A 72,089-nucleotide genomic window follows, 5' to 3' on the forward strand; every position below is an offset into this window, starting at 1 on the left:
ATTAAAAAGCAGAGACATTACTTTGTTGCCAAAGTCCATGTACTCAAAGTTATGGTTTTTCCAGTAGCCTTGTAAGAATGTGTGAGTTGGACCATAAAGAAGTCTGAGTGCTGAAGAATTGATGCTTTCAACCTGTGGTGCTGGACAAGGCTCTTGAGAATCCCTTGAACTGCAGGGAGGTCAAACCAGTCAATCTTAAAGGAAATCAACCCAAATATTTATTGGAAGACTGATGCTGAAGCTGAAGCTCCAATACTCTGGCCACCTGATGGGAAGAGCTGACTCACTGGAAAAGACCCTGATTGAAAGACAAAAGGAGAAGGCTGTGGTAGAGGATGAGATAGTTTACACAGCATCAATGAATCAGTGGACTTGAATTTGAGCAAACTCTGGGAGATAGTGGAGGACAGAGGAGCCTGGCATGCTGCAGTCCATAGGGTCACAAAGAGTTGGATATGACTTAGCAACTGAACAACAACTAAAACATTTTATTGAGATGTGGCAGTTCAGATGGGTACCCCTGCATGATGTGATTGTGGTATGTTATTAATACAGAATCAGAAACCTCAGAGTCTAGTTCCAGTTCGAGTCTCAGTTGTGGCATGTGAGAAGTAGTTCCCTGACCAGAAATTGAACCCAAGCCCCCTGCCTTGGGAGTGTGGAGTCTTAGCGATGGACCACCAGGGAAGTCCCCTGAGATACTGCTTTAATAAGAAGAGGGTTGAAGAAGTTATCCTTGAGAAGAACTTCATAAATATTATTCAGATTGTGTTTTAAGTTTGAGGTCCTTACATTCACTAAAGACTCACAATCTTTCTGGCCACATTTTTGAAGGCTTGTTTTACTTGTTCATTCCTCAGAGTATAAATGAATGGGTTCAATAAAGGGGCAATTGAGGTATTGAGCACAGCAACTCCCTTATTGAAGGCAACTCCTTCTTTTGCTGAGGGTTTTATGTACATGAAGATGCAGCTGCCATAAGAGAGGGTGATGACAATCATGTGGGATGAGCATGTGGAAAAGGCTTTCTTCCTTTGCTGAGCTGAGGGGATCTTCAGAACAGTCTGGATGATGTTTGTGTAGGAGAGAATCACCAGCATCAGGGTGAGCACCAACGTCACAACTGCTAAGATGAAGTCAACCAGCTCCAGGAGTCTTGTGTCTGAGCAAGATATTTCTATGAGGGGTCCATAGTCACAATAATAATGATTCAGCTTGTTGGAGGCACAGAAGTCCAGTTGACTGGTCAGGATGATTGGGGATAGGATGATGAGAAATCCAGCCAGCCAGGAGCAGAGGATCAGCTGGATGCAGACTCTGCTGTTCATGATGGTCATGTAATGCAGGGGTTTGCATATGGCCACATAGCGGTCATAGGACATGGCAGCCAGAAGGTAAAACTCTGTGGCCCCCAGGAATATGGCAAAGAAATACTGAGTGAAGCAGCCAGCAAAGCTGATGCTCTTGTTTCCAGTTGATATGCTGAACAGTAGCCTAGGAGTAAAAGTGGTTGTAAAGGAAATTTCTAAGAAGGAGAAGTTCCAGAGGAAGAAATACATGGGTGTGTGGAGGTGGGAGTCCAGTAGTGTGAGGGTGATGATTGTCAGGTTTCCAATAATGCTGAATACATAGGTGAGGAAGAGAAGTATGAAGATTACAGACTGAAGCTCTGGGGTGTCTGTTAGTCCCAGCAGAATGAATTCTGTTATATAGGTTTGGTTTTTCATTGCTACCCTTTGCTGGCTACAAGGGAAAGAAATAGTGGTGAGAATGGAAGAGGAGCTCAGAAACCTTTGGGAGAGCATAAGCTTTTCTTGTTGAATTGGTTCAAATGCCTTTTTTTTTCTGTCATTTTGACTTAAGTGAGTTTTTCTATTGGACAGAAGTTGACTATTCACAAGAATTCCTTTAAAAAAATCAATTTATTGGTTTTTGTTTTGTTTTGTTTTACTTTGCTATTGAGTTGTGTGAGTTCCTTATAATTTATTAACCCTTTATCAGATGCATGGTTTCCAAATATTATCTACCATTCTGGTTGGTTGCCTTTCATTTCATTCATGTTTCTTGAATGAAAGCTGGGGATAAGCTTTCAATTTTAATTAATTTATTCACTGATTAATTAACTGTAGTTCCCTAATGAAGGATGGAACCCTTGCCCCCTGCAGTAGAAGTGCAGAGTCTTGACCACTGGACTGCCAGGGAAGTCCCAAGGATTATTTTCTTAAATTTCCATGTATGAGGGTTTTCTCCATGATCCTTTTCAACTTTTCATGTACTTCCCTAGCCTACCTTCTAAACAAATGCCTAAGTTATCATTTTCTATATTTCCTATTTTTATTTTCATTTTCAGTGTTAACTTTACTTCTGATCTTTCTTTATTTCTGCTAATTTGGCAGTGAAATTTCACATCCATAACTCTCTTGGTCTCAATGTGAGAAGAAATGCTAACTCGTTAGCTATAGTTGAGGAGTCTTTAGACTAGAATCAGCAATGCCATTATAACTATGGTAACCAAAGATGCCCCAACTTTTCTTTGACATTTTAAATTTGTGGACCATTGTAACTAATGTCACCAGTCTCACAATCTTTGCTGCTGGTGTCAGCTTTCCCTCAGGTCCCAGTTATCCAGTCTTAGGTGGTTTTAGCAGAGGAACAGATGGTATCTCTCCAATCAGGTACCTGCTATCATTTTCTTCCATATCCATGTTTATTAATGAGCATGTAATTTTACTCTGGCTAGAAAAACATAACTGAAATCAAAAGTTGTGAACCTTATTGAGAAATTTGATTTTTTTCTTCTAGTATCTTTTAAATTTCTGCCTTTAACTAGTGGTTTCTCCCTGATTTTTCCTCCTTTCTTCAGACACTAATGATGTATCTCTCACTTTGGCACTTCTTTCTCCCAAACACACATAGAGGTGGTTAGCCTGCTTTAGTTTCCACAGCAGTGAAATGGTACTCTCTTACGCCTGTCTCATGCTACCTCTCAAGTGGATATTTGTAGGCCTGAATTCTTATTTCATTTTCATCTCCATATCATTAGCTTTAGCATATTTCTTTTAGATATTCTCCCCTCTAACTAAACTTAATATGTTAAAATTATATCAGCATATTTCTACCTTGTGATTAAAACTTCTTTAAATTTCCAAGCTCTTTGATAGATTTTTTTTTGTTTGGCATTTTAAGATATTTACTTTTGAAATGAATGTTGGTTCTCTTGCCTTTCCTCTGCTCTTAAGGAACTTACATTCAGTTTTTGGAGAGATGTAATGTACACATGAAATAGAGAATGGTTGGGACTTCTCTGGTGGTCCAGGGGTTAAGCATCCACCTACCAGTGTGAGGGACATGGGTTTGATACCTGATCCAGGAGGATTCCACACGCCGTAGGGTGACTAGGCCGGTAGGCTGCAACTACTGAGCCTGCGTGCCCTAGAGCCTGTGCTCTGCAACAAGAGAAGTCATTACAATGAGAAGCCTGTACACTGCAACTAGAGAGTAGCCTCTGCTTGCTGAAACTAGAGAAAGCCCATGCATAGCAATGAAGACCCAACGCAGCCAAAAACAAAAATAAATTAAAAAACAGAAAATGGTTAGTGACTGAAGAGCATACATTAATTCCTATCTTAAAAATATTATTTTATACAAAGTGGCAGTTTTATAACTTCTTTTTTTCTGTTAGAAGTCAGTTGAGAAAACTGTGTTTATAGACCACTGTTGTTTAGTAGCTAAGTCATGTCCGACTCTTTGTAACCCCATGGACTGTAGCCTGCCAGGCTCCTCTGTCCATGGGATTTCCCAGGCAAGGATACTGGAGTGGGTTAGCCACTCATATTCAAAAGGAAAATTATAGTCCTTGCATTGACCCTGGCAATATATGGCTCAAGCAAATAGTTTCTCTCTTTCTGTAGCCATAAGGCTATAGAAGTTATAGGCCTCTGTGAGAGCTGGCCTCTTCCTTCACTTCCAGCAGATCTCCTGTGCAAATGGGTAGGAAAATCAGTGAGTTAAGTCCAGTTGCTAAGTACGTTATCTGAGTAAGATAATCTGTGCAAAGTGTAATTAGCATTTGTGAGATGTTTTATGGAATTTTAAAAAATTGTGGTCAAAAACACGAGATAAAATTTACCATCTTAACCATTTTTTCTTTTCTAAAAATATATTTATTTTTTAATTGCAGGATAATTGCTTTACAGAATTTTGTTGATTTCTGCCAAACATCAACACGAATCAGCCACAGTGCGGAGTTCGATGTTAAGCATATCCACATTGTTGTGCAACAGATCTCCAGAACTTTTCCATCTTGTAAAGCTGAAATGCTATGCCTGTTGAACAACTCTCCATACTCCTGCTCAACTGCTGCTCCTGGCAGCCACCATTCTACTTTCTGTTTTTATGATTTTGACGACTTTAGACATCTCATATAAGTGGAATCATACACTGTGTATGTAGGTATGTGTTTTTGTGACTGGTTTATTTCACTTAGTGTAATGTTCTCAAGGTTAATAATCCACGTGACAGGATTTCCTTCCTTTTAAACATCAAATAATATTCCACTGTATGTAAATGTCATATTTTATCTACCCATTCATCTGCTGATGGGTTGCTTCCATTTCTTGATTATTGTGAATAAAGCTGCTATAATCATGGGTATCCAAATATATCTTCAAGATTCTACTTTCATTTCTTTTGGATATATATCCAGAAGCATATTTTGCTGGATCATATTATAATTCTATTTTTAGTTTTGTTAGAAATAGCCATACTGCTTTCCATGCGGGCCACATTCTGTGTGGAAATTTTATATCAAAATGAATATCTGAATGTCTGTGGCACAGGATAAATACAGAGAGCTGTCTGATTCTAAGATAAGAATTAACGTAAATGATGCATTCTATTTGGGTATTATCCATTCTCTGTTTTATGGGTATATGTCACTTTTCCAAATACAGATTTTAAGTTCCTTAATAGCAGAGGAAGAGCAGGAGAACCAACACTTATTGAATGATTGTAGTGTTGGTATTAAAGTAGGCTCTTTCATAAATAATATTCTTTTTTGGTATTCTTTTACCCCCCAATAACACTGGCAAAAGCACACAGCATAATAAATACATAATTGTTAAATAAATGAAAAAAATAGTTCCTTTTCTCTCTACTTATTTTGCTCTTCATTTAGCCTTTTATCTTTGGCAATTTGCTATATAAACTGTACATTTTCCCTAGCTTTTTAAAATCTAACAACAAATAAGAGCATTTAAGAGTCAGTCTAAGGTAAAGTCTCTTGAACCTATAAATTGACTTTACTGTTTCCTGTCTCTCTTTCACTGATGAAAGTCAAGGAGTCATGTGTGTTATCTGGTCTTTCCTCTAAGAGCTGAGAGCCCAACCTTTATCAGCAAGGTTGTATTTTGAAATTTTCCTTGTTCACACTTGGTGTTTTTCTACCACCAAATAATAAAAGTCTATATTTCTCTTATTTGTTATTGTGGGTGAGGGGAATATAATAATTTTAAAATGTATATAAGGACTTCTCAGGTGACATAGTGGTGAAGAATCCACCTGCCAATGCAGGAGACACAAAGGCACTCTGTTTCAATCCCTGGGTCGGGAAGATCCCCTGGAGTAGAAAATGGCAACCTGCTCCAGTATTCTTGTCTGGGAGATACCATGGACAGAGAAGCCTGGGGGGCTACAGTCCATGGGGTCACAAAGTCAGACCGGACTTAGCAACTAAACAACAACAATAAATGTATATAAAGTCCGTTTGACTCTCTCTCTTGCTTAGTTTTCATAATACTGAGTTGTCAGTGATGGAAAGGCAAATCTCAGACACCAAATAACTTCAGGAGGGGCTTTCAGGAACTACTTAAAATTCTTACCATTGACACTTGGTGGTGGTGGTTTAGTCACTAAGTCATGTCTGACTCTTGCGACCCCACATACTGTAACTCACCAGGCTCCTCTGACCACTGACACTAAGGGAGTGGTGTTCCTATGCACCCAGACTCTTCCATCCTAGGTCCTCTAAGCCTCCTAGATGGGCTGAGTCACTTCGCTTGGGATACAGGTATAGCTTTAACACAGAACCAGGAAAGGGACTACCAGATTATTTGGTCATGATATACTTTTACAAAAGCTCAGCATTTGTCCTAAGAAAGAACCTTCAAATTTCTAGAATCCTTTAGGCATCTTCCTGTTCTGATCTTTTAAGATCCTTAAAACAGAGAAATCCTAACCCCACCTCCCTATATCCCTGGACTCTCTGGATCACCAGGGAGCCATCTCTGCCATTGTCCCTAAGAATATCCTAATCATAAGGATGTATGGAACATGGCCACATCATCCAGTGTCTGAACGTCCAGGCTCTTGAACTTCCTGGTCGTTAATTTCTCGTCTTTGGTGAACAACTGTGTGTTATCATTCAAACCTTTATATTAATATTCCACACAAATTCTATAATAATTCCGCTTCAATAATTTTACAAAGCTATTCATTACAACCTTGTCTGTAAACATAAAAACATGGAAACAATGAAAATTTCCATCCATAGGAAAGTGACTAAGTAATTTTGGTGCCTCAAAACTATAAAATGCATTAAATAAATAAAATAAATGGCAAAGATTTATCTGAACTCACTTGGAAGGACATATTTGGTATATTGTTATATGAATAAAGGAAGCTGTTGAATAACTGTGTATAAATTATCCCATTTGGTCTAAAAAATATATATATCTTATGCTCTAAAATTATATTTTTATGTGCATGGTCTTATAGATCTGGAAAAATTGCTATCAGTATTATTTTTATGGAGTTAGATGAAGAAGTGGGGACATAAGGGGAGCTGAGTCCTTTTACTTTATATTTACCTACATTATATGAATGCAACAAAGCAAGCATAAGTTGCTTTTTAATTAAAAAAAATCATAGTAATATTATTTTATGCTCTATAGTCACAAACAAGGAACACTGATATAAGCTGAGAATATACTTACACTTGACTTTCAGGGTGGTCCTGTAGGATTTTACCCATACATGCCCATGTGATGAATCACAATTTAGAAGTCAGATGTAGAGGAAAGGTAGAATAAAATTGAACTTGTTTCACTTCCCACAACTACTTATTGACCTAATTATTCACAAAAATTCACAAACCTATGAAACGTTCATAGGAAAAATGCTACTTCTTTTCTATCTATCAGTTTAGCTGTCATTCACTACTTTTTATTTCTGCATTAATTTAAAATGCACCCTGGCCAGTAAGTAATCCTTTGAGATATGATTTATTTAAGTTAAACACATTTATCGTAGTGATAGTAGAAAGCACCCTCCCCTCAGAGTGTGACTTCCTCTGTTCTGACCCTTCTGAGCCTGAATATGTGCTGTCTCTGACTTTATACTAGATAGAAGCATATTTTACACGTTCTATTCAGGGGAGGCCTCAGAACAATCAGTTGAGGAAAGAAAAGATCCCAGGAGGCCCACATTCAGAGCATGCTAATGAACCCTGTTTGTTGAGAACTCTGGAACTGAACTTTTAATAAGGGATTGGGGACGAAGCCCAGAGAGACTGAGGAACATGTTTTTTGAGCCATTTACCATATGCTGGGCATAATTCTAAACACGTCTTCATTATGTTATGTATAATGCTAGAGAATGTACCTTAATAACTTGCTTAATGTTCATAACACCATGTCATATATCTCCCGAGGAACAAAACAGTAGCAGAGCATCAGCCTTCTGTTGCTGTGGTGAGCCTACCTTGGTCAAGTAACATGAATCCTGTGGAGGGCTTAGCGTTTTCCCCATTAGTTTCTTTCCCTTCCCTTCAGTCTTCTGTGTCCTGAAAACTATTCTCAGAAGGAAGACTGGAGGCCCTGTGTCCTTCTCTTTCTTTTAGAGGGCTTGAAAACCCCTCCTCCACGTATTTACTGACTCTCTCGATTTTTAAACCTTTACACAGATATGATAATTGTCATGTGGCTCCCCAAGGGCATAAAATTCAAATTTCCTTTGTAAAAGGATTTTCAGATTGAATTGATCAAAGGAATAAGACCAATAATTTGCTTTGGCCAAAATCTGTTATATAATGTTAATTTTCCACTTGTGCTTAGTGTGAGGAATGTTTCTAACTGGGGTTGCTTCTTGACAGTTGAGAGTTACCTTAGCTACTTGTGGGAGCAACTTGTTCCCCTGTTCCCAGTTTGGCTTTTGATGGAGAGAAGGAATGGATGAGTGTGGCATATATGTATTTCTGAGAATGCTAATGAGATACAGCATTACAGCAGGTAGAGCTCTTTAGGAAAGACAAACATAGGCCTCAGAGAATATCAGAGGGCAATAACCATAACAGTAGGTATATAAGGAAAAGGCAAGAGAGATGGAGTAGCAGAACCTTCACATTAAGATTTGCAGAAGGGATTAATGCAATCTAGCCTAGAACTTCAAGGGAAAGGACATTTATTTGTGGATCATCCTGATGTCGCAGACTAGACAAAGAGATAATTTTACAATAGATATGATAGACTTTATTTTTCTCCCAGTCCACACCTCCTTTTGAGAGAACTTGGCTGGAGGAGAATGACCTAGGTATAGACATGAGCTAATTACGTTCTCCTTTTAGGAATTTGCAGTTAGGTATAGAAACTATGTTGATAAATCATGGGTGATCAAGCTAGAAGGTAATACATTAAATAAATAAATAAATATTACTTCTTAAAATTTTTTTTATTTTAAAAATTTTTATTGGCATACAGTTAATTTACAATGTTGTGTTAGTTTCAGGTGCACTGCCAAGTGAATCAGTTACAAATATACATATATTCACTCTTTTTTTTGATTCTTTTCGCATATAGGCCGTTACAGAGTATTGAATAGAATTCCCTGGGCTATATAGTAAGTCCTTATTAGTTACCTATTTAATATATAGTAGTGTGTATATATCAATCCTTTCTCTATGTTTATAAGAGACATTATGGGATAACATTATGGTAAATAAAACACATAATTTGGATGGATGAAAATGCTGAACTAGGAAAAGAAATTCATATCCTGAATGAAATTTTATTCTAGTGAAGACAACTGCTGCTCCCCATTGTAATAGAATAGATCTTGTACAATTAACTGACTAGTGAGTGGTTGATGGCATATGGTGCCATGCCACAGGAGTTTAGATGCAGCACAGACAGTGGTCAGATCAGTCTTGGTGAGGAAAGGCTTATGCATAACTCACAGTGTGTAAAGTAATTAGCCTCCAATTAAAATAACTAAATTAATTAAAAAAAGAAGGAAAAAAAAAAGTCATGTTTATTTAAAGTAGAATTTACATTCAGTAAAACTCCAAAACTTGACAAATGCAGTCACCATCATAGTCAAAGTGTAGAACAGTTCTTCAATCACTCCACCTCCAAATCCTGTGCAATAAACTCTTCCCCAGTTCTTAAGAATCCACTGATCTGTTTTCTATCAAGGGGGTCAAATTTAGTCATCAAATGGTCTAGTATAGAAAAAATTTCAAGCAGAAAACCCCAAATTTTTAACAGCATACTTTGAAACATACATTTAGAATATTCTTTTGAATATTCTTTTAGAATGAGATTTGAAAATAACTTCTGTCAATTAAAGCAGCTGACAAGTTGTCTTAAGATCGTTGTAGAAAAGCTAGTCTAGTTACTGGGGCTGGGGCTGGTTGACAGAAAACCCATTTTAAATAATGGAATTGAATTCTTTCTTTTCCCAAACTATAATTTTTAAATTTTGTATTGGGTATAGCTGACTGGAATGGAATTCTATAGGAGTTCTCTAAAAGCAGATATATGTGCTTTTTTGTTTGTTTGTTTGTTTTCTTTTTTAGCTATGCCTTGTGGCTTGCACGATCTTCGTTCCCCAAACAGGGATTGAACCCTGGGTTATGGCATTGAGATTGTTAAGCCCTAACCTCTGGACCATCATGGAATTCCTGAGATATCTGTTCTTACAGATATCAGTATTTGGTCCTTTTTGAAAGTTCACCCCTGCTACCACCATGAAAGACACAAAGAACGCAAAACCTCTATTTTGTATAAATCTATTGTCACATGTTCCAATACACCTTATTTTCATGAAAAGTTGCTTTCAAGCACCACAATTCTGTCTTTCAAACATCAGCTCTGAAGTTTTTTCAGCATCTTGAACTGAGTTGAGTTGCACTCTGTGGATGAAAAGTTGATCCCTCTTAAAGAGGATAATAGAAGATCCATGCTCTTCAGAAGAGATATGGATGTGGAAAGGAGAAGCTTCTTAAGAGAGGTCAGGAGCCATAGGTGGGATAATATAGGCTTTTGCAAGCTTTCAACTTCCTAAAGAGATTCACCTCCTAAAGGCTTCTAATGAAAGCTTGTTGAAAGCTTGGAGAAAGCCGAAATCCAAGGCCACTTAAAATACTCAGAAACACTTAGAAGAGTGGACTTTAGTTAGAGTGGGTGGAGGTTGTACTATTCAGAAGTTCAGCAGTTGGACTCTGGCATCAGACATATTTAGTATTTAATTCTAATGCAGGCACTCAGCTGTGTGACCCTGCACAACTTATTTCACCTCTTTGATCTTCCATTCCCTCATTTGTAAAACAGAGGAATTTCCAGGCAGATCTAAGTCATTCATATGAGGCATGCCTTGCTAATTCATTGCTCTCAGGATATAAACTCTCAAAGTTTTGAGGTTCTTCACTTAAAAAGATTCCGTTCTGGGCTCCCTCATTCATGTGTTCATCCACCCACCCATCTACTCATCCATTATTCATTTATCCATTCAACAATGAATTATTGAGCACCTATCGCTGGTTGATATTGTAGATGGAACTGTGGTCAAAAATATTTACTCTGAATTTTGCAGTCTTACAGATAAGAAGAGAATGTAGTTTAATAGAACCATTTTTATGATATATACTGTGATATACTATGTACTGTGAAAGCATAGATACTAGTAGTGACAAATGATAGGGAACACAATTTGGAGGTTGTTTTTATTTTCATTTCTCCACTCTTGACATTCCATTTTACAATTCCTAAATTTTTAGCTTTTACCCACCAGTATCCCACTACAGTCAGACTTCTTCCTGTCCTATCCTCAAATTCCACATTTTTGAAAATGGTTATGATCAGTAAGAACACCCTAATTGTCATAATGTCATTCTTCATATTAATTCTGAAGCATCTCACATTACCAATTATTTATATTTCTTGAAACATTCTCTTCCCATGAATTCCACAGATATATTGACTTCTTTTTTTTATTTAAAATTTTTATTTTTGGCTGTGCTGGGTCCTTGTTGCTGCTCAGGCTTTTTCTAGTTGCTGAAAGCGGGGGCTACTCTTCATTGTGGTGGCTTCTGTTGCAGAGCACTGGATGTAGGCAAGTGGGCTCAGTAGTCGCAGTACATGGGTTTATGTGGGATATTCCTGGCCCAGGGGTTGAAACTTTGTCCCCTGCACTGGCAGGTGGATTCTTAACCATTGGATCACCAGGGAACTCCTCTATTGACTTCTTATCATCTTCTCTGCCTCTTCTGCTCACCTTCTTTTATTCATGACACCCTCAATTTTCACATCAATTTCTATTTCAATAGCTATGGATTGCTAAATCCATAAAAAATAGAAATAAAAGTGTTAGTCTCTTAGTCATGTACAACTCTTTGCGATCCCATGGACTATAACCTGCCAGGTTCTTCTGTTCATGGAATTCTTCAGGCAAGAATACTGGAGTGGGTAGCTATTCCCTTCTCTAGGGGATCTTCCTGACCCAGGGAAGATCTTCCTGAACTCCTGTCTCCTACATTGCAGGTGAATTCTTTACCATCTGAGAGAAAATTTTGTCCCAAATCCAAATGACTTGACATTATGAGCACTTAATTTACTTAAAATGGGATTTAACTTAATTCAAAACTAACAAATATTATCTCCTCAACTCTCTCCTTCTCCTTTTTATTTCACTGAAATGAATGACAATGTTTGCTCAGTCTTGTAGGACTGAAATTTGGTATTCTTACCAACAATTTTCTTTCTACTCAAGTTTCTTCCTCTTATTTTTACTTGCTTGACCTATTCCTACTTGTTAAGATTGAGTTTAATGGCACTGAGTTTAAATGGCACTCCCTCTGAAAACATTTATTGACTCACTAATTCAGGTGGAACTGCTTTCTCATTGATAAAGCCTAATTATTTCTTTATATGAACACTTACAGGTTATAATTTATTTATTTCCAGTCTTTCTCACTGGCCTGAAGTTTAACTGTATATTGGAAGCCTAGTAATTGGCAGAGAGTTTGGTACATAGTAAGGACTCATCCATAAAGGCTTTAATCCTGAAATTCTTTAAGACTCACGAGCTTCCGGACGGTATCTTTGAAGGCTTGTTTTACCTGTTGATTCCTTAGGGTGTAAATGAAGGGATTTAGCAAAGGTGCAGCTGAGGTGCTGAGTAGAGCTACTCCTTTGTTGAATGTGCCCACTTCTTTTGCTGTGGGCTTAACATAAATGAAGAAGCAGCTTCCATAAGAGAGAGAAATGACAATCAAGTGGGAAGAACAAGTGGAAAAGGCTTTTGTCCTTTGATGGGCAGGGGGGAGTTTCAGAATAGTCCTGATGATGGACGTGTAGGAGAGAGTGACGAGCACCAGAGTGACCACCAGGGTCACCGATGCCACAAGGAAGACAACCTTCTCTATGAGGTTTGTGTCTGAACATGAGAGTTCCCGAAGGGGCTCATAGTCGCAGAAATAATGATTCAGCCTATTGGATTCACAAAAGTCCTGCTGACTCATCAGAGTGATTGGTGGTATAATAACCATTAACCCAGCCAGCCAAGAGCAGAGAACAAGTTGGGTGCAGACTTTGCTGCTCATGATGGTTGCATAATGCAAGGGTTTGCATATGGCCACATAGCGGTCATAGGACATGGCAGCCAGAAGGTAAAACTCCGTGGCCCCCAGGAATATGGCAAAGAAATATTGAGCAAAGCAGCCAGCAAAGCTGATACTCTTGTTCCCTGTTGTGATGCTGATCAGGACCCTGGGAATGAAGATGCTTGTGAAGGAAATTTCTAAGAAGGAGAAGTTTCGGAGAAAGAAATACATGGGGGTCTGAAGATGAGAGTCCAGCAAGGTGAGGATGAGGATTGTCAGATTTCCAATGATGCTGAGTAAATAGGTGAGGAGCAGAAAGATGAAAACCATCACCTGGAGTTCAGGGATGTCTGTTAGACCCAGTAGGATGAACTCAGTCAACACAGTTTTATTTTTCATTGCTGAAAAATTTTATCTCAAGGTAGAAAAGTGATAGTAATGAAAGGTGATAGAGGAAGAGGAGCTCTGAAATGGACAGATGGAATCTGAAAAAAACAAAAGGAGATGAATTTTTCCTCTGATAATATGACCCAGCCCAACTGAATGGTGTTGGGTCCTTGCCAGTCTCTTTTGCCCTGCATAGAAAAGTTGTCATTATTTTCCCACATGGGACTCTCCCCAGTGCCAATATGAAATAAATATATGCCTCATAGATGATGTTAAATAGCTTTTGGAATGAGTTATTAAAAGAATGCGTCCAGCAGCTGCCTCCTTCTAGACTAGTCTGTAATATTCTTTCTTCCATATTCTCTTTTCTTTCTTTCTACTGATTCCATTTATTGCTCTATGTCATTTGTCTAACTTTGCTCAGACTAGCTGTTTTTCTTACTCTCCCCTGCCATTTTTGCTTTTATTTTTCATGTGACTATAGCAGTCTCTCATTTTCCTTCTTGTTCAACTCCTTTTGATTCCCTTGATGTCAAAAAGTACCAGCTCCTCATTTCTTCCCAGTGGACCCTCCGTGCTTCTCTCCTTGTCTGTCCATTAGAATTCAAAGTTCTCTGTATTAGGATTATGTCATTCTGTTCCTTGAACCATTCCATATACCTGTCTGCTGCTGCTGCTGCTAAGTCACTTCAGTTGTGTCCAACTCTGTGCGACCCCACAGACGGCAGCCCACCAGGCTCCCCCATCCCTGGGATTCTCCAGGCAGGAACACTGGAGTGGGTTGCCATTTCCTTCTCCAATGCATGAAAGTGAAAAGTGAAAGTGAAGTCGCTCGGTCGTGTCCGACTCAGCTACCCCGCAGACTGCAGCTAACCAGTCTCCTCTGTCCATGAGGTTTTCCAGGCAAGAGTACTGGAGTGGGGTGCCATTGCCTTCTCTGATATACCTGTCTAGGATTCAGTAAATATTCAGTCCAGTCCAGTTCAGTCGCTCAGTCATGTCCTACTCTTTGTGACCCCATGAACTGCAGCATGCCAGGCCTCCCTGTCCATCACCAACTCCATGAGTTTACCCAAACTCATGTCCATTGAGTCAGTGTTAGATTAGAATAAAAATTTGTATTTACTTACATAAGCACATTCAGAATATTTAGATCCAGAGTTTTGCTTCCTCATAAGGACAAGGAGATTTTATTATTTTCTAAGGAAAATTTGGGAGCTTAAGAATATTTAAGGTAAGATTTCTAAACAATTCTAGATTGAATCTGCCATGTCTATGAATCCACTAAATCATGTATAAAGCGTTTTTGATTTGTGAGTATGGAAATTTTATGGGGAAAGTATATAAAAACTGTGATCCAAGGTTTTCTAGGAGACTTCATGTTTAAGCACTTCAAAAGCATTTCAAATCTCTCCTGATTTGTGAGTTCATGTTATTAAAGAATCACATTATATGATAGTGTCCTTATTGATTTAAAATTTTTTCCCTATATGTTGTTTTATACAGCAGCCATTTTCAAGCATTTTTGGAGTATTCTACATTTTAGTAATTTTCTGGTAAACACATCTATATCTAACATAAATAAAAGTTTTATAGAACACTCCTTCCTTACTGCATGGGATACAACCAAGTATTTTTTATTTTATTTTATTCTATTAGTTTTTTTTCAAATACTGATTGCAACCCATTAAATTGATTCCATAAACCACTAGTGGGTTGTAGTTCACAGCAGGCATCAGAGATCAAGTAAAGTTATACAGTGCTCTGGATGCCCCTGCCCTCTAGGTTACCAACCTGAAATCTTCAGGGAAAGGTTGAATAGTCACGTCTGTATCACCTTCAGGCTTCCCAGTCACAGAGAAGTGAAGTCAATGTAGTGGTGAACAAAGAATATTCTTCCTCACTTGGCTATCCAAATGGCTTATAGTGGGATTTTAGTCCTAGATATTCTTAGAGGTGCGTAAAAATTGTAAGGCTGTGCCATTACAAAATGATATAAAGTGTATTGCATTTCCTACACTATCAGCCACCAAGTCCTATCCTGGATTTCACAGGAATAATAAAAACTTCCAGGGGCTTCTATTAGTAAGAAATAGTCTTTTCCTATCCCTTATCAGGTTAATGGAGACTTGCCCATTTCTGTTTTTCCACTAATTCAGATTGGAGCTGAATCAGAGTTTTTGAATGTCCTCTTAAAAGTGAAGTGGATATAGGAGGTTAAAAGAAGGACTTTGAGGAGCAGAGTAGTCCTGGGTTTTTCTGTCCTAAGAAGAGTGAGGTTGATAATCTCAGAAGACAGAATATAAACTCCACCTTGCAATCCAGGTTATACTTAACCCAAAGTGACATAGGTTATATTTGTTCTACTGAGAGCATGCACTGGGGAATTAATCGAGTGAAGAGGCGTAAGTTGCCCTGGGGATTCTCGTTGGAGCAGGCTAAAGACTGTCCTCTGTTGACAACTCTGGGAACAAATTTTAAACATATGGCTGTTGGATGAGGGTCCAGAGAGACTAGCTTGGAGATGGGGTGGGGGTGGGGATGCCATAGCATAAGAGCATCAGCTGCAGGGAGGAGGGAGGCTATGGAGTTATGGCATTTGACTTTCCTAGTGGGTGGGCATAGCTGGACTTGGCCATGGACAAACAGCCTAGTTGGAACCATTTGCAGGTCATGAATGTCCTGAAAACTCCCACTTTCTAAGCAACATCAGCCTGGTTGTAATTGGCCTAGTTATAGACACTACTGGGTAAAGACAATAAACAGTAATTTTCATTTTTTGGAGAGTATGCATAAACCAAATGTAAAACAGATAAAAATGGAGTGCCCAGACTGAGGAAGCGGAGAGCCCACATTGACCTGTGGGTTGCTTCTGAGAACACACTTGCAAATGTTCAGTTTAAGGAGAGGAACTTGGGAAAATATGTATATTACCTGGGAGGGATAAACCTTTGCCACTCAAAGACACTTTCATAGCAGTTAATTCATCAGATTAATCACCTATTTAATATCAGTATACAAACAAACAGGGAGGCCTGGCGTGCTGCGATTCATGAGGTTGCAAAGAGTCGGACACGACTGAGAGACTGAACTGAACTGAAGTGAACAAACACCAGAAAAAACAAAGCTAGTCTTGGGAACAAAATGCCAGAATTAGGGACAAGTTACCCATTACACATATGACTTACACATGGCTGCTTGTATTGGGTTGTGTATAATTCTCACAAAAATGTGGGGCCAAGAGAAGGAATGTGGTCTCACCAACTCTAACACAATAATCAACTCGATCTTGATTATTAATAATCAACATAAGAAACTTCATTCTCTGATTCTCACTTTCCTCTGCTATAAAATGGGGATCATAAAGCCCATTAAATAGGATGATCATTGTTAAGTATCTGTTACATAGTATTTGTTCAGTCCCTAAGTTGTGTCTGACTCTTTGCAACCCCATGGACTGTAGCCTCCCAAGCTTCCTTGTCCTTCACTATCTCCCAGAGTCTGCTCAAACTCATGTCCATTGAGTCTGTGATGCTATCCAACCATATTACATAGTATGTCTCACATATGGCCTTCCCTAGTAGCTCAGATCGGAGAAGGCAATGGCACTCCGCTCTGGTACTCTTGCCTGGAAAGTCCCATGGGCGGGGGAGCCTGGAAGGCTGCAGTCCATGGGGTCGCTGAGGGTCGGACACGACTGAGCGACTTCACTTTCACTTTTCACTCTCATGCATTGGAGAAGGAAATGGCAACCCACTCCAGTGTTCTTGCCTGGAGAATCCCAGGGATGGCAGAGCCTGGTGGGCTGCCACCTATGGGGTCACACAGAGTTGGACACGACTGAAGGACTTAGCAGCAGCGGCAGCAGTAGCTCAGATAGTAAAGCATCCACCTGCAATGCAAGAGACCTTGGTTCAGTCCCTGGGTGGGGAAGATCCCCTGGAGAACAAAATGGCAACCCGCTCCAGTATTCTCGCCTAGAGAATCCCGTGGACAGAGGAGCCTGGTGGCTCACAGTCCACGGGGTTGCAAAGAGTTGGAGTGACAAAACGCATGCACACAGATCTCATGAATATTTCTTGTTTTCTTTTCTCTGATGAGGAAATTACTATATAACTCTATTTGGCAACAGTTCAGTTGCTTCTTTCAAATGTGTTTAAAGAGAAGAAATCCGAAGTTATCACTGGAAACTCATTGGACCTGACAGATTTCAACTACTCTTAGATTAGAGGGAATCTCCTAGGGGAGTTTAGGGAGGAATGGATACATGTATATGTATGGCTGAGTCCCTTCTGCTGTTCACCTAAAACTGTTGCCACATTGTTTAATTGGCTATACCCCAATACAAAATAAAAAGTTAAAAAAAATAAGAAAGAAATCTCTTCCCTAGATACTCATTCTTAGCTAGAAAGCAGAGGGAGAGGAAGTTAAGCTGAGGGCCAGGTTCTAGCTCGTTGATGTGTCAGTCTAGGCTGCAGACTGTGCAGGCTTGGGATTTGAGAACAACAATCAGCATAAAGTAAGACAAGGAGAGCAAGAGGTGGAGATCTGCTTGGGAAGTGATCCATGAAGGAAATTATTTGATAATGAATTATTTGGAAAGGCTATACTTCTTTCTTAAGTTTAAGACGTACCTAGATTGTGTGATAAAGAAGTGATTGATGTAAATGTGACTGATGGAAGACAGTTATTTTGGAAACGATAACTCTTTTTTTCAGGAAGCATTTTAATGTCAGAAGTTTCTGTTTGCATGAGAAGCTGTAAGAAGAATCAAAACATTTGGTCATTTCTAACCTGATGTTGGAATATTTAAATTTTTTTAATATAAATTTATTTATTTTAGTTGGTGGTTAATTACTTCACAGATTAGTTCATAGTGTAACTAAGCATTTAAAGCACTTGAACTTAAAGTGATTAGTGCCTTGTATCTTTTAGTTGTTGTTGATTTTTATTTTTTATTTATTTGTTTTTTAAATTTAAATTTATTTATTTTAATTGGAGGCTAATTACTTTAAAATATTGTATTGGTTTTGTCATACATCAACATGAATCAGCCATGGGTGTACACGTGTTCCCAATCCTGAACCCCCCTTCCACCTCCCTCCCCATCCCATCCCTCTGGGTCATCCCAGTGCACCAGCCCCAAGCATCCTGTATCCTGCATCGAACCTAGGCTGGCGATTCATTTTTTATATGATATTATACATTTGAATCAGTTCTAATGAGGTGGATGAAACTGGAGCCGATTATACAGAGTGAAGTAAGCCAGAAAGTGCCTTGTATCTTAAAGAACAGATCTCAATAGATAATAAGCTAACCCTTTTATTCATTCAACAATTATTTGTTGAATACTTACCATGTCAGTTAGTTCAGTTGCTCATTTGTGTCCGACTTTTTGTGATCCCATGGACTGAAGCATGCCAGGCTTCCCTGTCCATCACCAACTCCCTGAGCTTTCTCAAACTCATGTCCATCAAGTCAATGATGCCATCCAACCATTTCATCCTCTGTCGTCCCCTTCTCCTCCTACCTTCAATCTTTCCCAGCATCAGGGTCTTTTCCATGAGTTAGTTCTTCACATCAGGTGGCCAAAGTATTGGAGCTGCAGCTTCAATACCACGTGCAACTAACATTTTAGGCACTGGATATACAGCTATCATGGAGAAGGAAATCACAACCCACTTCACTATTCTTGCCTGGGAAATTCCATGGACAGAGGAGCCTAGCAGGCTATAATCCTTGGGATTGCAAAGAGTCAGACATGACTTAGCTACTAAACAACAACAACAACATGTAGCTATCAACAAAGCCACTGAAGTCCCTGCCTAGATGTAGCATAGGGACAATAAATGAATCCACAGGTAAATATAAAATAAGTGAAAGTGAAAGTCACTCAGTCATGTCCGACTCCTTGCAGTCCCATGGACTGTAGCCCACCAGGCTCCTCTGTCTATGGAATTCCCCATGCCAGGACACTGGAGTGGGTAGCCTTTCCCTTCTCCAGTGGATCTTCCGAACCCAGGGATCAAACCCAGGTCTTCTGCATTGCAGGCAGATTCTTTACCATCTGAGCCACCAGGAAGACCATAAAATAAGAGATGGTGATAAATGCAATAATAGATAAAGCAAGGTGGATTGGTGGATTGATTCCTGGTGGATTGATGCTTTTATCATTATGTAATTTCCCTTTAATTCCCATTTGCAATTTTATTTGCTTCTACTTTACCTAATATTAATATAGCCATGTCAGTTTTTTCATGATATATTTTTCTTTATCCTTTACTTTCAATCTATGCATATTGTTGAGTTTCTAATAACATTATGTATTTGGGTAATGTTTAGGAATAAATCCACCTGCCAATTTCTTCTATTCAAGTGATGTATTTAAACCATTTATATTTAAGATAATTATGTATTCAGATTTATCTGTCTTTTATTTGTTTCTATTTATTTCCTTTGCTTCTTGTTTGTCTTTTTCTGCACTTATGTAGATTGTTTGAACACATTTTAAGATTCTATTTTGACTAATTCAAGGTTTTTGATCATATAATTTTGTATAATTTTCTCAGTGGTTACTTTGGGTATTACAATACACATATGTTACTTATGACAATCTACTGGTATCAAGAGCTTCCCTGGTGGCTCAAAGGCAAAAGAATCTGCCTGCCAGTATCAGGTTTTACATTTAGGTCTTTAATCCATTTTGAGTTTACTTTTGTGCAGGGTATTATGGAGTGTTTCAATATCATTCTTCTACATGTACCTGTCCGGTTTTCCCAGCACCATTTATTGAAGAGACTGTCTTTTCTCCATGGAATTCTTATTTTTATTCTTGAACTGAGTTTGTTACTATTATATTATGCTTTTTTCTGCCGGGGTCCAGCCCCGGTGGATCCAGGGTGATTCGAAGGTGGGGACGGAGTCGGCGTCTCTGGAAATAACTTATTTAATTACAGATAGAAAGGGATTAGAAGATTAGCGGAGAAAAAGAGGCTGAATAACTTGGTTTACGTGGAATAGCATCCATGCTCCAGATGGGAATTCAGCCAGAAAAACGGGAGCAAGAAAGAAGTGACATGGGGGAATCAGTCTTTCCGGAAACTGATCCGATTTCTTTATTTTTGGGTTTGGTTATATACCTTTTGTTACACATAGGGATAAATACAGAGTCACGTGGGGGTCAGCAGTCCTGAGCTTTATCAAAATCAGCTGCTTCACATAAATGTATTAAAAAAGGTACATCATCTTCTGGCCATGAGTGAGACCTGCTGACATTTTATGATCCTTTCTTTCTGATAACCAAAAAACTTATTTCTTCCAAGGGTGTTTTTTCTTAAACCAGGCACCACCCTCCAAATAAAGTTACATTCCTATGGGGTGAGGGTGTAGTGAGTTACAATCAAGAAAGGAATTTATTTAACCCAAGGTTAACATGATTAGTCTTAAAGGTTAATACTTATTTCTTCCTATATGCTTAAAGGTTAATACTTATTTCTTCCTATATGCTAGTTATATTCATTATAAGGGTAGGGAACATGGAGATTTAGCAGCAAACATCAGCCTAACAAATGAAAATCCTTTCACCAATGCTCCTCTTAAGATCTGTTTAGTCTTAAGATATGATAAAGTTACATTCTTACATAGCAAGGACACAGTGATTTATAACAAAGTACAGTGATCTATTACAAAAGAGAAAATCCATTAACTCAAAAAGTCTAGTATTGCTAACATTAAAAACTACTATATTTCCTTTGCTATATTCCAAATACATTAATTAATATATTCCCAGGTGCCTAAGGATATAGAGGCCTGGCAGCAATCATTGACTCAACAAGAAGAAAAAGCCCTATGCTAATTAAGACTCTCAAAATACTCCAAAACTCTGTGCTGTCTATGGTTAAGAGGTAGTAAACAATCATGTGGCAGGAGTATGGATAATCCTGTCACACAAGCTCGTCTGTCAGCAGAGAGGTTTGACTTGAGACATCCTTGTCCCACCCAGAGCAGGGAATTAGCAGCAATTATTGACACAACAAATGAAAAACCCTTCACCAATATAATTCCTATCCAACCCATTATACTAATAATTTCTAACTCCACAAGAGAATTTGCCTTTAGTAAGTCTAAAACATCTCGTGCCTCTCAGATTGGGAGGCTATAAACAATCACATGTGGCCGGACGAACCTATACAGGTGGGCTAGATAGCCTTCAAAGGAGTCCGTAGGCTGAAACACTCTTGTCACGCCCAAGAATTTTTATTGCCTTGGAGCTGCACGTTTACTCCTTCTCCGAGAGAAACGGTTATGGGGGAGAGCCCCCCGTAAAGTCAGAGGTGTAGGTGAGAGCATAAAACAGACTCTGGTTTTGGGGTTAGATGCTCGGGAACAGGGGGTTTCCTGAGGCTTGATCACGCCTTTGCGTATGCCAAGCCTCCTTCCTCATGACCTTTGCCATGGGCGGAGTTCCTCACGCTGGCCCCCGGCACTCTCGACAGAAATTATCCTCATTGGTGCTTAGCTTGGGATTTTTTTTGGCAGAGTAAGTTATATTTTAAATTCACTTGAGTGAATTCACTAGTGCATTGAGTCAGGGCCTCTAAGGACTTTTTATTTAGTTGTTTTATGCACTCCTGTTGCTGATGAGGGAAATAAAAGAGTCACCTGTTTGTCCAGTGAAAATCAGAGTACCAATTTTTGCAGAACAAGAGAGGCTTCTTAACTCCTCCTTGCTCTTTGAACTTTAGCATCCTTTCAGCTAACTATAATGCACAGAAATATATCCAAGTTTTAAAATAGGGTGGTATTTCTTTATAATTTTAGAAAGATGTGTATATACAGTGAGGATAGGTTCTGGGGGTAAGGGACTAGGAATGCATTTAGATGACCCTGCTAGTATGTTTTTGTTAAACCATGAAGTTCACAAATATCATTTGTCATTTGTGGTATAGTTTTCTGGTGAAACAATGAAGAATATCAAAGTTAAGTACTGGGATGTTTTCAAGCCAGGCATGTTTCCATGGGTAATTTATAGAGAAGATGCTTGTGATTATTTATATAGAAAAAAAAAAGTAATTACTAGTTTCAGTATTTGTTTCTGATTCATTATTAAGAGAACTAGTTATTTCCGGGATTATCTATAGAATTCATGACGTTTTCCCAGTTGAAAATGTGGGCAGGATTCATTTATGGTTCATTGAGTTGGTGCAGTTCCATGTGCAATGATTTGATTGACACACGGGGAAAACTTCCTACTTTCTTTCTCTCTACCTCTCCTTCTCTATCTTTGTCTGTCTCTCTCCCATTTATCTATATGTTTAAATGTGTCTGTCTATATGTTTAAATCATTTATCTCAATTACCACTGGTAAACACTCCATTTAAAAAAATATCTTCCCTCTTCCAGTGCCTGTATCATCTATTTTCACTATTTGCTTCATAAATCCAGGTTAATGTTCTTTTTTCCTGTTATGATACCTGGCAATGCCTTCCAGCAAATCTGTATTTGGTGAGAGTTGATACTATTCACCTCACAAAGACTGAAAAGAGCTTCATTTTCTCAGACTCAGGGAGCATACACTTCAAACATAGTTGAGGGTTTTATTGAAAAGAGAGTGAAAGATGTCTAGAAAAGAAATTAATTTGTCTCATGAGAAGTTCCCTTTTTTCTTTTTTACAATTCCCCAATGTGAAAAAATGTGAAAACCTAAAACAGTACAGTGCAACAAAAATTTATGTGAGCCACATTTATAATTTAAAAATTTCTAGTTGTCAATTCGTTTCATATATGATATTATACATGTTTCAATGCCATTCTCCCAAATCATCCCACCCTCTCCCTCTCCCACAGAGTCCAAAAGACTATGCATCTGTGTTCTATACATCTGTGTCTCTTTTGCTGTCTCGCATACAGGGTTATTGTTACCATCTTTCTAAATTCCATATATATGCGTTAGTACACTGTATTGGTGTTTTGATGTTGATGTATGGCAAAATCAATACAATATTGTAAAGTAATTAACCTCCAATAAAAATAAATAAATTTTTTTAAAATAAATACATTTATATTAAAAAATAAAAATGGTTGTACCATTAAGAATATAAAAACAAAGAGGTGAGCTTAATTTTTATAATGTATTTTATTTAACTCCATATATCAAAAATATTAACATTTAAACATGCATTCAGTATAAAATAGAAGTAGTATATTTTACCTATTGTTTTCCTAAGTCTTGAAATCTGATGTGCATTTTACAGCTATGGCACAACTCATTTTGGACTAACCACTTTTCAGGTGGTCAATGGCCATACATGGCTGGTAGCTACTCTATTGAGTAGTGGAGGCCTGGAACATTAAATGAAGATAAATAGCTGAATAGACCAATATAACTAATTAGGTTATTTCAAGAACAACTATTTAGTATGGCTATTTCTCAGACCCTGAGTGGTCATGTAATACTTGGGCATTGGTCTTAATATTACATTGAAAGAAAAGCTGAGTAAAAATAGAATTGATATTAATAAAAAGAGGGTAAATTATCTGCTTGGCAGATATGATACTTTATTTTTAAATATGTAGATTTACATGTTTCTTAAAGTCAAAACTATATAAAGTGTATACTGATGGAAGTGGCACTCCTTAATAATACTTTTACTCTTTTTTTAAAAATAGGAGAATACCAGAAAATGTTTTTATGCTCATGAAATAAATCTAGAAAAGTGGAAGAAACTGATGATGCAGAGAGGGTGTGTGTGTGTGTGAGAGAGCGAGAGATGCTTCTTGTAGAGCAATGTGCCTTCTTGAGATGAGAGAGATTCAGAAATAAAAAAAGTCAAATATATGTATAATATTAATTATATGAAAATTACAATTATAATTATAATATTATAAAATTATAATATTAATTATATTAAACTATTAATTATACAAGTATATATATTATGTGAAAAAAGTTAAATTAATAGTCAGTCATGTCTGACTCTTTGTGACCCCGTGGACTGTAGCTTGCCAGACTCCTCTGTCCATGGGATTCCCCAGGTGAGGATACTGGAGTAGGTTTCCACTTCCTTCTCCAGGGAGTCTTCGTACCCAGGGATTGAACTAGGATTCTCCACATTGCAGACAAATTCTTTACCCTCTGAACTACCAGGGAAGCCCAATTATGTGCTAAGTGCAATTATTGCATAGTTTATCTCACTTAACCTTACAGCAGGGATTCTCTCATAGCTCAGTTGGTAAAGAATCTGCCTGCCATGCAGGAGATCCGAGTTTGATTCCTGGGTTGGGAAGATTACCTGGAGAAGAAAATGGCAATCCACTCCAGTATTCTTGCCTGGGAAATCCCATGGACAGAGGAGACTGCCCATGGTGTTGCAAGAGTTGGGCACAACTTAGCGACTAAAGGCAACCTTACAGTATCCCTATGATGTAGTCATTTCTGTTGACTCTACTTTAGAAGTTAGTTGAGTTAATTAATTAATTTTTGTTGCACCGTCTTCGTTTGCATTCGATCTTTCTCTAGTTGCAGTGAGGGCTACTCTTAGTTGTGGTGTGTGGGCTTCTAGTTGTCATGGCTACTTCTGTTGTGGAGCAGAGGCTCTAGAGCACATGGGGTCAGTAACTGTGCTGCAGGAGCTTAGTTGCCTGGTGGCAAGTGGATCTTCCCAGACCATGGATGGAACCCTGTCCCCTGCATTGCCAGGCAGATTCTTAACCACGGGACCACAAGGGAGGTGTTACTTTACACATCAGGAAACAGGGAGTACAGAGAAATTAAATGACTTGCCCAAGGTCACTCAAATAGTAGATGAGAGAGCTATGACTTGATCTCAGACAAGCTGTTCCAAGGTCCATACACTTATACCCTGGGCATTACTAAAACATGTATCACATTCTGTTGCCATGAATGGGGGAAAACAAAGTGTGTCTTCATATCCTTCAGTTATTTAAACTTTTACCCCATGTTTTTCCAGTTATATTAAAATAATCTTATATTAAAGGCTTCTCTCCTGAGAACAGAAATGGAAAATGAGGGAAGAATAGAGGAAGTCAGGAGAAATGAATGACAATTTTCTGTAGAAATCTAACTTGATCTCTAAAGTGTAAATGCTTAGTTCACTGGAGGAGGGATGTGGAGAGATTATGCACCTATGGCATTATCACCATCCTTCATGTATTTGCATTTTATCATGGACCACAACTTTAAGCACAGGAATTTTAGAATTTAACTTTTCAGTACAGGTGTTTTGGAATAAGAATCTATGATGCATCAATAAATTCTCCTTATTCCAAAACACCTGTACTGAAAAATTAAATTCTAAAATTCCTGTGCTTAAAGTTGTGGACCATGACGCATCAAGGAGAAAGCAATGGCAACCCACTCCAGTCCTCTTGCCTGGAAAACCCCATAGATGGAGGAGCCTGGTAGGCTGTAGTCTGTGGGGTCACTAAGAGTTGGACATGACTGAGCAACTTCACTTTCACTTTTCACTTTCACTTACTTTCATGCATTGGAGAAGGAAATGGCAACCCACTCCAGTGTTCTTGCCTGGAGAATCCCAGGGAAGAGGGAGCTTGGTGGGCTGCTGTCTCTGGGGTCTCACAGAGTCGGACATGACTGAAGCGACTTAGCGGCAGCAGCAGCAGCATGATGCATAAAGTATAGCTCAAAAGTGGCCAACTCCCGATCCAATAGGAGTAATCCCAACTAAAGAATAGACTTGAAAAAAAGTGAATTTAAAACAGTTACAAGACCTTCTAGAACTAACACTAAAAAAAGTTGTCCTTTTCATCATAGGGGACTGGAATGCAAAAGTAGGAAGCCAAGAGAAACCTGGAGTAACAGGCAAGTTTGGCTTTAGAGTACAAAATGAAGCAGGACAGAAATGGTATGGATCTAACAGAAGCAGAAGGTATTAAGAAGAGGAGGCAAGAATACATAGAAGATCTTAATACAAAAAAGATCTTCATGACCCAGATAACCATGATGGTGTGATCACTCACCTAGAGCCAGACATCTTGCAGTGTAAAGTCAAGTGGGCCTTAGGAAGCATCACCACGAACAAAGCTAGTGGAGGTGATAGAATTTCAGTTGAGCTATTTCAAATCCTAAAAGATGATGCTGTTAAAGTGCTGGACTCAATATGCTAGCAAAATTGGAAGACTCAGCAGTGGCCACAGGACTGGAAAATGTCAGTTTTCATTCCAATCCCAAAGAAAGGCAATGCCGAAGAATGTTCAAACTACTGCACAATGTACTCATCTAACATGCTAGCAAAATAGTGCTCAAAATTCTCCAAGCAAGGTTCAACAGTACATGAACTGAGAATTTCCAAATGTTCAAGGTGGGACCAGAGATCAAATTGCCAACATGCATTAGATTATAGAAAAGGCAATAGAATTCCAGAAAAACATCTACAGCTTTATTGATTACGTTAAAGCCTTTGTGTGGATCACAACAAACTGTGGAAAGTTCTTCAAGAGATGGGAATACCAGGCTGCCTCATATGCCTCTTGAGAAATCTGTATGCAGGTCAAGAAGCAACAGTTAGATCTGTACTGGAACAGCAGACTGGTTCAAAATTGGGAAAGAATATGTCAAGGCTGTATATTGTTACTTTGCTTATTTAACTTATATCAGTATTCAAAAAACTAATATCATGGTATCTGGTCCCATCACTTTATGGCAAATAGATGGGGAAAAAGTGGAAATGGTGACAGACTTAATCTTCTTGGGCTCTAAAATCACTGTAGACAGTGACTGCAGACATGAAATTTAAGGACACTTGCTCCTTGGAATTATGACAAACCTAAACAGTGTATTAAAAAGCAGAGACATCACTTTGCTGACAAAGATCTGTCTATTCAAATTAAGGTTTTTCCAGTAGTCATGTATAGATGTGAGAGTTGGACCAAAAAGAAAGCTGAGCACAGAAGAATTGATGCTTTTGAACTGTGGTGCTGAAGAAGACTCTTGAGAGTCCCTTGGACTGCAAGGAGACCAAACTAGTCATTCCTAAAGGAAATCAACCCTGAATATTCATTGAAAGGACTGATGCTGAAGCTGAAACTCCAATACTTTGGTCACCTGATGCAAAGAGCTGATTCATTTGAAAAGACCCTGATGCTGGGAGAGATTGAAGGCAGGAGGAGAAGGGGATGACAGAGGATGAGATGGTTGGATGGCATCACTGACTCAATGGACATGAGTTTGAGCAAACTCCAGGAGAGATGAAGGATAGGAAAGCCTGGTGTGCTGCAGTTCATGGGGTTGCAAAGAGTTGGACACGACTGAGCAACTGAAAAAAAGCAGCAACAAAACCGTCTTGGTTCCTCTTCCGGTGATATACATGACAATGTGACATATATCTTTGAGTTGTTCTGCAGCAACTAAGCCCCTCCCCTCATCCCTCTCAGGGGGGATCATGTCTACTTGCTGAGCACAAGTGTGAGGACCTCAGACTGGCTAGAACTAGGAGTTTGAGGATCAAAATTCTGAAACATTAGCATGTTACCTCACCAAAAATAGTCAGAAGAAAGTCCATGAACTTCAGCCCTCACCCCTATGTGGCCTTTAAAAGCCTTTCACTGAAGTCATTCTTGCCTTGAGAACCCCATGAACAGCATGAAAAGGCAAAATGGTAGGATACTGAAAGAGGAACTCCCCAGGTCGGTAGGTGCCCAAATTGCTCCTGGAGATCAGTGGAGAAATAACTCCAGAAAGAATGAAGGGATGGAGCCAAAGCAAAAACAATACCCAGTTGTGGATGTGACTGGTGATAGAAGCAAGGTCCAATGCTGCAAAGAGCAATATTGCATAGGAACCTGGAATGGTAGGTCCATGAATCAAGGCAAATTGGAAGTAGTCAAACAGGAGATGGCAAGAGTGAACATCGACATTCTAGGAATCAGCCAACTAAAATGGACTGGAATGGTGAATTTAAGTCAGATGACCATTATATCTACTACTGTGGGCAGGAATCCCTTAGAAGAAATGGAGTAGCCATCATGGTCAACAAAAGAGTCCAAAATGCAGTACTTGGATGCAATCTCAAAAACAACAGAATGATCTCTGTTCGTTTCCAAGGCAAACCATTCAATATCACAGTAATCCAAGTCTATGCCCCAACCAGTAATGCTGAAGAAGCTGAAGTTGAACAGTTCTATGAAGACCTACAAGACCTTTTAGAACTAAAACCCAAAGAAGATGTCCTTTTCATTATAGGGGACTGGAATGCAAAAGTAGGAAGTCAAGAAACACTTGGGGTAACAGGTAAATTTGGCCTTGGAATGCAGAATGAAGCAGGACAAAGGCTAATAGAGTTTTACCAAGAGAACGCATTGGTCATAGCAAACACCCTCTTCCAACAACACAAGAGAAGACTCTACACATGGCCATCACCAGATGGTCAACACTGAAATCAGACTGATTATATTCTTTGCAGCCAAAGATGGAAAAGCTCTATAGAGTCAGCAAAAATAAGACTGGGAGCTGACTGTGGCTCAGATCATGAACTCCTCATTGCCAAATTCAGACTTAAATTGAAGAAAGTAGGGAAAACCACTAGACCATTCAGGTATGACCTAAATCAAATCCCTTATGATTATACAGTGGAAGTGAGAAATAGATTTAAGGGACTAGACCTGATAGATAGAGTGCCTGATGAACTGTGGACGGAGGTTCGTGACATTGTACAGGAGACAGGGATCAAGACCATCCCCATGGAAAAGAAATGCAAAAAAGCAAAATGGCTATCTGGGGAGGCCTTACAAATAGCTGTGAAAAGAAGAGAAGCAAAAAGCAAAGGAGAAAAGGAAAGACATATGCATCTGAATGTAGAATTCCAAAGAATAGCAAGGAGAGATAAGAAAGTCTTCCTCAGCTATCAATGCAAAGAAATAGAGGAAAACAACAGAATGGGAAAGACTAGAGATCTCTTCAAGAAAATTAGAGATACCAAGGGAACATTTCATGCAAAGACGGGCTCGATAAAGAACAGAAATGGTCTGGACCTAACAGAAGCAGAAGATATTAAGATGAGGTGGCAAGATTTAAGATTTCTTTAAATCAGAACCTACAGCAAATATTGACTAAGGTCCGTGTAGTCAAGGCTATGGTTTTTCCTGTGGTCATGTATGGATGTGAGAGTTGGACTGTGAAGAAGACAGAGCACCGAAGAATTGATGCTTTTAAACTGTGGTGTTGGAGAAGACTCTTGAGAGTCCCTTGGACTGCAAGGAAATCCAACCAGTCCATTTTGAAGGAGATCAGCCCTGGGATTTCTTTGGAAGGAATGATGCTGAAGCTGAAACTCCAGTACGTTGGCCACCTCATGTGAAGAGTTGACTCATTGGAAAAGATTCTGATGCTGGGAGGGATTGGGGGCAGGAGGAGAAGGGGATGACAGGGGATGAGATGGCTGGATGGCATCACTGACTCGATGGACGTGAGTCTGAGTGAACTCTGGGAGTTGGTGATGGACAGGGAGGCCTGGCGTGCTGCGATTCATGGGGTCGCAAAGAGTCGGACACGACTGAGCGACTGAACTGAACTGAACTGAACAGCAAATATCATAGTGAAGTATAAAATTGTAGTTTACATCTCTTTTTAACTAAATAGGAAGAAATATGTTTATCATTACTATTAACAAATAATAAAGAATAGATTCTGATTTATACACAGTATCTTAGTTTCTATGTTTGGACCGAATTTATTATTATTGCATCTTATTCTCTCAAAGGACATTAATCCCATTGGTGCTGGATTGAGATTTTTTTTGACAAAATGAGTTGTATTAGATATATTAGAGACTTTTGAATCAGGTCTTTCAAGGACCTTCACCTCCACCCCCTTTTTCCCCTGGGAATCTGTTGCAGATGGAGGTTATAAAGGAGGTCTTTAATGTAAAAATCTGTTTGCTTGAAAGCATCTCAATTTTTCTTTGTTTTGAATTTTTTATCTTTCCTTCAGTTCCTCAGTGTGCAGAGAAATGTTTCTTAATTTAAAAATAAGGTAGTCTATGTTGTACTCTAGAAGCTAATGCATATTAGCAATGAGTGTGTATGTGTTTCTAACAGCAAGGGGCTAGTAATGCATTTAGATACTCCTACTGGAATGTATTTTTTCAAATGGAGGTTCACTTCTGTCGTTAGAGGTACAGCTTCCAGACAAAACAATGAAGAATGTCAAAGGTAAGAACTGAGTATTTTACTAGTTGAGCAACTTTCCATTTGTAACTGACTGAGAAGATATTTATGTTTTACTTATATAAACATTTTACTCTGTATGTTTTACTGTAGAAAAGGAAATAAAATTTATACTAGCTTCAAAATTTGTCTTTGATATTTCACTAAGAAAACCACTAATTTCAAGATTATTTTTAGAGTGATGAACTTTCATTAGCTTGAAAATATGGGTAGTTTTCACTTATGCATCATTAACTTGGCAGAGTCCCAGGTACAGGGACTAATATCTTATTTAGGGCTTCTTCTCATTTTTTGGTTGGGTAATATTTTTTGGATATTGACCTCCCTTGAACTGGTTATATATTTTGGAGATTAATCTCTTGCCAGTTGCTTCATTTTCAAATATTTTCTCCCAATTTGAGATTGTCTTTTCATCTAGTTTATGGATTCTTTTGCTGTGCAAAAATTTTTAAGTATTATTAGGTCTTATTTGTTCACTTTTGTTTTTATTTTCATTACTCTAGAAGGTGGATCAAAAAAGGTCTTGCTGCACTTTATGTCACAGAGAGTTCTGCCTATGCTTTTCTCTAACAGTTGTGCAGTATCCAGCCTCGTGACTGATTCCTTTGATAAAAGTCTATTTGATGGTACAGTATGGTGGAGGCAAGGCTGATGCAGAAAGACTAATGAAATGGAGGGTCACTATTTGATGGGTATGGTTTCAGATATACAAAAAGAATATAATCTAGAGATCTGTGTGCAATATAGTGCCTATAATGAGCAAGAAAGTGAAAGTGAAAGTGTCCATCGAATAGTCGTGTCTGAGTCTTTGCAACCCCATGGGCTGTGGCTTGGCAGGCTCCTCTGTCCATGGGATTTTCCATGGCAAGAATACTGGAGTGGGTAACCATTCCCTTCTTCAGGAGATCTTCCAATGTAAGGATAGAAGCCAAGTCTCTCACACTGCAGGCAGATTCTTCACTGTATGAGCCACCAGGGAAGCCCTAATACCCCATGTTGGGAAAGTGTGTTAGTTGCTCAGTTGTGTCAGACTCTTTGTGACCCCATGGACTATAGCTTACCAGACTCCTCTGTCCACGGAATTCTCCAGGCAAGAATGCTGGAGTGGGTTGCCATTCCCTTCTCTGGGGATCTTCCCTACCCAATGATCAAACCCAGATCTCTTGCATTGCAGGTGGATGCTTTACTATCTGAGACACTTAGAGACATGGTACACTTAAAAGTTTAAGAGAGCAAATCTCATGTTAAGTGTACCTTGTTGTTGTTGTTCAGTAGCTCAGTTGTGTCTGACTCTTTGCGACCCCATGGACTGCAACACGCCAGGTTTCCCTGTCCTTCACCATCTCCTGAAGCTTGCTCAAACTCGTGTCCATTGAGTTCGTGATGCCATCCAACCATCTCATCTTCTGTCGTCCCCTTCTCTTCCTGCCTTCAATCTTTCCCAGCATCAGGGTCTTTTCTAATGAGTCAGCTCTTTACATCAGGTGGCCAAAGTATTGGAGCTTCAGGTTCAGCATCAGTCCTTCTGATGAATTTTTCTGCTGTATCCCTAGACAGAGTAGTCATGTGTGGATGTGAGAGTTGAACCATAAAGAAAGCAGAGGGCTGAAGAATTGATGCTTTTGAACTGTGGTGTTGGAGAAGACCCTTGAGAGTCCCTTGGACAGCAAGGAGATCAAACTAGTCAATCCTAAAGGAAATCAGTCCTGAATATTCATTGGAAGGACTGATGTTGAAGCTGAAGCTCCAATACTTCAGCCACCTGATGCAAAGAACTGACTCATTGGAAAAGACCTTGATGCTGGGAAAGGTTGAAGGCAGGAGAAGGGGATGACAGAGGATGAGATGGTTTGATGGCATCACCAACTGGACATGAATTTCAGCATGCTCCAAAAGTGGTGATAGAGAGGGATGCCCGGTGTGCTACAGCCCATGGGGTTGCAAAGAGTTGGACACATCTGAGCGACTGAACTAAAATGATCCTTAGCAATTCATTGTGTATGTCCAAAGAATTGAGATATTTACTTGGAAAACTACAGTATTGTTCAGTAAATTTAACACTGATAAAATAATTTTATCTAATTCATTATCCACATTTCCATTTGTCACTGACACAGTAATGTAATTTTCTCCTTCCTTTTACCAAGTATCCAAATTGGATAAAATATTGCATTTATTTGTCATGATTCATTATATATATTCATCATATATGTATATATATATATTTTAAGATAGGCATTTTTGCAGAATTCAGTCTCTCTTCATCTTCTTTTTCCAATAGAATTTCCTCAGTTTGATTTTCTCTGATGGTCCATCATAGTTAAGCTCAGGTTATTTATACTCGGCCAGAGTATGAAACAGATATTATATTATTCTCACAGAGACAAGTCTGATCACTAGGTCTGATCATAATTCCATTTATCCGTTATATAATCATTCCAGTTTCCTTGGCTAATAAATGTCTTTGAGAATATATCTTAAGACCATGCAAGTATTCTGCTTCTCAACAAAAAACACCCCTTGATTTTGCATTCTTGGTGTTCTTTGTTTGCCTGTTCCATCTTTCAGTTTAGTTCAGTTCAGCCACTCAGTCATGTCCGACTCTGCGACCCCATGAATTGCAGCACGCCAGGCCTCCCTGTCCATCACCAACACCTGGAGTTCACTCAGACTCATGTCCATCGAGTCGGTGATGCCATCCAGCCATCTCATCCTCTGTCTTCCCCTTCTCCTCCTGCCCCCAATCCCTCCCAGCATCAGAGTCTTTTCCAATGAGTCAGCTCTTTGCATGAGGTGGCCAACGTACTGGAGTTTCAGCTTCAGCATCAGTCCTTCCAATGAACACTCAGGACTGGTCTCCTTTAGGATGGACCGATTGGATCTCCTTGTAGTCCAAGGGACTCGCAAGAGTCTTCTCCAACACCACAGTTCAAAAGCATCAATTCTTCAGTGCTCAGCTTTCTTCACAGTCCAACTCTCATATCCATACATGACTACTGGAAAAACCATAGCCTTGACTAGACAGACCTTTGTTGGCAAGGTAATGTCTCTGCTTTTGAATATACTATCTAGGTTGGTCATAACTTTCCTTCCAAGGAGTAAACGTCTTTTAATTTCATGGCTGCAATCACCATTGGCAGTGATTTTGGAGCCCAGAAAAATAAAGTCTGACACTGTTTCCATTGTTTTCCCATCTATTTCCCATGAAATGATGGGACCGGATGCCATGATCTTAGTTTTCTGAATGTTGAACTTAAGCCAACCTTTTCACTCTCCTCTTTCACTTTCATCAAGAGGCTTCTTAGTTCCTCTTCACTTTCTGCCATAAGCGTGGTGTCATCTGCATATCTGAGGTTATTGATATTTCTCCCGGAAATCTTGATTCCAGCTTCTGCTTCTTCCAGCCCAGCGTTTCTCATGATGTACTCTGCATAGAAGTTAAATAAGCAGGGTGACAATATACAGCCTTGACATACTCTTTTCCTATTTGGAACCAGTCTGTTGTTCCATGTCCAGTTCTAACTGTTGCTTCCTGATCTGCATACAGGTTTCTCAAGAGGCAAGTCAGGTGGTCTGGTATTCCCATCTCTTTAAGAATTTTCCACAGTTGATTGTGATCCACACAGTCAAAGGCTTTGACATAGTCAATAAAGCATAAATAGATGTTTTTCTGGAACTCTCTTGCTTTTTCAATGATCCAGCAGATGTTGTCAATTTGATCCTTGGTTCCTCTGCCTTTTCTAAAACCAGCTTGAACATCTGGAAGTTCACTGTTCACATATTGCTGAAGCCTGGCTTGGAGAATTTTGAGCATTACTTTACTAGCGTGTGAGATGGGTGCAATCGTGCGGTAGTTTGAGAATTCTTTGGCATTACCTTTCTGAATGAAAACTGACCTTTTCCAGTCCTGCTGAGTTTTCCAAATGTGCTGGCATATCGAGTGCAGCACTTTGGCAGCATCATCTTTCAGGATTTGAAATAGCTCAACTGGAATTCCATCACCTCCACTAGCTGTGTTCATAGTGATGCTTTCATCTTTATTGATTGCAAAAGACTGATATCCAATGCCAGCCCTCTTTCTCATCTACCAGCTTGTCCTTGGCATTCTACTATAAGCAAGAGCTTTTCCATTTCATTGACTTTTACTTGATCCATTGATTGTTTATTTGTATAGACTCATGCATTCCAAGTTTTCAGTGGGTTATAATTCATTGTTGTGTTTAATAATCATGATGCTCAAAAGGTCTCCCATTTTGTCAATTAAACATCTTTAAGCTGACTTCTGTAGGCCTTGAGACAAGCTCCCATTTATTATCTAAGGATTTCCTTATCTTCTGGCATAACAAGATGTTACATGTTCACTTTTTACCTCTTCCACTTAGCCCTAGTTGGCCAGACTTTTAGGGAGTCCTGATTCATTTTAATGAGACACAAATATGGACTGTAGGTGAGCTCAGTGAACTGTGGTATCTTTCTTCTCAGCCATTTTAGTTGTCTGAAGAAATATATGGAAGAATATACACATATACTATACTACAGTATAAAAATATCCCCAGATATAAGCATACAAGAGCCTCTTGATGAAAATGCAAGAGGAGAGTGAAAAGGCTGACTTAAAACTTAACATTCAAAAAACTAAGATCATGGCATCCAGTCCCATCACTTCATGGCAAATAGATGGGGAAACAATGGAAACAGTGACAGACTTTATTTTCTTGGGCTCTAAAATCATTGTAGATGGTGACTGCAGCCATGAAATTAAGACATACTTGCTCCTTGGAAGAAAAGTTATGACCAACCTAGATAGCATATTGAAAAGCAGAAACACTACTTTGCTGAGAAAGGTCCATCTAGTCAAAGCTATGGTTTTTCCAGTAGTCGTGTATGGATATGAGAGTTGGACCATGAAGAGAGCTGAGCACCGAAGAACTGATGTTTTTGAACTGTGGTGTTGAAGAAGACTCTTGAGAGTCCCTTGGATGGCAAGGAGATCAAATCAGTCAATCCTAAAGGAAATCAGTCCTGAATATTCATTGGAAAGACTGATGTTGAAGCTGAAACTCCGACACTTTGGCCACCTGAAGAGAAGAACTGACTCATTAGAAAAGACCCTGATGCTGGGAAAGAGCAAAGGCAGGAGGAGAAGGGGATTAGGTCTTCTTTTCTCTTTGTCATTGTATGGTTATATGTCTTTTGAGGTAAAAAGGGGTTGAGTTTTTTTCAAATTGCTTTCAGTTTTAAGTCCTCCCACTCATCTTTCTTGATATAAATTGCTTTTATTTTTGGATATTCAGATTAATGTGTTTCTAAATGTCAAAACTATATGAAAGCTATAGGAAACATTAAAATTAAAACATTAAAATGATAGAAATGTTACTCCCCAATGGGAAACATTTAAAATATGTGGAATACCAGAGAGAGTTTGTATGCTGATGAAATTAATCTAAAGATGAGGAAGGAAATAATGAGAGAGGGAGAGATGCTACCTAAGAAACTAAATGTGTGTTAAAAAAATTTTTTTTTGACATTATGAGAGATTGGCATCAGAAAATAACATTTATACAGAGATTATTATCTCTTAGTTACTATTATAAGGATGTTATATGGTATAGCTTATTTAACTCTCAGAATAACACTATGATGTAGTATTATTATTAAAGCCATCTTATTAAGGAAGAAAGTGGGAGCATAGATCAGTTCAATGACCTTCCCAAGGTTTCTCATGCAGTAGAGGACAGAAATATAACTGAACCTACACAAAATGCTGTCGGGAGCCGTGTTAGGCATTACTGACAAAATGGAGGCACGGTCCCAGGCCCCCTCCCCTCATTCTGCAGGCACAGACCCAGGATGAAGGAGTTAGGCCTTGTAATTCTGACTTGTTTTTCCTCTCCTCAGCTGAGTTGACTGAAAAGGAATATTAAGGTGTTTATTGTTCTTGAGAGGAGCATGAGAAGGCACAAAGCCTTCTGCAGCATTGCTCAGAAAATAATTCATAAAGTTAATCACTGACATTTGTTCAAGGATTTTTACAAAAGAGTGTTCCAGGATGAGAACATAGGCCGTAGCTTGAGGCCATGGGAGGGATTGCTATCTGAAGCCTATTTGTGAGGAAAATGTTTACGGCAAAGAAGTTTACTGAATTTAGGGCTTAGAAATAATTAAAATAGTTAGAAGTTAAACATTTAAGGAATGTTGTAAAGTTAGCATATTTTACTATAGTTTATAGAAGTTAGGAATTTTTAGAGACACTATAGCCAGAAGCCTTGTTAAGAGATAGTGAGCTCAGGATGTTAGGGGCAAACCGGATTTAGGAAGATAAGTAGTAAACTAAGGAATGTAGCATGAGTTACAATGTAATCACAAGTTAACTATAGGACACATTAGAGGAGGTAGATAATAGATGATAAGGCTGATTCCGAGAGAATCACTGAAACAGGAACTCTGTTTGAAGAGCAACAATGATTTATGGAGATAATAAATCTGGGAGAGGGGGAACTGAAAATGTCAAACCTCTGACCTAATGTTTTTGTAAAAGTATAAAAGAGAATCTTAAACTTGAAATAAATAGGCAGTCCAAGAAAACTGAGAGGCTGTCTTGTTCGCTGACACTGTTCATCTCTTCAAGTTGAATCCCTGGCTGCTGGAGCTGGACTCCGGAAAAATGCTTCTATCTTCGCTGTGGTACATTCAGTGGCTTTTGAGGGCATCATTTTACGAAAGATGGATCATCAAGTTATAGAAAGAAATGTATGTGACTGATTTAATTGTCATTTAAAGGCATCATTTGATCCTATCTTATTTTGAAATTGTTCTTCAGATCCAATTTCTGTGACTTTCATGTGAAGATCAGACAATACTACCAAGTCAGTGATGAGAAACCATTCAGCAATAACCGCATTCATCATAATGGGTTTGACAAATGACACACAACTAGAGATTTTGATTTTTGTCTTTTTGCTGGTCACATATATGTTAAGTGTAATTGGGAATCTGACCATAATTTCTCTCATCTTTGTGGATCCTCATTTAAAAACAGCTATGTATTTTTTTCTTCAAAATTTCTCTTAGAAATCTCATTCACAACGGCCTGTGTGCCCACATACCTCTACATCATATCAAGTGGGGACAAAATGATCACCATCAATGCCTGCTTCAGCCAAATTTTTTTTATTGTCCTTTTTGCAGCTACAGAATTTTTCCTCTTGACTGTGATGTCTTATGACCGCTATGTGGCCATCTGCAAACCCCTTCACTACATGACCATCATGAACAGCAGAGTCTGCAGGAGCCTCATTCTCTCTTGTTGGGTATCTGGCTTCTTGATTATCCTTCCACCCCTTGGCCTGAGTGTCCACCTGGAATTCTGTGACTCTTTTATTGACCATTTTTTCTGTGATGCTTCTCCAATACTGAAGAATGCATGTTTGGATACATGGTTCATAGAGCAGCTGGTTATATTCTGTGCTGTGTTGACCTTTATAGCGACCCTTGTGTGCATAGTTCTGTCCTACATATACATTATTAGGACAGTTCTAAGATTACCCTCTGCTCAGGAAAGGAAAAAAGCCTTTTCCACGTGTTCTTCCCACATGATTGTGGTTTCCATCACCTATGGCAGCTGCATTTTTATGTATGTGAAACCTTCAGCTAAGGATGAAGTGGCCCTTAATAAGGGAGTTTCTCTGCTGACTACATCTATTGCCCCTATGTTGAACCCTTTCATTTATACCCTGAGGAATAAACAAGTGAAGCGGTCTTTCCATGACATTCTTGAAAGGTTAATATTTTATTCAAAAAAGTAGCAGAACAGTGCACTGGAAACTCTAAAGTAACATATCTGTCATTGGTATGTGGGTGGCAATTTGTGCCATGAGAGTGACATATTTGGGCAAGCATTAAAGAAAACTGAGAACATCTAAGAAAGAATCCTGAAGGGACTAGCATTATGTAGATGATTATTTTTCTAATCCTCTGAAACTGCTAACCCTTTTCATATCTGCCCAATCTGCAATTTAACAATTCCACTTAGCATTCTCAAATTCATTAGTTTTGCATGTGGAACCTGTTCTGGACATATCACTGCTTTTTCCTCTTTGCAATAAACTCTGCTTTGAAGTGCCTTTATTTTTCAAGAGAAGTGCGTCAATTTTCAGGAAATGTCAGTTAGTTAGTTAGTTAGTTAGTTCAGTCGCTCAGTCATGTCCGACTCTTTGCGACCCCATGAATCGCAGCATGCCAGGCCTCCCTGGTCATCACCATCTCCTGGAGTTCACTCAGACTCACGTCCATCGAGTCCGTGATGCCATCCAGCCATCTCATCCTCGGTCATCCCCTTCTCCTCATGCCCCCAATCCCTCCCAGCATCAGAGTCTTTTCCAATGAGTCAGCTCTTCACAGCCAAAGTACTGGAACTTCAGCTTTAGCATCATTCCTTCCAAAGAAATCCCAGGGCTGATCTCCTTCAGAATGGACTGGTTGGATCTCCTTGCAGTCCAAGGGACTCTCAAGAGTCTTATGTAAGCAGCCTTAATTTTAAGTTTAAGCCTGTCAATGTTGCTTCACAATAAATAATATGTTAATTTGTATAACTTAGAATATTTTAATGTCTCTTCCTATATGAATGTACTAAAATGAAGATAGAAACAACTGGCCACCACCTTGGCAATACATAAAAATTGTAACTACGTAGTCTTTAGAGTTTATGGGTATATTTCCTCCTCCTCTAGTAACTTGTGTAAGAACACTTAAAAAAGGCAGATACCAAGCAAAAATCATTGGGTTAAAGCATCAGACGGTGGTGAAACAGTAAGGATCTGAAAGTCCAGGAATTTGCAAAGGGCAGAACTGTTGAAGGGTGAGCTGAATGTACGCAGCTACTTTTGGCCTTTAGAGGTCTTTTCAGAGTCATGGCTGTGGTGGGTTAATGGTTGTTTCATATTCTTCAATCTCATTTCCTCATCATGAGATGTAATTTACTTCCTCTCCCCTTTAACCTGCCTGGGTCTATGTTTTTGATCATGAGAGTGTGGTAGAAGTGAAGTTGTATGACTTAAGAGATAAGAAGCTTTGCAACTTCTACCTTCTTTTTTGGGAACACCCTCCCTGGGGGGGATCCGGGTGCCAAAAGAAAAGTCTGAAAACCTTAATCTTGCCAAGCAGTGAGAAAACCTAAGCTAGCTTAATGGAAAGACCATAAAAAGATGCCTGGGCAGCCCGTCTCTTCCAGGCCTCTCAGCTGCGGTGTCAGACACCTGAATGAAGATGCCATTTTAGATAAACAGTCCACTGCAGGCCTCTTGTCATTCCAACCCAACTTATTGTCTGATTACAACTCAATGACAGACTCAAGTGAGATCTGAGACTATGTCCCCCTAAAACTGAGTTCCCTTGCCAAGTTAATGATTAAACTCTCTATCCAAAACTTTATTTCCTTTCTCTTCTCATGCTTGTTCACTTTGGGATTGAAGAGGAGCAGAGAAAAGGCGACAAGCAGGACCCCAAGGGGGCACTCCAGGGTCAAAGCCTTTCTGTGTTTCATATTTCTTGTTTGTAGAAAAAGGCATTGATCTCCTAGAGCTTCACTGAGCTCCAAAGAGCAGACTTGAGAAGTTACTAATTAGCGAGTGAGGGAATGGGCAAAGAGAAGTGTTGCAGGAAGGGGGATCATTTTCAGGGCCTAAATATGGGCTCTTGTCTAACACTTGGAAATGAATTGTCTGAGGAGACACAGGTACTAGCAAAGCAAGGGACTTTATTGGGAAGGGGTGCTCAGGTGGAGAGCAGGATGGGGAAGCAACCCAGGAGAACTGCTCTTCCATGTGGCTTGTGGTCTCAAGTTTTATGGAGGTGGGATTAGTTTCTGGGTTGTCTTTGGCCAATCATTCTGACTCAGAGTGCTTCCTGGTGGCACATGCATTGTTTAGCCAAGCTGTATTCCAGCAAGGAGGATTCTGGGAGGTGGCAGGACACATGGTATCTCCTTTTGACCTTTCCTGAACTCTTCTGGTGTGCGGTGGCTTGTTAGTTCTGTTTTCCTTATTAGGACTCCTATCATAAAATAACTCACGCAAATGATTACTCAGTCATCTCCTCAGTGCACAAATGCCTCCCCTAGAAGTCCTAAAGATAGCTCTGGAGAATCCCCCTGCTCCCCATTTCCCTGCCTGCTATTTTGTTTGCTTTCCTGACACACAACTCTCCACCCGCTGCCATCAGGCAGCCCGTTCTCAGTCCCTGCTGGCCTCAGATTGCCACCAGCCCACACCTGGTGATGTTTCCTCATCTTCAGAGAAGATGATGAGAGAATATGGAGCCATATCATAGGTTCAGGAACTGCTAAGGATCTTCTATTTCTGTTTTGTATATAAGCTCATTTGTATTATTATTATTTTTTTTAGATTCCACATGTAAGTGATATTACTTGAAATTTGTCTTTCTCTGTCTGGCTTACTTCACTTAGTATAATAATCTCTAGGTCCACCCATGTTGCTGCAAATAGCAGTATTTCATTCTTTTTTTAATGGCTGAGTTATATTCCATTTCATATATATATATATATATATATATATATATGTCTTCTTAGACCAATTGTCTGTAGATGGACACTTGGGATGCTTCCTTTGTCTTGCTGCTAAGTCACTTCAGTCGTGTCCAACTCTGTGCAACCCCATAGACGGCAGCCCACCAGGCTCCCCCGTCCCTGGGATTCTCCAGGCAAGAACACTGGAGCAGGTTGCCATTTCCTTCTCCAATGCATGAAAGTAAAAAAGTGAAACTGAAGTTGCTCAGTCGTGTCTGACTCTTAGCAACTCCATGGACTGCAGCTTACCAGGCTCCTCTGTCCATGGATTTTCCAGGCAAGAGTACTGGAGTGGGATGCCTTGTTTTAGCTGTTGTAAATAGTCATGCTCTGAACATCAGGGAACATGTGTCTTTTCAAATTAAGGTCTTCTTTGGGTATATGTTGAGGAGTGGAATTGCAGGATCATATGATAACTCTTTTTAATGTTTTCTGAAGAAATAATTCTTTTGGTTATTTCAGATGTGTGTATATATATATTTTTATATGGGTTTCCGGTAAAGAACCTGCCTGCCAATGCAGGAGATGTCAGAGACATGGGTTGGATCCCTGTGTTGGGAAGATCCCCTGGAGGAGGGCATGGCAACCCACTACAGTATTCTTGCCTGAGGAATCCCGTGGACAGAAGAGCCTGGCAGGCTACAGTTGATGGGGTCGCAAAGACTCAGACACACCTTAGTGACTGAACGGCAGCAACAACACCACCTCTTTGCATGTCATCTGTCTCAGAAACCCAGGTTAGTGTCTCCTCGTTTTATTTTTCATGATTTGGCAAACTTCGTGCTATGCTGGGGGACTCCACCTGGTGGAATCTAAACACTTCACAAGGAGAAAGGATAGCTTCATATCCTTGGTGCAAGGAACTTACCCTTCAGGGATGTTCGTGGGAATGATTAAAAGTGGAAAAGCTAATTAGGAAACAATGTAATCAGTTCCAGTGAGGTTTTAAAAATATCATCTAATAGAAAGGATTTGGAATTTCTAACAACTCTAGTCAATAGGAGTAAAATGGAGCCAAGTTTGGAATTTAAAGCTTTCTAGTAGTACTTACAAAAACTGGAATGAAATAAGAAAAGTGAATTTAAATTGCTTATTTTCTTTATATCAATATATTTAGCATAATACATTCATAATAATGTTGTTAATAAATGATAAAAAAGAATATAAAAAAGAAATGTATATATATTCATAACTGAATCACTTTGCTGTGTACCTGAAACTAATATGATGTTGTAAGTCAACTGTATGCCAATTAGAAAATAAAGAAAAGAAACATCAATTATCTGCTTGGAAGTTATGGCAGGGAGGATAAATCCAGAACATTTGATTATTTTTTCTCCTCATTAGCTTGAATATGAAAACATTACTTAATGTTCATTATTATTATTATTATAAAATATTATTTAATTGATACTGGCAAAAAGCATCTCACGAAATGCTTTCCTTTGCCAAGTAGCTCCTAAAAATGTTCTCAGAGTTTCTGTTGTAATTTCTTTGCTTACATTATAATGTCTGTTTAAATGATTCTCTTTGTAAAAGTATAAAAGTCGGTATTTCAGCAAAAGTTGTCATGCAAAGCTCTATGCCTGACACTGTCCTCAGAGATGGGTATAGGGGAGAGTGCCAGGTATTTGAGTTCCTTTCCCAAGTGGAACTTATAGTTGGTGTCAAGTGAGGGGAAGACAGATAATTTCAGAATTTGTTGATTATTAGGAAGAAGATGAAAAACAGCTGGTGCAAATTTTAGTAACTAAATGATGAGGGGCCTCACTAAATCTGATGATCAGGGGAGGACCTAGAAATAAGTGACCTCTGAGCCAAGCCCACAGTGACAAGAGGCATCCAGGAGCATGCAGATAGAAGAAGAATAATCTAGAAAGATGGCTCAGTGTGTGCAATGGCTCAGAGCAGGGCTTCCTTGAGGATCAGAGAGAAAACCAGATGATTAGGGAGTAGTCAGAGAGACAATGATTGGAGATGGTTAGGAAGCAATGGCTCATGAGTAATAAGAAGGTACTGCTGCATTTTAATAGGGAGAGACATAGACTAATCTACCTTTTAAAAATGTCTCTCCAGCTTCCACAAAGGAAAATGTTTAGAGAGGGGATGAAAGGGTGCACTGAAGATCAGTTGACAGAGAGGATGGGGATTTTGCTCCATGTGTTGGTACTGGTAAGCTGTTGTTGGATTATAGATTTAATTTAATGTAGAAAATACAGTATTTGCTGATGTACTGGTGTGAGGAAGACGGAAAACAGGGAGCCAAATATACTTCTTAAATTGAATATCTGGTTGACAGTGTTGCTAAAACTGAGATCAAGGGGAGGAAAATGGGTGGGAAACTGAAGAATTTCATTTTGTGAATGTTAAAGGAGGCATTTGACATACAAAAGGAATTCATATATATATTCTATCTATTGCATCACCATCATCATTATCATCACCTGAGCCTCAATAAGAATTAGATATCATTGAAATAATGTGATTAGTTTAAGGTCACCTTGGGACAGTATGTAATATAAACGCAAGAGGGCAGTATGGTCCTTTATTTTTTGATAATTTGTATAAGGGAAGTGGTGGCTCCCCTGGTGGCTCAGAGGTTAAAGTGTCTGCCTGCAAAGCAGAAGACCCAGGTTCAATCCCTGGGTTGGGAAGACCCACTGGAGAAGGAAATGGCAATCCACTCCACTGAGAAGGAGGGAGCACTGAGCTAAGGATTTCAAGGGTGTGGTAATAAAGAAGCTAGGAGTAAAGAGAGTTTTTGAGAACCTGTTTAAGAGTAATTGAGTTTGAAATAAGTGAAGATTAATGAGTTGTTATTGCATTTGATATCAAGAAAGTGACTGTTTCTTTTGATAAAAGAATATTTGATGGTATAGGACTATGAAGGCGAGATTGATGTAGAAAGAATAGTGAAAGAAAGGGTCACTATTTAACAGATATAGTTTCAGTTATGCAACATGAATATGATCTAGAGCTGTGCTGTAAAATATAGTGTCTGTAGTCAGCAATACTTAAAAATTTAAGAAAGCAGATCTCATCTTGTGTTCTTACCAGATTATAAAATCTAAATAGAGGAGTAGGAGACATTAATTCATAAAAACAATCCAAGTACTTCCTGTGAGAAAAAAAGAGCAGGTAGTCAGCAAAGAGATGAAAACAGACTGAAAATTCTTTGGAGGAAATTTGCTGTTAAATGGAGGAAAGAAAAATATGGAGCGATAGATAGGCACTAAGGTGGTATGAGGACTTTTCTTTAAATTCTTATATGGAAATAATTTTAAATTTACAGAAAACTTGCAAAATTAGCAATTATATCAAGAATATGTGAATATCCAAGTGTACTCATTGTTAATATTTTCCCCATTTACTTTGCTATTTGCTGTCTAATTTTCTTCATAATTCTCTTCCCTGATGGCTCAGACGGTAAAGAATCTGCCTGCAATGCGGGAGACCCAGGTTCAATCCCTGGGTCAGGAAGATCCCCTGGAGAAGGGAATGGCAATCCACTCCAGTATTCTTGCCTGAAGAATCCCATGGACAGAAGAGTCTGGTGGCCTACAGTCCATGGGGTTACAAAGAGTTGGACATGACTGAGTGCCTAATACTTTTGCTTTTTCTCTTCATAATAATTTTTTCATGATATATTTGAAGGAAAAGTATTTTCATCATCGCCCTTTACTTCTGCATCCCTAGACAATTGACTGTGTAAGTCCAAAGAATTGAGATATTTACTTGCAAAGTCATAGTACTGTTCAGTAAATTTAACACTGATAAAATAATTTTACCTAATTCGTCACCCATGTTTCCATTTTGCACTAACGCAGTATTATAATTTTTTGTTCTCTTTTACCTAGTATCCACATTGGATAAAATATTGGATTTAGCTGTCATAATTGGCTGCTTATATTTGGCGCATCATGTGTGTATATATTTTAAAGCTGTACATTTTTGTAGAAAGCAGTCTCTTGTCACTTCCTTTTTTCAATAGAATTTCCTCAGCTTGCTTTTCCCTGATGATCCTTCCTAGTTATATTCAGGTTATTTATCCTCGGCCAGAGTACTATCAGTAAAGTTCAGTCACTCAGTTGTGTCCGACTCTTTGTGACCCTGTGGACTGCAGCATGCCAGGCTTCTCTGTCCGTCGCCATCACTTGTCTATCACCATTAGAGTACTATACCCATAGTATTTTATTGTTCTCAAGGAGACACTTATGATCACTATGTCTGATTCCTATCTGCCTTTTCCATTGTATAATCATAACAGTTCCCTTAACTAATAAGCAGTCTATGAGAATATACCTTATGACCATGCAAGTATTCTACTTCTCAACAAAAATTTCCCCTAAAATTTGCATTTATTAATGTTTTTTGCCTGATTCAGTCTTAAGTGATTCTAAAAGACTGATGACCAACTCTGACAATCAACGTGTATTTATTTACTTATTCCTATAATAGATATAAAATAATGTCAGCCTAACTTTGCCCAAAAGTTTGATTTTACCACCAAAATCTCAAACTTAGAACATTTTTTTACTAAAAATGGTTCAGGATTTATTTATTTATGCCCTCCTTTTAGACTGAGACTGAAGATGTATGGTTAAGTAATTTCTCTCTCTCTCTCATCTCAGTTTTATTGTGATATAATTGACATATAACATTGTATTAGTTTTAGGTATGTAATGTAGTGATGATATTTTGAATATTTGATATTATAAATGATTGCCATAAGTTTAGTCAAGTTTACCACTTCACATTTTTTCCATATTTCATTGTGGTTGGAAAAGATATTTGATATGATTTCAGTGTGCTGAAGTTTATTAATAATTGTGGCCTAACATATGATCTTTCCTAAGGAATATTCTAGTTTTGCTTGAAAAGAATGTGTATTCTGCCCCTTTGGGATGGAAGCTTCAGTAAATATTAAGTCCATCTGGTCTAATGTGTAGTTTGAGTTTAATGTTTCAGTATTGACTTTCTGCCATGATGATCTATCCATCCATGATTGATAGTGGGGAATTAAAATCTCCTACTATCATTGTATTGCTGTCTATTTCTCCCTTTAGGTCTGTTATTTGTTGGGTCCCAAGTTGGGTACATAAATATTTACAAATGTTATATTCTTTTAGTTGATTGACTTTGTAATCAATATATAAACATCTATCTCTTATTACAGACTTTTAATTAATGTCTGTTTGATATAAGTGTAGATACCTCTGCTTTCTTTTGATTTCCATTTTAATGAAGTATCATTCTCTAATACTTTCAGGCTGTATATGACCTTAAAAGTGAAGTGAAAGTTTTGTAGGCCTCATACATACAATTAGGGCTTTTTGTTTTTAAGATGTATTCAGTCACTTTAGTTTTTAAATTGAACTGTGTGGATCACAATAAATTGTGGAAAACTCTTCAAGAGATGGGAGTACCAGACCACCTGACCTGCCTCTTGAGAAACCTATATGCAGGTCAGGAAGCAACAGTTAGAACTGGACATGGGACAACAGACTGGTCCCAAATAGGAAAAGGAGTACGTCAAGGCTGTATATTGTCACCCTGCTTATTTAACTTTTATGCAAAGTACATCATGAGAAACGCTGGGCTGGAAGAAGCACAAGCTGGAATCAAGATTGCCGGGAGAAATATCAATAACCTCATATATGCAGATGACATCACCCTTATGGCAGAAAGTGAAGAGGAACTAAAAAGCCTCTTGATGAAAGTGAAAGAGGAGAGTGAAAAAGTTGGCTTAAAGCTCAACATTCAGAAAACGAAGATCATGGCCTCTGGTCCCATCACTTCATGGGAAATAGATGGGGAAACAGTGGAAACAGTGTCAGACTTTTTTTTTTCTGGGCTCCAAAAACACCGCAGATTTGAAATTAAAAGACTGCAGCCATGAAATTAAAAGATGCTTACTCCTTGGAACAAAAGTTATGACCAACCTAGATAGCATATTGAAAAGCAGAGACATTACTTTGCCAACAAAGGTCCGTCTAGTGAAGGCTATGGTTTTTTCCAGTTGTCATGTATGGATGTGAGAGTTGGACTGTGAAGAAAGCTGAGCGCTGAAGAATTGATGCTTTTTTTAAAAAAATTTTTTCATTTTTACTTTATTTTACTTTAAAATACTGTATTGGTTTTGCCATACATTGACATGAATCCACCACGGGTGTACATGAGTTCCCAATCCTGAACCCCCCTCCCACCTGCCACCCCATATCATCTCTCTGAATCATCCCGTGCACCAGCCCCAAGCATCCTGTATCCTGCATCGAACATAGACTGGCGATTCATTTCTTACATGATAGTATACATGTCTCAGTGCCATTCTCCCAAATCATCCCACCCTCACCTTCTCCCTCAGAGTCCAAAAGTCCGTTCTATACATCTGTGTCTCTTTTGCTGTCTTGCATACAGGGTTATCATTACCATCTTTCTAAATTCCATATATATGTGTTAGTATACTGTATTGGTGTTTTTCTTTCTGGCTTACTTCACTCTGTATAATCGGCTCCAGTTTCATCCATCTCATTAGAACTGATTCAAATGTATTCTTTTTAATGGCTGAGTAATACTCCATAGTGTATATGTACCACAGCTTTCTTATCCATTCATCTGCTGATGGACATCTAGGTTGCTTCCATGTCCTGGCTATTATAAACAGTGCTGCAATGAACATTGGGGTACATGTGTCTCTTTCAATTCTGGTTTCCTCGGTGTGTACGCCCAGCAGTGGGATTGCAGGGTCATATGGCAGTTCTATTTGCAATTTTTAAAGGAATCTCCACACTGTTCTCCATAGTGGCTGTACTAGTTTGCATTCCCACCAACAGTGTAGGAGGGTTCCCTTTTCTCCACACCCTTTCCAGCATTTATTGCTTGCAGACTTTTGGATCACAGCCATTCTGACTGGCCTGAAATGGTACCTCACTGTGGTCTTGATTTGCATTTCTCTGCTAATGAGTGATGTTGAGCATCTTTTCATGTGTTTGTTAGCCATCCGTATGTCGTCTTTGGAGAAATGTCTAATTAGTTCATTGGCCCATTTTTTGATTGGGTGGTTTATTTTTCTGGAATTGAGATGCAGGAGTTGCTTGTATATTTTTGAGATTAGTTGTTTGTCAGTTGCTTGATTTGTTATTATTTTCTCCCATTCAGAAGGCTGTCTTTTCACCTTGCTTGTAGTTTCCTTTGTTGTGCAGAAGCTTTTAAATTTAATTAGGTCCCATTTGTTTATTTTTGCTTTTACTTCCAGTATTCTGGGAGGTGGATCATAGAGGATCCTGCTGTGATTTATGTCGGAGAGTGTCTTGCCTATGTTCTCCTCTAGGAGTTTTATAGTTTCTGGTCTTACATTTAGATCTTTAATCCATTTTGAGTTTATTTTTGTGTATGGTGTTAGAAAGTGTTCTAGTTTCATTCTTTTACAAGTGGTTGACCAGTTTTCCCAGCACCACTTGTTAAAGAGATTGTCTTTACTCATTGTATATTCTTGCCTCCTTCGTCGAAGATAAGGTGTCCATAGGTGTGTGGATTTATCTCTGGGCTTTCTATTTTGTTCCATTGATCTATATTTCTGTCTTTGTGCCAGTACCATACTGTCTTGAAGACTGTGGCTTTGTAGTAGAGCCGGAAGTCAGGCAAGTTGATTCTTCCAGTTCCATTCTTCTTTCTCAAGATTGCTTTGGCTATTTGAGTTTTTTTGTATTTCCATACAAATCTTGAAATTATTCGTTCTAGGTCTGTGAAAAATACCGTGGGTAGCTTGATAGGGATTTCATTGAATCTGTAGGTTGCTTTGGGTAGTATACTCATTTTCACTATATTGATTCTTCCAATCCATGAACATGGTATATTTCTCCATCTATTAGTGTCCTCTTTGATTTCTTTCATCAGTGTTTTATAGTTCTCTATATATAGGTCTTTAGTTTCTTTAGGTAGATATATTCCTAAGTATTTTATTCTTTTTGTTGCAATGGTGAATGGAATTGTTTCCTTAATTTCTTTTTCTACTTTCTCATTATTAGTGTATAGGAATGCAAGGGATTTCTGTGTGTTGATTTTATATCCTGCAATTTGACTATATTCATTGATTAGCTCTAGTAATTTTCTGGTGGAGTCTTTAGGGTTTTCTATGTAGAGGATCATGTCATCTGCAAACAGTGAGAGTTTTACTTCTTCTTTTCCAATGTGGATTCCTTTTATTTCTTTTTCTGCTCTGATTGCTGTGGCCAAAACTTCCAGAACTATGTTGAATAGTAGCGGTGAAAGTGGGCACCCTTGTCTTGTTCCTGACTTTAGGGGAAATGCTTTCAATTTTTCACCATTGAGGATAATGTTTGCTGTGTGTTTGTCATATATAGGTTTTATTATGTTGAGGTATGTTCCTTCTATTCCTGCTTTCTGGAGAGTTTTTATCATAAATGGATGTTGAATTTTGTCAAAGGCCTTCTCTGCATCTATGGAGATAATCATATGGCTTTTATTTTTCAATTTATTAATGTGCTGTATTACACTGATTGATTTGTGGATATTGAGGAATCCTTGCATCCCTGGGATAAAGCCCACTTGGTCATGGTGCATGATCTTTTTAATGTGTTGTTGGATTCTGATTGCTAGAACTTTGTTGAGGATTTTTGCATCTATGTTCATCAGTGATATTGGCCTGTTGTTTTCTTTTTTGTGTGTGGCATCTTTGTCTGGTTTTGGTATTAGGGTGATGGTGGCCTCATAGAATGAATTTGGAAGTTTACCTTCCTCTGCAATTTTCTGGAAGAGTTTGAGTAGGATAGGTGTTAGCTCTTCTCAAAATTTTTGGTAGAATTCATCTGTGAAGCCGTCTGGACCCGGGCTTTGTTTGCTGGAAGATTTCTGATTACAGTTTCAATTTCTGTGCTTGTGATGGGTCTGTTAAGATTTTCTATTTCTTCCTGGTTCAGTTTTGGACAGTTGTACTTTTCTAAGAATGTGTCCATTTCTTCCACGTTGTCCATTTTATTGGCATATAATTGCTGATAGTAGTGTCTTATGATCCTTTGTATTTCTGTGTTGTCTGTTGTGATCTCTCCATTGTCATTTCTAATTTTATTGATTTGATTTTTCTGTCTTTGTTTCTTGATGAGTCTGGCCAATGGTTTGTCAATTTTATTTATCCTTTCAAAGAACCAGATTTTGGCTTTGCTGATTTTTGCTATGGTCTCTTTTGTTTCTTTTGCATTTATTTCTGCCCTAATTTTTATGATTTCTTTCCTTCTACTAACTCTGGGGTCCTCTATTTCTTCCTTTTCTAGTTGCTTTAGGTGTAGGGTTAGGTTATTTTTGACTTTTTCCTTGTTTCTTGAGGTATGCCTGTGTTGCTATGAACTTTCCTCTTAGCACTGCTTTTATAGTGTCCCACAGGTTTTGGGTTGTTGTGTTTTCATTTTCATTTGTTTCCATGCATATTTTGATTTCTTTTTTGATTTCTTCTGTGATTTGTTCGTTATTCAGAAGCGTGTTTTTCAGCCTCCATATGTTGGAATTTTTAATAGTTTTTCTCCTGTAATTGAGATCTTATCTTAATGCATTATGGTCAGAAAAGATGCTTGGAATGATTTTGATTTTTTTGTTATCAAGGTTAGATTTATGGCCCAGGATGTGATCTATCCTGGAGAAGGTTCCATGAGCACTTGAGAAAAAGGTGAAATTCATTGTTTTGTGGTGAAATGTCCTATAGATATCAATTCGGTCTAACTGGTGTATTGTATCATTTAAAGTTTGCGTTTCTTTGTTAATTTTCTGTTTAGTTGATCTGTCCATAGGTGTGAGTGGGGTATTAAAGTCTCCCACTATTATTGTGTTATTTTTAATTTCCCCTTTCACTTGTTAGCATTTATCTTACATATTGTGGTGCTCCTATGTTGGGTGCATATATATTTATAATTGTTATATCTTTTTCTTGGATTGATACTTTGGTCATTATGTAGTGGCCTTCTTTGTCTCTTTTCACAGCCTTTGTTTTAAAGTCTATTTTATCGGATATGAGTATTGCCACTCCTGCTTTCTTTTGGTCTCTATTTGCGTGGAATATATTTTTCCAGCCCTTCACTTTCAGTCTGTATATGTCCCTTGTTTTGAGGTGGGTCTCTTGTAGGCAGCATATATAGGGATCTTGTTTTTGTATCCATTCAGCCAGTCTTTGTCTTTTGGTTGGGGCACTCAACCCATTTACGTTTAAGGTAATTATTGATAAGTATGATCCCGTTGCCATTTACTTTATTGTTTTGGGTTCAGGTTTATATGCCCTTTTTGTGTTTCCTGTCTAGAGAATATCCTTTAGCATTTGTTGGAGAGCTGGTTTGGTGGTGTTGAATTCTCTCAGCTTTTGCTTTTCTGTAAAGCTTTTGATTTCTCCTTCATATTTGAATGAGATCCTTGCTGGGTACAGTAATCTGGGCTGTAGGTTATTGTCTTTCATCACTTTAAGTATGTCTTGCCACTCCCTCCTGGCCTGAAGAGTTTCTATTGAAAGATCAGCTGTTATCCTTATGGGAATCCCCTTGTGTGTTATTTGTTGTTTTTCCCTTGCTGCTTTTAATATTTATTCTTTGTGTTTGATCTTTGTTAATTTGATTAATATGTGTCTTGGGGTGTTTCGCCTTGGGTTTATCCTATTTGGAACTCTCTGGGTTTCTTGGACTTGGGTGATTATTTCCTTCCCCATTTTAGGGAAGTTTTCAACTATTATCTCCTCAAGTATTTTCTCATGGTCTTTCATCTTCTTCTTCTGGGACTCCTATAATTCGAATGTTGGAGCATTTCATATTGTCCTGGAGGTCTCTGAGATTGTCCTCATTTCTTTTAATTTGTTTTTCTTTTTTCCTCTCTGATTCATTTATTTCTACCATTCTATCTTCTATTTCACTAATCCTATCTTCTGCCTCTGTTATTCTACTATTTGTTGCCTCTAGAGTGTTTCTTATCTCATTTATTGCATTATTCATTATATATTGACTTTTTAAAAATTTCTTCAAGGTCCTTGTTACACCTTTCTTGCATCTTCTCAGTCCTTGTCTCCAGGCTATTTATCTGCGATTCCATTTTGATTTCAAGATTTTTGATCATTTTCACTATCATTATTCAGAATTCTTTCTCAGGTAGATTCCCTATCTTTTCCTCTTTTGTTTGGTTTGGTGGGCATTTCTCCTGTTCCTTTACCTGCTGGGTATTCCTCTGTCTCTTCATCTTGGTTATATTTCTGCGTTTGGTGTGGCCTTTCTATATTCTGGGAATTTGTGGAGTTCTCTTTATTATGGAGTTTCCTTACTGTGGGCAGGGTTGTATCAGTGGCTTGTCAAGTTTTCTTGGTTAGGGAGGCTTGTGTTGGAGTTCTGGTGGGTGGAGCTGGATTTCTTCTCTCTGGAGTGCAATGAAGTGTCCAGTAATGAGTTATGAGATGTCAATGGTTTTGGAGTAACTTTGAGCTGCCTGTATATTGAAGCTCAGGGGTGTGTTCCTGTATTGCTGGAGAATTTGCATGGTATGTCTTGCTCTGGAACTTGTTGGCCCTTGGGTGGTGCTTGGTTTCAGTGTAGGTATGGAGGCATTTGATGAGCTCCTATTGATTAATATTCCCTGGATTCAGGAGTTCTCTGATGTTCTCAGGATTTGTACTTAAGCCTCCTGCTTCTGGTTTTCAGTTTTATTTTTACAGTAGCCTCAAGACTTCTCCATCTGTACAGCACTGGTGATAAACATCTAGGTTAAAGATGAAAAGTTTCTCCACACCGAGGGACACCCAGAGAGGTTCACAGAGTTACATGGAGAAGAGAAGAGGGAGGGGGTAGTTAGAGGTGACTGGAATGAGATGAGGTGGGATCAAAAGAGGAGAGGGCAAGCTAGTTAGTAGTCACTTCCTTATGTGCACTCCTCAGTCTGGACCACTCAGAGGTGTTCACAGAGTTATACAGGGAAGAAGAGAGGGAGGAAGTAGACAGAAGTGGCCAGGAGGATAAAAGAGGGAAATGAAAAGGAGAGAGACAGATCCAGCCAGTAACCTGTTCGCTGAGTGTTCTCCACCGTCTGGAAGACAGAGATTCACAGAGTTGGGTAGAGAAGAGAAGTGGGAGGGAAGAGACAGAGGCCACCTGGTGGAGAAAAAGGAGAGTCCAAAGGAGAAGAAAGTGGTCAAGCCAGTAGTCTCACTCTCAGGTAAAATTGGGTACTGAAGATTGGGTTTTTAAATGTACAAAATTGACAACAAATACCAAAAAGCAAAGATTAAAAATCTAGAGTAGAGGTTGAATTTTCAAAAATACAGTATTAAAGAAGAGAAGAAAAAGGAGAAGAAAGAAAAAAAAAAACAAAGCCACAAGTATTATTTAAAAACAACAACAACAACCACAAAAAGAGTATATATGGCATTTGCTTTAAAAATAGAGTTTTTTTTGAAAGGTAATAGTAGGTTATAATAATAATAATTAAAGGAGAAATAGAAGACTTAAAAATTTAAGAAGGTTAAAGAAAAAGAAGAGGAAAAAGAAAAGAAAAAACAATCACACACACACACACACACAAAGAATGATCGTAAAAATAGTAAAGATATATCTAGCCCTTTCTCTGGTGTTGTGGGCAGTGTGGGGTCACTTCCAAGTTGGTTCCCTCTGTTTAACTTCTTCTGTTTGCTGGTCTCTTCAGTGTCTGATTTCCGCCCTGTCATGGGGGGTCGGTGGTGGACACTTTTTTTTTAGGCTCACTTGTTCAGTCGCGCTGTGGGGAGGGAGGGATGCTGCAAACAAGTAACACTGTTGTGTGCATGCAGTGTCTCAGCCCCACTGGGTCTGCCCCTGCTCGCGGCGCACACCACTCAGGCTCTACATTGCTCCACCGGGAACCATCTCAGGCAGGCCCTAGGCTGCATGCACCTCTGGTCTATGCCGCTCAGGCTTGGCACTCAGGTAGCTCTCAGAGGCGCAGATTCGGTTGGGCCTGCATTTTGTGCCCTCATCAGGTCTGAGTAGCTCAGGTGTTTGGCGAGCACAGTCGCTGCAACTTATCGCCTTTCCCGTCTCTGCTGCTCAGTTTTCTGGGTGTATTACTGGGGTCCCTTCTCTGGTGGCTGATGACTGTCCAGAACTCCCAGAAGTCTTAGTTAGCAAAGAAGCCTGCTTGCATTTTGGTGGGTAATGTCTCTCCTGGGCTGCAATTGACCCCTTCCAGCCCTTACGGCTCTGGCTGCCTGTCACCGGAGGGGGATGGTCTGCAGCCGTCCTATTTCTGTTCTGTCCTTTGTTCTGTGCATGGTCCTGGCAGTGTCTTATGTTTGAGCTTTTCGTGTGGTAGCTATCCCACAGTCTGGTTGCTAGCCCAAGTTAGTTTGCTCTGGTTACGCACGGGGTGTTCTGGCCCGAATCTTACAAAGCACTGCAGCCCGCGCCTCCCACGCCTCCCTGCCTAGCCCCCACTTGCTAGTGGCGGATGCAGGCATCTGCGCTGCGTCTCCACTGGGGGAGTTACTGTTGGGCTCGTAATCTGTTGGTTTTAATTATTTATTTATTTTTCCTTCCTGTTATGTTGTCCTCTGTGCTTCCAAGGCTCGCCACAGACTCAGCAGCGAGAGTGTTTCCTGGTGTTTGGAAACCTCTCTTCTTAAGATTCTCTTCCTGGAACGGAGCTCCCTCCCTACCTACTTTGTCTCCTTTTTTGTCTTTTATATTTTTTCCTACCTGTTTTCGAAGACAATGATCTGCTTTTCTGGGTGCCTGATGTCCTCTGCCAGCATTCAGAAGTTTTTTTGTGTACTCAGCACTGAAATGTTCTCTTGATGAATTTGTGAGGGAGAAAGTGGTCTCCCCGTCCTATTCCTCCGCCATCTTAGGACCACCCCCCAACTGATGCTTTTGAACTGTGGTGTTGGAGAAGACTCTTGAGAGTCCCTTGGACTGCAAGGAGATCCAACCAGTCCATTCTGAAGGAGATCAGCCCTGGGATTTCTTTGGAGGGAATGATGTTGAAGCTGAAACTCCAGTACTTTGGCCACCTCATACAAAGAGTTGACTCATTGGAAAAGACTCTGATGCTGGGAGGGACTGGGGGCAGGAGGAGAAGGGGACGACAGAGGATGAGGTGGCTGGATGGCATCACTGACTCGATGGGTGTGAGTCTGGGTGAACTCCGGGAGTTGGTGATGGACAGGGAGGCCTGGCGTGCTGCAATTCATGGGGTTGCAAGAGTCGGACACGACTGAGTGACTGAACTGAACTGAATGAGATGAGTGCATAACCTGAGTGTATGACCTATCAAGTGGTTGATGCATATAATAAACAAATATAAATGAAGGCAAAAGTGCTCAAGAAGATCATCCAAATAATTTTACACACTGCTCTCCAATCGAGTAAGTTAGACTTTTTTTCCTTTCTTTGGTAGAGGGAGGTATTTATCATTTATTCATTGTGATAAATGAAGTTCAGGCATTTCCTTTGCAATACAAGGTAGGAAATATTCAGTTCCAGCGAAAAGTGAAAGGGAGTGTCCCTCAGTTGTGTCCGATTCTTTGTGATCCCATGGATTGTACAGTTCATGAGATTTTCCAGGCCAGAATACTGGAGTGGGTAATCTTTTCTTTCTCCAGGGGATCTTCCCAACCCAGGGATGGAACCCAGGTCCCCCTCATTGCAGGTGGATTCTTCACCAGCTGAGCCACAAGGGAAGCCCCCCAGTTCAAAAGAAACATATCACCAAAATAGCACTTTTTCTCCACTCCATTTCATAAATTACATTCAAGCAACAACTGCTTTAGGATACAAATAGATATGAATGACATTTTGCATTTTGATTAAAATGTCTTAGTTTTGAACACATTTCTGAAACTTCGATCAGTTCAGTTCAGTTCAGTCACTCAGTCATGTCTGACTCTTTGTGACCCCATGAATCGCAGCATGCCAAGCCTCCCTGTCCATCACTAACTCCTGGAGTTAACTCAAACTCACGTCCATCGAGTCGGTGATGCCATCCAGCCATCTCATCCTCTGTCATCCCCTCCTGCCCCCAATCCCTCCCAGCATCAGAGTCTTTTCTAATGAGTCAACTCTTTGCATGAGGTGGCCAAAGTATTGGAGTTTCAGCTTCAGCATCATTCTTTCCAAAGAACACCCAGCGCTGATCTCCTTCAGAATGGACTGGTTGGATCTCCTTGCAGTCCAAGGGACTCTCAAGAGTCTTCTCCAACACCACAGTTCAAAAGCATCAATTCTTCGGCGCTCAGCTTTCTTCACAGTCCAACTCTCACATCCATACATGACTACTGGAAAAACCACAGCCTTGACTAGACAGACCTTTGTTGGGAAAGTAATGTCTCTGCTTTCGAATATACTATCTAGGTTGGTCATAACTTTCCTTCCAAGCAGTAAGCGTCTTTTAATTTCATGGCTGCAATCACCATCTGCAGTGATTTGGGAGCCCAAAAAATAAAGTTTGACACTGTTTCCCCATCTATTTCCCATGAAGTGATGGGACCAGATGCCATGATCTTTGTTTCCTGAATATTTAGTTCTTCTTCACTTTCTGCCATAAGGGTGGTGTCATCTGCATATCTGAGGTTATTGATATTTCTCCCAGCAATCTTGATTCCAGCTTGTGCTTCTTCCAGCCCAGTGTTTCTCATGATGTACTCTGTATATAAGTTAATAAGCAGGGTGACAATATACAGCCTTGGCGTACTACTTTTCCTATTTGGAACCAGTCTGTTGTTCCATGTCCAGTTCTAACTGTTGCTTCCTGACCTGCATATAGGTTTCTCAAGATAGTAGCATCTAAAATTTTGTAGGACCAAAGTACTATTTATTTATTTGTCTGTGCTGGATCTTAGTTTATGGCACATGGATTCTTTGATCTTTAGTTGAGGCATGGAGGATCTAGTTCTCTGATCAGGATTTGAACCTGAGACCTCTGCATTGGGAAAGCAGAGTCTTAGCCACTGGACCACCAGGAAACTTCCAAAGTGCTATTTTTAAGTCTTACTCATAAGACTCTTTTCTCATTTCTTTCCTTTCATTTCATAATTACCAGAGTACATGAAAGTAAAATTTATATTCTTAATAAAGTAAGAGACTGTTGTATGATTAATATTTTTGTTTACTGTCTTCACCATTTATTTTAGTTTAACTACTACCTTCTAACTTGCTTAATGACACGAGCATTTGAATATGTCTTTTAAAAGGGTCTTTAAATTTGTCTTTTGTGTGGCAAGGCTTCTGTGGTGTTCTTTTATTTTATGATCACATTTAAGTGTCTGATTTCTTAAGATGTATTTGCTTTTCTGTCTTGTTTCAGGGCTTCCCCAATGGCTCAGTGGGTAAAGAATCTGCCTACAATGCAGGAGACGCAGGAGACTTGGGTTCGATCCCTGGCTTGGGAAGATCCCCTGGAGAAGGAAATGACAACCCACTCCAGTATTCTTGTCTGAAAAATCCCATGGGCAGTGGAGCCTGGCAGGCTGCAGTTCATAGGGTCACAAAGTCGGATATGACTGACCCGACTCAGCACATCTTGTTTCAGCATTCTTGGAGATATCCATCTTTCTCTAGTGTAGGAAATATACTATTATTTCCTTCTCTTAATCTTCTCTATACCTGAACACTTATTATCTAGATTTTGGCATCTGCATTTGTTTTTTGGTGCTTATCTATCTACCTATCTATTGTTTTCCATTATCAACTTAATGTCTTGTTTTCTACTGCTTTCAGTTCAATTAAGTTCAGTCACTCAGTCGTGTCCGACTCTTTGCCAACCCATGGACTGCAGCATGCCAGGCTTCTCTGTCTATCACTAATTCCTGGAGCTTACTCAGACTTATGTCCATCGAGTCAGTGATGCCATCCAACCATCTCATCCTCTGTCATCCCCTTCTCCTTTCACCTTCAATCTTATCAGGGTCTTTTCAGAAGAGTCAGTTCTTTGCATCAGGTGGCCAGAGTATTGAGTTTCAGCTTCAGCATCAGTCCTTCCAATGAATATTCAGGACTGATTTCCTTTAGGATTGACTGGTTTGATCTGATTTTCTAGCTCATTATTTTTGTTTTAGTTCTTTCTTTCCTGGTATTAGTCTCATCTTTATTTCATTTATGTTTTTCAGCAGTATTTTTTACCTAGTTATGTTTATAATGTTTTATCCTTCATTTAATCAGTATCATTCCTATCCTTTTGAGGAACTTATACTTATTTTCCAAACAGGAAAAGGAGTACTTCAAGGCTATATATTGTCACCCTGCTTATTTAACTTCTATGCAGAGTACATCATGAGAAATGCTGGGCTGGAAGAAGCAGAAGCTGGAATCAAGATTGTCCAGAGAAATATCAATATGCTCAGATATGCAGATGACACCACCCTTATGGCAGAAAGTGAACAGGAACTAAAAAGCCTCTTGATGAAAGTGAAAGAGGAGAGTGAAAAAGTTGGCTTAAAGCTCAACATTCAGAAAACGAAGATCATGGCATCTGGTCCCATCACTTCATGAGAAATAGATGGGGAAACAGTAGAAACAGTGTTAGACTTTATTTTTTTGGGCTCCCAAATCACAGCAGATTGTGACTGCAGCCATGAAATTAAAAGACGCTTACTCCTTGGAAAGAAAGTTATGACCAACCTAGATAGTATATTCAAAAGCAGAGATATTACTTTGCCAACAAAGGTCCATCTAGTCAAGGCTGTGGTTTTTCCAGTGGTCATGTATGGATGTGAGAGTTGAACTGTGAAGAAAGCTGAGCACCGAAGAATTGATGCTTTTGAACTGTGGTGTTGGAGAAGACTCTTGAGAGTCCCTTGGACTGCAAGGAGATCCAACCAGTCCATTCTAAAGGAAATCAGCCCTGGGTGTTCTTTGGAAAGAATGATGCTGAAGCTGAAACTCCAATACTTTGGCCACCTCATGCAAAAAGTTGACTCATTAGAAAAGACTCTGTTGCTGGAAGGGATTTGGGGCAGGGGGAGAAGGGGACAGCAGAGGATGAGATGGCTGGATGGCATCACCGACTCGATGGACATGAGTCTGAGTGAACTCTGGGAGATGGTGATGGACAGGGAAGTCTGGTATGCTACAATTCATGGGGTCGCAAAAAGTTGCACATGACTGAACGACTGAACTGGACGGAATGACTGAATTGTACTGAACTGATACTTATTTTAATCTCTTGATGCTTTTGTTCTCTGGATCATATATTGTCTTTTGTGTAATCTTGTCCCCTGTCGTTACCGTACCCCACAGTGGATGCATTCTTCAGATGGGTAGTTCTTTTGGCTTCTGACCTCATGCCTTCTGCATAGCTTCTGCTATCCTGTCCAATTATGTATGTGGGCTGAAGCTTAAGCCCTGGTCTGTGAACTTCTGGATGAATTTAAAGAAATGACAAAGCTGATCCTCAGGTCAGAACGTCCAAGTCATTATAAAACAGTTCTTACCTTACTTGGCTTCTTAAAAAGTTCTTTAAAATTTTTTAAATTTTATTTTAAACTCTTTGCAATAAACAGCATTCAGAAAAGACCATCTGTTTAGATTTGTAATTCATATGTCCACAACCTTGGGGATTTTGGGGAGAGGATAGAGGAATGAACGCCCAGTGTTTTTATTATCTCCTTACCCTAGCATTTCTTTGATATTATCTTGAGAATACTAGGTAGGCATTCTTTTGATTCCTGTCTACAGTGGTGACAGGAGAGATAAAGCCTACCAACCTACACATTTAGACATTGAACATTTCAAAGATTCAGCTGCAGGATCAGTAAATTCATTCCTTTGCTTTGTGACTTGAGTACATACCCAGTAACTATTGACATAAAGCTAGCAAGATGAACAGTTTCAGGAGAACATGACTTGTCTTTTTATTTTTCTCTCTTTTTTAAACAAGTACATTTAAAATGTGATACATTTCTTCCAAAATTCATTTCTAAATGTTTATATTATGAAGACTGGTTGAAGCCCTGGCTAGTGTCCTTGTACTCTGATTTACACAAAGTACTCTTCTTCTTCATCTCATTTATACTCAGAGATATCCAGGTCACATGGGGTTGATGGTAGCCTAGTCCTAACAATCTGCTGCCAAGTGTTCTGCCTTGCTTTATCAAGTGTGTGACTAATCTAGCTATCCAAGGATGCAATAATCTAGCTATCCAAGGATGCATATGTCTTATACAAATGGACATAAGAGGAATAGAAATAAACTGGTCTTGTTGCACAGGGGTTTCAAATCAAATGACCAGCATTTTTACAGTCCTGCTTATGTTATACCAATCAATTTAATGCTTATTCTTACTAGTTAAGCCTGAGTTTCTTGAAAAAAAGACATTGATTATATTGACATCCATATTGTTATAATGGATGTTATTTCTTAAACATAACAAATAATGACTTAGAAATTTTATGCCTATTATTTTATTTAATTCTCAAAACTACCCTATAAGATAGACACTATATTATCTACATTTTAGAGTTGAGAAAAATAAGCTTTAGGCAGGTTAAAAACTGTTTCAAGGAGACTTGAGTAGAAGGTTGAAAATCTGGGATTTGAACTAAAGCTTGTATTTTCAATCACAATATGGCATTGTCTTCCATTTCACCATGGGCTTTGGTAGAAATGTGGATATGGGGGAAGTTAATGATTCAGGTGTGATCATTTGAGAACATTTCTCTATTAATTAATAATTCAGCAAATTTGGAATAAATTAAAAGGCATCATTAATCCCTAGCTTGGACTTCCCTGTAGCTCAAACAATAAAGAATCTGCCTGTGATGCAGGAGTCCAGGGTTCGATCCCTGGACTGGGAATTTCCTCTGGGGAAGGGAATGGCAATCCACTCCAGTATTTTTGCTTGGAGAACTTCAAGGACAGAGAAGCCTGGCAGGCTACAGTCAGTGGGGTTGCAAAGAGTCAGACATGACTGAGCAACTAACACAATCCCTAGCTTAGCCATCAAGGAAACCCAGATATTCAAAACAGCCATGGCTTATAAAAAAGGTCATTTATTAAAAATATTATACACTCTTCACTCTCTTCTGTGGTTTTGGAAATTTTCTCTCATGATCAGGCTGGTACAGTTTTTTCCTTAAGTGACTAAGAAGCATCATTCCACTTAATATTATTACCACATATAAAACATGTGAATACATCAGATGATGCACCGTTTGCATCTCAATCAGCATTCTGCAATGAATTAGGATGTTACTAAACTATGTATAAATAATCAGCTTTCCAAAATGTCCTAAGTTCCATTGATGTTGAGTTTCTACCATCACCTCTACAAATTCAGTTTATTGTTACCTAAAATCCATGTGTGGAATTCTTGGTAGGGTAATCTGTTCCCAGTTGGTTGTGAAGATTCATAATTTGGAACAGTTTACATATAAAACTGTGTGATACTTTATATTTTTTTCACTTTATAAAACAGGTATCCATGGGTTATGTAAAAAAAGCAAAAATTTGGGGAAAAGTTGAAAGAATGAAGCCACATCACAAAATTTGTCCTTTATAATACCTAACAAAAGTAAACAAAAAGATGAAAATTAAATTGTGATTGAAAAAATTTTTTCAAAGACTACCAAAGAGAGAAAGAGAGACAGAGTGGGTAACTCAGTCATTAACTTAGAAAGATGTCAGCTATGAACAGCAACAACAGGTAAGAGGATGTAAACCTTGCCTCTAGAACTCTAACTACAACTTTTATAAAATGAATGTGTAAGTTGACAAAATCTTGAGAGTTTTCCCCTCATTTGGAGAAAAGTGGACCTAATTTACAGGAGGATCGTAGTTTCAATGGCTACAGTTGTAAGATAAATGAAAAAGAGAAGGAGAATAAAAAATATTTTCACTTTAATAGAAGCATGGCTCCACAGCTCCATAATGAACAGTAATGCTAGATTTCTTTAGAAACAATGCTCATAGCATCACTTCCTTTCTTAAAACATCTACTGACTCACAATGTCCAGTTTACTCCAGAAAACAGCCAGTTCTTTCCAGTTGTTCTTTTTGGACTTTCTCATTCATCCTTCTCTTACCATATTCTTTTATTTTTTATGAACTTATGACTTGGGGCTTCCCAGATAGAGCTAGTGGTAAGGAACCCGTATTCTAATGCAGGAGACATAAGAGATGCTGGTTCAATTCCTGAGTGGGGAAGACCCCCTGGAGGAGGGCATGGCAACCCACTCCAGTATCCTTGTCTGGAGAATCCCACCGAAAGAGGAGCCTGGCAAGCTACAGTCCGTAGTGTCAAAAAGAGTCAGACATGATTGAAGCAACTTAGCACACATGCACTCACTCAAGCTTATGACTTATAAGTAAACTGCAAACTTGACAATTTACAGTTTATATACATTTCTATCACATTACACCATAGATTCCCTGAAATTAGGACATATGCCTTTCATATTTTTATCCTTAAATGTCAGGTCAGCATTTGAATTATAGTAGACACTCAATACATATTTACTAAATGAAGTATATCTTTCCTTGAAGTGTATTTTGTTTTGTTAAAGCTTTATAATCTTTTTGATGGTGTCCTTGAAGGCTTGTTTCACTTGCTGATTTCTTAGAGTGTAAATGAAGGGATTTAACAAGGGAGTAATTGAAGTAATGAGCACGGCTATTCCTTTGTTGAAAGCACCTTCTTCTTTTGCAGAAGGATTAATGTACATAAACATGCAGCTGCCATAAGAGAGCGAGATGACAATCATGTGGGAGGAACAAGTGGAAAAAGCCTTTGCCCTTTGCTGAGAAGAAGGAATCCTCAGAATGGTCCTGATAATATACGTATAAGAAAGTGTCACCAGCACCAGAGTAACCACCAAAGTCACAACTGCCAAGAAAATTACCATCAGTTCCAAGAGGCTTGTGTCTGAGCAGGCGAGCTCCAGGAGGGGCCCATAGTCACAGTAATAGTGATTCAGAACATTGGAGGCACAGAAATCCACCTGGCTCATTAAGATGATCGGGGGAAAGATAGCTAGGAATCCCCCTAGCCAGGAGCAGAACACAAGTTGTATGCAGACTCTGCTGTTCATGATGGTCAGGTAGTGCAGGGGTTTGCAGATGGCCACGTAGCGGTCATAGGACATAGAAGCCAGGAGGTAAAACTCTGTTGCCCCAAGAAATATAGCAAAAAAATATTGAATTAAGCATCCAGCAAAGCTGATGGCTTTATTTCCTGTTGTCATGCTGGTCAGAAATCTGGGAATAAAAATGGATGTGAAGGAAACTTCTAAGAAGGAGAAATTCCGGAGGAAAAAATACATGGGGGTCTGGAGGTGAGAATCTACTAGAGTGAGAATGATGATAGTCAGATTTCCTAGGACACTTAGCATGTAGGTGAGAAACAGAAAGATGAATATCACTGCCTGGACCTCAGGTTGACTTGTGAGGCCCAACAAAATAAACTCAGTAAATGTGGTTCGGTTTTTCATTGTTGACCTTCAGTAGATCTAAACGGAATAGGTGAAAATGATGAAAACTAAAGTTTCTTGGGGTTGGGGAGATAAAACTCTTTGTAATCAACAGAATCAGGTCATATATAACTGTCCATTCAGTTGACCCAAATCAGTGTCCATTGGACTAGAATTGTTCCATGGAAGCCCTCCTGTTACTCATGTAAATGACCTTATTCCTAAAGTCTTTGTAATTCCTCAAGTTGATCTATTCCTGCACACATAAGAGAATTACTACAGAATAATTACTTAATTTTTTTCAGAAGAATAAATTTTTGTACCCATCTTTTCCTTCCAAAATGTTTATAAAGTCTCCATATTGAAGTCACATTTCTCTGACTCTATTAATCTCCTACTTCTGGGCACTTGGTAGAAATATCTCTATCTGATTCTGTTTTCTGTGCTTCCCTCTCCCCTCTGGTGCTTTCCCTATATTATTTCCCCTTCTCTGTAATATTCCCCCTCCTTGTACTGTTTAATGTTTAGATGGATACCTGCCACAGATCCTCATCTCCATTACTGTATATATCTCTGACTTCCCTTGTTCTAGCAACCAGTAGAAATTTCCCCAAGTAGATAATTCTGAAGATCTTGATACATAACTGATATTTCTAGACCCCTCCCCCTTCCCAGGTGGCACATTTGGTAAAGAATCTGCCTGCTCATTGCAACATACACAAGAGATACGGGTTTGACTCCTGGTTTGGGAAGATTCCCCTGGAGTAGAAAATGGCAACCCACTCCAGTATTTTTTGCCAGAAAATTCCATGGACAGAGGAACCTGGTGGGCTACAGTTCACGGGGTCACAATGAGTTGGTCATGACTAAGCATGCACACATCAGTTCTTGTAGGGTGAATTTGTAACAGTGCTTTAGGACTTAAAGACCTTTAGTTCAATATTCTATCATTTTATTTTGACTACATGAACAAGTTTAAGGCATTAATAAATCATATTCATTAGCATTTACTTTTATTTCTCTGCCATTTTGAAAGTCTCCTATACACTGATTTGGACTATATTTCTGAGAATAGAAATCTCGAGAGATCCACAGACAGCATCTCAGAGTAGATTTTGCTCAAAGCCTCAAAGAGTCCTCAGTGGCAAACTAAGGATGATAAATTTATCATGCTTCAGATTTTCTTGGCATACAGAACCCAGGAAGAGGAACATTCATGTTTTTGACAATGAGTCCTTGTACATAAAGTAATCCCCAAGGAAGGAAATTTTACTGGTGGTATCCTATGTGCCTCTTTAGGTTTTTCTGATTAAGAAGCAGAAACAATGTAAAATGCCACTCTAATTTACACGTGTAAGAGTAAGAAAAATTAGACCTTCACAATCATTTTTGTCAACCTCCCCATTATTCCATATAGCTTTTGGAGGTATTGACCTGTATCCCGCTACAACTGTGACTTCCTTGTCTGTACTAACCTGTGGTCTTTGGCAAATGCTTCATTTTCATCCAGATTTTCACAGTTGGAGGATTTAATCGATCGATATTTATAGAATAATAACATCATTTACTTTAAAACATTCAGTATTCTCACCCTCATTGATCTGGTTGACTGTAGTGGGCTGTTTACCTTGTGGTCCTCAAGAGGTAAATCAAAGGTGAGATGTGCCATGTGAGCCTCTGAGTTGTATAAAATTTAGTATTTTTTAAAATTGGCTTCCCATCAATTATTTTTTAAATGGAAGTACCCAAGTTTTTAGAGCTTAACTGGGAAGGAAGTGTATTGCTTCCATTCTTTGAATCTGGATCAGAATCAAATCACAGTTTCTGAGACATAGAGTCCTTCACATGTATAATAAAAAAAGAGCAAATAAGCACCCCTTCTCCTGGCAATAATAGAATTAAAAAAGAGGATTTTAATAAGCTGAAAATGTTTCTTTTCTAAGAAAGATTATTGCAGAGTCCTTAGAAGGCAGGATATGGGTGGGCTTCTTTGCAGTTTCTATGTTCATTAGAGTGACATAGACTTTATTTGCTCTTTTTAGAGCAGGCACATGGGGATCAATTTCTTAAAGAAGTTAAAGATGCCCTGTGGACCCAAGTATAAAAGGTGCAAATAAACCTCAGTTGAGAGTTTGGAGAACAAATTGTAAACATGTGGCCGAGGAGAGAAGTTCCTGAGAGACCGTAAGGGTGTCATGAAAGAATCCGCCACAGTCATGAGGTTTGTGATGTTGAGAGTGATGGAGTGAGAACCCAGGGGATTGGTGTGCCTGCCAGCCATTATTCCCATTATTTTTCCCTTTAATAAACTAGTTGGCCAGTGCTCAAACTTGATATAAATGAATGTCACTTCACAGTGGATTATCACAATCTTGGGGCTTCCCTGGTGGCTCAGTGGTAAAGAACCCACCTGCCAATGTAGGAGATGTGGGTTCGATCTCTGGGTTGGGAAGATCCCCTGGAGAAAGAAATGGCAAACCAGTCCAGTATTCTTGTCTGGAAAATCCAATGGACAGAGGAGTCTGGTGGGCTATGTCCATGGGGTCTCAAGAGAGTTGGATACCAATTAGCAACTAAACAACAACAACTTTAATGCCATGGTATCCTCCATTAAGATCTGCATACTTATTATTTCTGAAATTAATACTCCATCCAATCAGCACCTGAAAAATATTTTTCTATGGAAGATTTGATTTTATGTATACATTCTAGAGTTCTACAGGCTCTCAGAGGCTATTTGCCTTCACCTTCTGAAGGAATAGTATGTTTTCACTTGCCTCCCTGTGAGATATTCCAACAACCTTGCCTATTGCACATAACTCTACAGGCAAGATCTTAACCACATCCAACTTATTCCAGGAATACAGCTGTGACATTATATTGATAACATCCTCCTGCAAGGAAATTCAAACAATGCTTTCACATGGGCTAAACAAAACTTTTCATAGAACTTTCTAATCAGAATTGGTCCACTGCATCCTATAAAATTCAAGGCCCCGCTACTGCACTAAAATTTCTGAACAATACTCCTCAGCCCAGGAATGATTTATACCTGATGTAGTAAGGAACCAATTCTCCAGTTTTATTAGCATTTGTTATTTTAAAGGAGTCTCAATATTTACAGGCTTAATTGATTCTCAGAAGCAACATGCTCGTCATTTAGGAATTTGATTTCAGTCCATTATGCTGCTTCTTACAAATGGACTCATTTTGTTTTGCTTTAAAAATTAATTAATTTTAGAATTAGCATAATTGAATACAACATTGCATTAATACAAGATAATAAGCATATATATATATTACAAAATGATCACCACAATAAGTCTAATTAATATCTGTCACCATACATAGTTATAGAATTTTTTTTCTTGTGATAAAAGCTTTTTAAGGTAGACTCTCCTAGCAACTTTCAAATATACAATACAGTACCAATAACTACAGTCACCATACTATATAGTACATCTCCATAATTAATTTATTTTATAACTGGAAGTTTGTATATTTTGGCTCTCTTTACCCATTTCTCCCAGCTCCATCCCCCACCTTTGGCAATCACCAGTCTGTTCTCTGTATCTATCAGTTTCATTTTATTTATTGATTTATAAAAATTTTTATTAGAGAATAGTTGATTTACAGTGTTGTTAGTTTCAGGTGAATAGCAAATTGACTCAGTTATACATAAACACATATCTGCTCTTATTTAGATTCTTTTCCCATATAGATGATTACAGAGTATTGAGTAGAGTTCCCTGGGCTATACAGTAAGTCCTTAATAGTCATCTATTTTACTTTTTATTAAATGTTTTGTTTTGTGTTAGAGTATATCCAATTAATGTGATAGTTTCAGGTAGACCAAGGCAAAGGGACTTAGCTACACATATATACACACACACAAACACATACACACACATATATACCTATATGTATATACATGTACATATATGTACATATATGTACATATACACATATCCATGAATCCATTTTCCCCCAAACTCTCGTTCCATCCAGGCTGAAACATGACATTAAACAGAGTTCCCTGTGCTATATAGTAAGTCCTAGTTATCTATATTATATATAGTAGTAGTGTGTACATATTAATCCCAGTCTCCCAATTTATTCCACTTCCCCTTGCTCCACCTGGTAACCATAAGTTTGTTTTCTATATCTGTGACTCTATTTCTGTTTTTTAAAGTATGTTCATTTGTACTTTATTTTAAGATTCCATACATAAGGAGTATCATATGATATTTGTCTTTCTCTGCCTGTCTTAAATTAGTATGATAATCTCCAGATCCATCCATATTGCTGCAAGTGGCATAATTCCATTCTTTTTAATGGCTGAGTAATATTCCGTTGTTTCTATCTATCTATATACACATCTTCTTTATTCATTTTTCTGTCAATGGACATTTAGTTTGCTTCCATATCTTGGCTATTGTAAACAGTGCTGCAGCGAACACATGTAAGAGAGATCAAGCATTATTCGTTTTTCTCTGTCTGATCTATTCCACTTAGCATAACGCCCTTAAGGTCTCCCTATGTTGTTGCAAATGACAAGATTTTCTTCTTTTTTATGGCTAAATAGTTATATATATCATATTTTCTTAATTCATTCATCTGTTAGAGGATACTTAGGTTGTTTCCATATCTTGGCTATTGTAAATAATGGTGCAATGAATGTGGAGGGACAGGTACCTTTTCAAGTTAGTGTTTTCATTTTCTTCAAATAAATACCCAGAAGTAGAATCGATGGATCATATGATTTTTTTATTTTTAAAATTTTGAGGAAACTCTATATTGTTTTTCATAGTGGCTGAATGTAAATTGGTTTGCTTTGAATGGCTTGCCACCCCAAACCAAAAATCTCTAAATTGCAATAAAACAGGCACTTCTATCAGAGTCATTCAACCATCCCAACCCCCCAAACTTCTTCACTGTAGAGGCTTTGGCTATCTTATCTTGTTCTTTTTGGAGTCCCTGAATCAGTCATTGTTCATGGGTTTCTGCTGCAAAAAACTGCCTTCTCTGGCTGCACATTTCACAATATTAGAATGGCAACTGTTGGCTGTATAGTGGATCTTTCTTGGAATAAGTGCTTTTACAAATCCTGAAACTTTGACTCTGCACCCAGTTGTTCATTATGCCTTGGGTCTTTGAGGCACCACCCCATAAACTTGGCATGGCCACAGAGGCCTCATTATTCAAATGAAAATGCTACTTAGAGAGCCAAACCTGGGCCTTCTGGCATATCTCACCTGCAGGAGGAAATGATTTCCATGTCCTCAATTCTTTGCTAGATGCAGTGGTGCCTGAACTGGTCACCCCTCTCCCATATCCACTGGTCATTTGGGGAGCCTCTTGGGATCAACTGAGTGATTAGGAAATGGAATTTGTATACTTTATAGATTCAGCACCAACATCACACAGGATGAAGCCCAGTGAAAATCTTCTGCACTGGGACATCCTTAATCAAAGGTGGGACCCAAGGGTCAGCACATTTTATTTATTTATTTATTTTAACTGGAGGCTAATTACTTTACAGTATTGTAGTGGTTTTTGCCATACATTAACATGAATCAGCCATGGGTGTACATGTGTTCCCCATCAAGAAAACCCCTCCCACCTCCCTCCCCATCCCATCCCCTCTGGGTCATCCCAGTGCACCACAGCACAGTCATTTTAATATTGGAGAATGTGATGGACAACAGTTTGTCCCTTCACATTTTTACAGACTCTTGGTCTGTTGCCGACGATATGGTCACATGGTCTGGCTAATGGCAGCAACAACAATCCCTTATCTAAGTTGTTTCATACTCTCCTTTGGGGTAAAGAACTCCAGGAATTTCTTGCATCACAGATACCCAAAATGCAAATCAAGGTTGCATAATAAAATTCAATTTTTGGAGCCTCATTACAGTGCACAGGCTGATAAATTAGCTTGGATTTCTGAAACATACACTGGTACAGTCTTAGATCTGAAGCCACTAATCTCTTCCTGGCGGGCCCATGAAATGCCAGTCCACAGTATGGCCTCTGCCATCAAGGTCTGAGAAGAATTAAAGGGACTTCCCTTTCCCAGTGGAAACATAAGATAACACAGTGACTAACCCATGAATCTTATGAGGGAAAATGTGCCCCTGCCTGTATAATGGAAGAAGATTATCTCCCTGGGGGATGGCCCTTAGAAAGTGAAGTTGCTCAGTCATGTCTGACTCTTTGTGACAGGCAAGAGTGCTGCAGTGGATTGCCATTTCCTTCTCCAGGGGATCTTCCCCAACCGAGGAATCAAACCCAGGTCTCCTGCATTGCAGGCAGATGCTTTACTGTCTGAGCCACCAGGGAAGCATGGGGGATGGCCCTTAGCCAGTGGCCATATAGATTTATGAGGCCACTGACTCCCTCTGCTGTCAGTTATTATTCTTGGATCATGGTAGACAATTGGAAATAGTATTCCCCTCTCCTTCCAGACATGCTACCATTGAAGCCACAATACAAGACCTCAATGAGGCTCTTCTTATACTTTTACTAAAATGAACTAAAGCTCTTGTTGGTAGTTTGTCAAGAGACTATGCTAGAAAATGCATGAATTAATGAATGATCTCAAGGGAGCCTGACCCAGAACAATGTTGCCCAACACATTTCTTGGTTCTATTGATGATAAGAATGGTCTCTCTGATATTCAGGACAGATTGGCCATGTGTCCCTACATTGTTAGCCTAAATGTTGAAGCCATTTAGGTCATCAGAGTCTAAACTGATGGTGACCACAGTCCTTGAGACTTCAGATTCTGCCCCTGCTTCAGCATGGTTGCTATTCTGTGGTCCATTGCATCTTGGGCCAACTTGCTGCTGCTGCCAGCTCTCAAAATCTGTGTACAGCTGTTCACTATTCATCTCTCAGTTCTCTAAAACCTGATGAGAAGAAAATGATCTTTGTTCTAATACTCACATGCTGGTGATCATATACTGGGGACCCTTGCTGATTTGCTACCTCCTAGGGGTGTGCTGCTCCTGTTTTCAATATCCTGCAGTGGGTCTGAAATCCAGCTCCCTCAGACTAGTGCACTCTCTGCTGTGATCCTGGGGAAAAGGGTCCTGGCCTTTGGAGTACCACAATTTCCTGTAGTGGCAGCCCTCTATAACAACTCTAGTGGGAAGGTGTTCTAATGCTGTTAAGAAATAAACTCTTCTCAGTGTGAAGCTCCAGTTGGGGCTTCCCTGGTTGTTCAAGGTCCCAGTGCAGTGGGCCTGGGTTCGATTCCTTGTCAGGGAACTAAATTCCACACACTGCAACTTAAAGAGGCCGAAGAACCTGCATGCCACAACTCAGACTCAGTGCAGCCAAATAAATAAATTAGTAAATAAATATTTACCAAGAAAAAGCAATCCAGTCAATATTCTAGCAGGATTTTTTGTAGATATAGATAAGTTAATTTTAAAACTTACATATAAAGAAAGGCAAAGAAACTTGAAGAGTATAAACAATTTTGAAAAGAATAACAAAACTGTACCATCCACACTGTGTAATTTCCAGCCTGTGATGGAAAATAGATCATTTTTTTGGTGTGTGTGTGTGATCAGCTGGTTCTGTGTTGCTGTTGAGTGGGCTGTGATCATACACTGTTTTCAACAGTAGTCATTTCAATCTCCTGTTGCATAGATCTTGTTGATTTCTTTATATTAGATAATCCAATTGCTGAATCATTTGCCATGGCATATACTGCATGACTTTTGCAATCCTGAAGACCACATATCAGGTACTTTAAGGCAGACAAACTTAGATAAAGTTTACTATTGCTAAGTCACTTCAATCGTGTCCGACTCTGTGCGACCCCATAGACGGCAGCCCACCAGGCTTCCCCATCCCTGGGATTCTATTAAACTTTGCAAATTGTCATTGTCCTGGATTTCTAAATCTGGGCTACAAAAGCATATCTTTTTTTTAATTTGGTTCTATCTTAGATAACTATATATTTTAAAATATGGATGTATATTGTTTAATTTTGTAAGAATAATTTGTCATTGTACAGCAGGGTATGTTTACAATGGTACATACATTCTCTTGACCAAAGGAAATTTAAGGTTGTTTTGCCTTGATAGTTGAGATAGTTTGTCCTTATGTCTAAGTAAAACACATTGGAGGAACTCCATGAAGCCCTAGCTTCCTTATTAATCAGACATTCCACTGACATTGGCACCATGATTGGAGCAGAGACTATTGAGATTCAGAGCAATCTGTTTAAATCTCTTTCCAAATTTTTATAATACCTTCTAAAACCAGAATCCAAAATAGTCTTAAGGCCAACCATGGAAGATATAATAGGTAATCACATTATGCACCATCCTTGCAACATTCTTATCCTCCTAGGTAAACATAATACCATTGAGGAAATAGCTCGACAAATTCAAAACACAGAATTAACCAATGAAGAAGAGGCAAATATGGGACCAATTATATGAACACTAGTTTATTTATTTTTATCTCTACCTCTCAAGCTTGTTCTATAAAAATTGTTCAACTACTCAAAGCAAACTTCTTCTCCTGTGGATCAAAATGACTGGAGGATTCTTGTAGTAATCATAGAACATTCCAAGAATGATATGTACACATTTTATATGTGTACTCTTGGAGTCTGCTT

The 72,089-nt window shown here is 38.9% G+C and overlaps 3 protein-coding genes, 1 non-coding gene and 1 pseudogene across 4 annotated transcripts; 2 read left to right on the forward strand and 3 right to left on the reverse strand.

Annotated features, from left to right (window-relative positions):
- Positions 1-797: 797 nt before the first annotated feature.
- Positions 798-1,727, reverse strand: LOC138078353 (olfactory receptor 6C4-like). The gene has a single exon (XM_068971060.1). It carries the CDS (start codon positions 1,725-1,727, stop codon positions 798-800), a length of 930 nt encoding a protein of 309 aa, XP_068827161.1.
- Positions 1,728-12,328: 10,601 nt separating this feature from the next.
- On the reverse strand, positions 12,329-13,273 carry LOC138079054 (olfactory receptor 2AP1). The gene has a single exon (XM_068971869.1). It carries the CDS (start codon positions 13,271-13,273, stop codon positions 12,329-12,331), a length of 945 nt encoding a protein of 314 aa, XP_068827970.1.
- Positions 13,274-37,336: 24,063 nt separating this feature from the next.
- LOC138078994 (olfactory receptor 6C2-like) lies at positions 37,337-38,268 on the forward strand (annotated as a pseudogene).
- Positions 38,269-43,626: 5,358 nt separating this feature from the next.
- Positions 43,627-43,699, forward strand: TRNAC-GCA (transfer RNA cysteine (anticodon GCA)). Its single transcript has one exon. It is a non-coding gene; the product is annotated as a tRNA-Cys (tRNA).
- Positions 43,700-62,542: 18,843 nt separating this feature from the next.
- Positions 62,543-63,472, reverse strand: LOC138078348 (olfactory receptor 6C4). The gene has a single exon (XM_068971049.1). The coding sequence runs from the start codon at positions 63,470-63,472 to the stop codon at positions 62,543-62,545; it is 930 nt and encodes a 309-aa protein (XP_068827150.1).
- Positions 63,473-72,089: the final 8,617 nt, after the last annotated feature.

This window comes from Capricornis sumatraensis, chromosome 4, assembly GCF_032405125.1.
Source record: "Capricornis sumatraensis isolate serow.1 chromosome 4, serow.2, whole genome shotgun sequence".
Classification (NCBI taxonomy): Eukaryota; Metazoa; Chordata; class Mammalia; order Artiodactyla; family Bovidae; genus Capricornis; species Capricornis sumatraensis.

Coding starts and splice junctions, on each gene's coding strand:
- LOC138078348 (XM_068971049.1), bottom strand. CDS start 63,472: ATGAAAAACCGAACCACATTTACTGAGTTTATTTTGTTGGGCCTCACA.
- LOC138079054 (XM_068971869.1), bottom strand. CDS start 13,273: ATGAAAAATAAAACTGTGTTGACTGAGTTCATCCTACTGGGTCTAACA.
- LOC138078353 (XM_068971060.1), bottom strand. CDS start 1,727: ATGAAAAACCAAACCTATATAACAGAATTCATTCTGCTGGGACTAACA.